This window comes from Dermacentor silvarum, chromosome 2 (genome assembly GCF_013339745.2).
Source record: "Dermacentor silvarum isolate Dsil-2018 chromosome 2, BIME_Dsil_1.4, whole genome shotgun sequence".
Lineage (NCBI taxonomy): Eukaryota > Metazoa > Arthropoda > Arachnida > Ixodida > Ixodidae > Dermacentor > Dermacentor silvarum.
Genome location: NC_051155.1, coordinates 1983606 through 2055489, shown reverse-complemented (window position 1 = coordinate 2055489; position 71884 = coordinate 1983606). Strand labels below are relative to the sequence as shown.

At 52.5% G+C, this 71884-nt stretch overlaps 1 protein-coding gene across 1 annotated transcript; it reads left to right on the top strand.

Moving 5' to 3' along the window:
- The first annotated feature begins 12910 nt into the window (after positions 1 to 12910).
- On the top strand, positions 12911 to 62816 carry LOC125943695 (uncharacterized). The gene is made up of 4 exons (XM_049663160.1): positions 12911 to 13505; positions 13659 to 14021; positions 57929 to 61124; positions 61181 to 62816. Exons 1-4 carry the CDS (start codon positions 12911 to 12913, stop codon positions 62814 to 62816), a joined length of 5790 nt encoding a protein of 1929 aa, XP_049519117.1.
- The last annotated feature ends 9068 nt before the right edge of the window (positions 62817 to 71884 follow it).

The following is a 71884-nucleotide window of genomic DNA, read 5'->3' as shown; positions in this document are numbered from 1 at the left end:
GTCCCGTTTCGCCTCGTTTCCGTCCGAGACTTCTCGTGAAAGCGCACGCTCCGTTCTCCGTTGCAGTTGCTTTGTTGTTTCGGCGTTTCACTGGGAGTCGCTCAAGCTCAGAGAGGTCAGATATGGATGACGTATACATTATAATTATAATTATACATGATAATTTTAGCGTGTTCTTTGCTTGTGCGACCATTGCGCGACGCCGACGTGCCAAAAAGCGGACAGCGGTATGGGAAGGCTTAACGAAAACAGCCTCATTGACTGGACATGGCCTCTTAGATTTTACGGCGTGCGCGTCACTGTTCGATCTCAGAGCCCATGCATTATGATTCTTTGCATGCGCGACAGGTAGCGCCACAACTGCGCGGCTCTGACGAGTGAAGCCGACGGGAGCGGACGTGTCGAGTTGAGGTGCCGTTTCAGCGCATCAGGAGCAGCGTGCCAAAGAGATAAGTTTTCTTATTTTATATTTCCTCTTTGTTTTTTAGGAAGGTTAGCCTATCCATGCAATCTTTGTAAATTATTTTCATGCTTTTGCACTTTCTTGGTCTTCTCGCTTAGGTAAAAGTAGCTAATTTTTTTGTCACATCTAGGCCTTGTTAGTACGAGATGATGGTTGGCACTAGGGGAAACCCACGCGTTCGTTGTTCTGAGTGCGAGTGTTCTTACGCGTTGGAGGAAACGCGGTTTAAGTCTGCACGCGAAGCGAACGGTGCAGATTTTATCTGTAGGATGTGTGTGCTTGGGTCGCGGCTAGACCGTCTAGAGCAGGAGAAAGATAAGCTAGCTCAGCGGGTTGGAAAGCTAGAAAAGGAACTTAAAAGCGAGCAGAAGAAGAGGAAGGAGGTAGAAGAAAAGCTAGTTAACGTAAAGATGCAGCTGAGGACCACCATTCAGCAAAGCAATGGTGAACCCATCGAGGCGAGCACCGTGAATGAAGCTGGCTCCGATGCGATTGCAGAGACAGCCGAACCCGCCACGCCGGGAGGCAGTGGCGGTACCGTCAGTGATGGTCACGAGGGGGATACCACTGACCCGGCCGCGGAAGAGAACAAAGCCTAGGGCAAGGATAAGACAGGACGGGAGGGCATTCTGACCTCGGGGGCAGCTTTCGGCGGTGAGGGGGAAGAAAAGCGTCGAATAGTCTTTGTTGGAGATTCCAACATGCGTAAAGTAGAACCGGCGATAACAGAGAGGGTTGGGGCAGGTGAACGAGTCCAGGTTAGCGCGCTTCCGGGAAAACCGATTAGAGAGGTGATAGCGAAGGCCAAGGAACACATGTGGTGATGATGATGATGATGATTTATTGGCATCCCCTTTGAAACGGGGCGGCGACAAATAGTCACCTAGCCTGCTTGATTTAATCAGGTATACTATACATGTTCTTTATCTAGCATTTTTGTATACTTCTCATTTTTATTTTTATTTTTCAAAAATTTACCTTGTGCCGCTGCCTATGAATTTAAGAGATCAGGTCGCATCTATCTTTTCCCTGCTTTTTTTCCACCAGTACACCAATCGTCTCTTGCTGATCTCTACGGCTGATCTGTTTATGTTTCCTTCCACTTTGAAACCAAGCGCTTCTGGGAGTTGCACGTTACCTACGGTTCTCGCTGGGTGGATCCCGTCGCATTCCATCAGGATGTGCTGAGTGGTTCCTGGATCTTTACTGCAGCATGCACATGTCTAATCTAGTTCCGAATATTTGTTCCGATATGTTTTCGTCCTTAGGCAACCGGCTCGAGCCTCAAATAGCAAGGCACTGCCCTTTGTGTTATCGTACAGATTTTCCCTTCTAATTTCTTTCTTCTCATTCTTGTAAATCTCCGTTGTCCTTTTTGTTTCCATTCTTTTCATCCAATTCACGGTCTCTATTTCTCTCACTTTCTTTCTGATGACTCCTGGTTGTCTATTTGCAGTTTCGATTATCCTGTACTTGGTTGCCAACTTCCTTGACCTCTTCCTCCATTCTGTGTCTACGCTTTTCATGTAGAGATACTTGTGCACTTTAGCCGCCCATTTATTTTCATCCATGTTCCTGAGCCTTTCTTCAAAACTAATTTTTCTCTGTGCTTCTCTGACTTCAAAGAGGCCCAACCCATGTCACCCTGCACTGCCTCATTTGTGGATTTACCGTGGGCTCCCAAAGCCAACCGTCCTACTGATCTTTGGTTAACTTCCAAACCCGCCAATATATCCGATTTTAAGCATATAATGGCATTTGCGAATGTTAGCGCTGGCACCATTATTCCTTTCCAGATTCCACGCACCACTTCATACTTATTGTGGCCCCACAGTGCTCTGTGTTTCATTATTGCTGCATTCCACTTCCCCTTGATATTCAGATTATCTTGGTGGTTGTTTGAGTAATTCTTTCCTTCGTTTATGTGTACGCCGAGGTACTTATATTGCTTCACTATGGGTATTACTTGCTTTTGAATTGACACCGCGAAGTTACTCGTGTGTTCATTAAAGATCATAATTCCTGATTTCTCTGTGCTAAACTTAAGGCCTAGATTTGTCGCTGCATTCCCACAGATATTCGCAAGTATCTGTAAATATTTTTTATTGTGCGCTAGTAGCACAATGTCGTCTGCGTACATCAGTCCGGGGACCTTCTGTTGCACCATTTGTCCATTACGCATGTAGGATAAATCAAAACCTAATTCGCTGTTTTCCAGTCGTCTTTCTATACCCTTGACGTAAAGCGTGGACAACAATGGTGACAGAGCGCATCCTTGCTTCAATCCTTGGTGTATTCCCACCATTTCATTTCCTTTTCTACCTTCCCATACCACTTGTACGTGGTTGTCTCTTATATCTCCCTCAGCAGCTCCACGAAATCGTCATATATGCCTTCGTATTGAAGAATATCCCACAACAATTCCCTGTCTACGTTGTCATAAGCTCCTTTAATATCTAGAAATGCTATCCATAAAGGTCTTTTCTGAGCTACTGAAATCTCTATGCACTGAGTTAGTACAAACATATTGTCTTCTAAGCGTCTGCCTGGCCTGAACCCATTCTGTAGTTCACCCAATACATTGTTTTTCACCACCCACTTTGACAGTTCTAATTTTATGGCTTGCATTGCCATTCTGTATTCTAATTCTTTGTTCTAATCACTTTCTCTATGGCATTAGTCAGCAGTGCCTTGCTTTTTTGGACCGAGGTTTTTGATTAGCTGTATTGGGATTTCATCGGGTCCTGCTGCCGTGTTGTTAGGGACATTTTCTGCTGCCTTTTTCCAATAAAAGCTTTCTATGCTAAATTTTGATCTCTCTAGCCTCTCTGCTGTTGCTGGATCTGTTGTCTGAACTGCGCTTTTTGTCGTGCCGAAGTTATCCCTAATAACGTCTGTGATGTACCGCATCGCATCATCTCCTTCGTAGATGCTACCGTCTTCATCCCTTATAGCCGTTTGCGAGTTTTTAGTTGGAGCTCCGAGTGCTCTTATATGGTTCCAGAATCTTTTTGGAGCGATTTTGTCTCTTTTGTGAATGTTATGCACCCAACGTTCACTTGCGCATTTAATTTTCTATTGCACGAGCTCACTCGCAACCCTTTTCTTTTCTTGGTATGTGTTCCATCTAAGGAGCACCTCTTCTTCTTGTAATCCCAACTTTTTGGCTTTTCGATGAGCCCTAGATGCCTCTTTACGCTCTTCTATAGCTTGTTTTAGTTCCTTGTTCCACCACTTACGTGGTTTCCTCTTGCCAATCCAACAATTGTTTTGCCGTGTCCGCCTTAGTTCATGCTGCATAACGTCCACCAGTGCCTTATATTCCCAGACTGCTGTAGGAAAATCCTCAATTTTCTTCTCTATGTGGTTTGCGATCTCTGTTATTTGCTCTTCATTCATTTTTAAAAATTCTGAGGCTATTGGTTCATGTTCTGCGCTAGTATCTCGCCAAAAATTTAATGCTAAACGTCTATGATCGCTTCCCAGGCTATTTTTTTCCATTTTCGTCTATTATCATTTGGTCTAGTTGTTCGTAGACCATTTCTGACACTAAGGCGTAGTCGATACATGACTGCCTGTTTCCGCATTGCCGCATTACCTGTCCATGTCACTTATTCTCCCTGTTAACTACTATAAGGTTCTGTTCATCACACAGATCCAGCACTAGAGAGCCGTTGTAATCAGTATATCCGTCTAAATCGTCCAAGTGTGCGTTCATATGTCCCACTAATATCACCTGGCCCGATTTACTGAACTCATAAATATCGCTTCTAATCCAATCAACCAATTCCTTATGTTTTTCTCTGCTTCACTACCTGTCCAAAGGTAAGCTACTCCCAGCCATGTCTTTTTACCTTGCCATGTGCCACTAATCCATAAATGCTCTTTACATGTCTCGTTTACCCTTTGCCACTTCAGACCTCGCCTAATTAGTACGCCTACGCCTCCGCCTTTCATTGACCCGGTCATTCTGTTGCACCCTTCCCATACAAAATTGTCAATAACAGGCGGCTGCTCCAAATCTCTTAGATGCGTTTCGGTCAAGGCGTACACGCTAATCGCTTCATCATTCATCATCATCATTCATCATCATTGGGACACAATGGAGGAGAGACACCTAGTGGTGATAATGGGTGGTGTGATTGACGTACTGCACGAACGAGGAGCAGGGATCACAAAGCAAATAGTCAAAGGGGTCACCGACCTGCAGAATGTTTCAAAGGAAGTGCAAATCGCTGTGTGCACGGTGCCAGAGGTTGAAAGGCAGGGCCATGAAATTGAAAGGGCAATTCTTGCAGTAAACAGGGAAATTTGGACTCTAGCTAAAGCAATGAATTTTACGGTCATTGACATCAACCGAGAAGTGCATCGAGCAGGCCGCGAAGGCGCTTTTGTGCGTGACGAGATACATTGGGCGCGTATAGACGCGGATATATATATATATATATATATATATATATATTGTCACCTGTAGTAGTGGGCATAGGGCAAGCGCAGAGGCGCAAGAAGAAAGAAGTGCGCGTGCTAACCGCCCCGCTCGATAGCTGCCTCTCGCTGCCGTTTTCGCCAGAGCCCCAGCCGCTCCCAATAAACGTCGTCAGCCCCTTTTGAAGACCCGTGGCAAAGTGGTGGAGGTGCTGGGTATTTATCACTCATGCCACAGACTCCTCCTGGGAGCAGAAGCACCAGCCCTTTGTTAGTCCATACTCCCGTCCATTGGACCAGCCGCAGGATCCGGGGACTGCCCCCTGAAGACACCCTAGTGCTTCAGACTACCTCAACCGGTATGGAACGTGCAATGACGAACCGGTATACACTTCAGAACCCGCTGGCGCCGAAGTCGTTCCATGGCGACATCTTCGAAGACGTCGAAGACTGGATGACCGACTTCGAGCGCGTCGCCGAATACAACGAATGGGACGACGCGACTAAACGTAGGAATGTCTACTTTTGCCTCGAGGACGGCGCGCGTACATGGCTTCAAAACCGTGAGGAGCAACTGACGTGGTGGCGCGAGTTCCGCCGTCATCTACTGGACACTTACGCCAGTCCTGATCGCCGCGAACGAGCCGAAGGAGCAATTCAGGTCCGCGTCCAGCTTCCCAACGAAAGCGTTACCGCGTTCGTTGAAGATATGACGCGCCTCTTCAGACGAGCAGACCCTGGAATGACCGAGGACAAGAAGTTGCGTCACCTGATGCGAGGGGTGAAGGAGCAGCTCTTCGCTGGTCTGGGGCGCAATCCTCCGCAGACTGTCGCCGAATTTCTATCCGAGGCGGTCAGTATGGAGAAGACGCTTCAGCAGCGCTCTAACTTTTACGAGCGGCAAGTGAACGCGACTACGGACATGTCCACGGCCATCGGAAGCCACAATGACAACCTTCGAGACCTCATCCGCACCGTTGTGCGCGAAGAGATACTGAAGGTTTACGGCACCCCACAAGCCACGGTGAGCTCCATTGCGAGTGTAATAAGAGATGAAGTGCACCAAGCGCTCCGGTCCACCGTTCCTTTTTCTAACACCGCGCCTGCACCTTCTGTACACCACCGTGCGACCTACGCAGAAGTCTTGCGACAGCCTGCTTCGTCCCCGCCGCTGTTTGTTCAAGCCGCTCATCCGGTTGCACTCCCACCAGCCCAACCGGTGCCATACATCGAGGAACGACGCACGCCTCCACCGTTTCCCCATGCCGCTTCTCCGGTTGTGCTTCCGCAAGAGCGACCAGTGCATTACGCTGGTGATCGACGCATGCCCCCTCGGAAGTCAGAGGTTTGGCGCACTCCGGATCGCCGTCCTCTGTGTTTCCACTGTGGTGAGGCAGATCATTTGTACCGCCAGTGCCCATACCGACGCCTCGGGTTGCGGGGCTTTTCTGCCTATTCGCCGCCACCCCGACTGGGCCAACGACCTCGGGACATTGAGGATTATCTGGCTCAGCAACGCATGCCACCGCCTACCGGGTGGCAGTCACGCTCGCCGTCGCCAAGGCGATTTTCACCATCGCCCCAGCGGTATTCGAGCGGACGGTCGCCAAGTCCCCGCCGGGAAAACTAACTACAGCGACCTTTGGGGGCGAGGCCGCTGGCAGTCGACGCGCTGAAGACCTCCGATCGACGCGAGTAAACAAGGGTACCGGTACCCCATCAACTGAACGGAATGACCGGCTTTCGCTCGACATACCGGTGGTGATCGACGGTTACGCGGTTAGCGCTTTAGTGGACACCGGAGCGGACTATTCTATATTAAGCGGGAAGATGGCGACGTTTCTGAAGAAAGTAATTACACCTTGGCATGGCTCGCAGATTCGTACGGCTGGCGGTCACGTCGTTACTCCACTGGGAACCTGCACGACAAGAGTTCGGATTCGAGGATCGACATTCGTGGCGAGTTGCCTTGTCCTACGCGAATGCTCCCGCGACGTCATTCTCGGAGTTGACTTCCTGCAGGAATACGGCGCTGTTATTGACTTACGGGGCGGTGTAGTCACCTTCTCAGCCGACCAAGCAATCGACGCAAACGACGACAATCGACGTGATGACGCGCTACGTGTTTCCGCCGAAAGTGTTAGGCTTCCTCCACGAGCCGGTGTTCTAGTCGAAGTGATGTGCGGTGGAATGCGCGAAGGTGGAGTGGTCGCAGAAAGTAACTTAGCGCATCTACTGACACAAGGTGTTTGTGCGGCCAGGAGTGTGCTACAGCTTCGTGATGGCCGATCTAAGTTGCTAGTCACCAACTTTAGTAATGAGCATCGACACCTCTTCCGCGGTACTTCGATAGCGTTTGCCGAAGAAGTGGAACACGTAGCTGAATGTTTTGCCCCTGAACCAGTGAGGCTGGCTGACAAGTCACTGGGCACCGTCGACATTAATCCCGAGTTATCTAACGACAAACAGGCAGCACTGCACGAGCTCTTGCTTGAATTCAGGGCATGCTTCGCAAGCTCGTCTAAGGTACGCCAGACTTCGGTTACAAGGCACCGGATCATCACATGCGACGACGCACGCCCGATCCACCAGCAGCCTTACCGCGTGTCGGCAAAGGAACGCGCGGCGATTCGTACGCAAGTACAAGAGATGCTTGAAGATGGCGTGATCGAACCTTCCAACAGCTCATGGTCGTCTCCGGTCGTTCTTGTCAAAAAGAAAGATGGAACGCTACGCTTTTGCGTCGACTACCGGAAGCTCAACAACGTAACTAAAAAGGACGTGTACCCACTGCCACGTATCGACGACTCGTTAGATAGACTGCGGCGTGCCCAGTACTTTTCGTCACTCGATTTGAAAAGTGGATACTGGCAGATCGAGGTAGATGAACGAGACCGCGAGAAAACTGCCTTTGTGACTCCCGACGGCCTTTACGAATTTCGAGTGCTCCCTTTCGGTTTGTGTTCAGCCCCAGCAACTTTCCAGCGCATGATGGATACTGTCCTCGCTGGATTGAAGTGGCAGACTTGCCTTGTGTATCTTGACGACGTAGTTGTCTTTTCTGAAACATTTGAGCAACATCTTCATCGCCTGCGGCATGTGCTAGAAGCGCTCCGATCGGCTGACCTCACGCTTAAACCAGAGAAGTGCCACTTCGGTTATGAAGAGCTCAAGTTTCTCGGACACGTCGTCAGCGCCAAAGGAGTTCGACCCGATCCCGACAAGCTTGCCGCTGTAGCAGCTTTTCCTCTTCCTGCCGACAAGAAGGCCGTCCGACGCTTCCTGGGCTTGTGCGCGTATTATCGCCGCTTCATCGACAACTTCTCGAAGATTGCGGAACCCCTGACTCGCCTTACCAGGGATGACACGCCATTTGCCTGGACGAATGAGCAACAAGCGGCCTTCGCTGAACTACGCCAACGCATGCAGTCAGCACCCGTCCTGGCACATTTCGACGAAGAGGCTGACACCGAGGTGCATACTGATGCCAGCAACATCGGCCTTGGCGCAGTACTCGTCCAACGTCAAGACGGCATTGAACGAGTAATAGCCTATGCTAGCCGCTCGCTGTCCCGTGCCGAGGCGAACTACACTACTACAGAAAAAGAGTGTCTCGCGGTCGTCTGGGCGATCACGAAGTTTCGCCCTTATCTCTACGGCCGTCCCTTCAAAGTGGTGACAGACCACCATGCTCTATGTTGGTTGGCGAACATACGCGATCCTTCAGAACGGCTGGCACGGTGGAGCTTGCGGCTACAGGAGTTCGACGTCACCATAGTTTATAAGTCTGGCCGCAAGCACGAAGACGCCGACACGTTGTCGCGTGCTCCCGCCGAATCTTTCAGTCGACAGTCAGAGGACGACGACGGCTTCCTGGGCGCCCTTACTACGTCGGACTTGGTCAAATCGCAGCGTGACGACGCTGAAATTCGACCTCTCATCGACCACTTAGAGGGCCGTGATACAACCATACCACGCCATCTACGTCGCGTCTTGACGTCCTTCTGTCTACGAGACAATGTGCTGTACAAGAAGAACGCCCGCCCGAATGATCGAGCCTACCTCCTAGTAGTTCCCAAAGACTTGCGGGACGATATTCTTTTCGCTTGCCACGACGAGCCTACATCTGGCCACCTCGGCTCCTCACGAACGCTTGCTAGAGTGCGCGAGATGTATTACTGGCCCGGACTTTCAGCAAGCGTCAAGCAGTATGTGAAAGGCTGCCGTGAATGTCAGCGACGAAAGTCACCACCCCTGAAGCCCGCCGGGTTATTGCAACCCATTGAACCACCTCATAAGCCATTCGACCAAGTCGGCTTGGACATTCTTGGGCCTTTTCCTCTGTCAACCGACGGCAACAAGTGGGTGATTGTCGCCACTGACTATTTAACCCGCTATGCCGAGACAGAGGCGCTCCCACGAGCCACGGCTTCTGAGGTAGCGCAGTTCTTCATGTGTCACATTGTATTGCGCCATGGTGCCCCAGCCACTGTTATCACAGATAGAGGAACGGCGTTCACGGCACAGCTCACGGACGAAATTTTTCAACTAAGCAACACCAGGCATCGAAAGACGACCGCTTACCATCCGCAGTCCAACGGCCTTACGGAGCGATTAAACAAGACCATCACAGACATGATCTCTATGTACATCGACGTCCAGCACAAAACATGGGATCGTATCCTGCCTTATGTGACCTTCGCGTATAATACCGCCGTACAAGAAACAACGCGCTTCACACCATTTCGCCTTGTCTACGGCCGCGAAGTACAGACGATGCTGGACGCTATGCTTCCGTGCCACGACGCCGAGAACCTAACTACTGACGCCGAAGAATTTGCTCAGCGCGCTGAGGAGGCTCGCCAGCTCGCGCGGCTGCACATCGGTGAGCAGCAACACGCAGATGCACGGCGCTATAACATCCGTCACCGGCAAGTGCGCTACAGTCCCGGCGACCAAGTGTTGGTGTGGACCCCTGTTCGCCGCCATGGCCTTTGTGAAAAGTTGCTCAGCCGGTATTTTGGCCCGTACAAAGTGCTGCGCCGCATTAGTGACGTGAACTATGAAGTCGTTCCTGACAGTGCGGCGCAAACACGGCGCCGACAACCACCTAGTTCTGACGGAGTTCACGTCGTACGCATGAAGCCTTACGTTGCGCGTTAGTGATTTTTACGCACCCATTTGCACCTAATGCACTTACCTCTTCGTTTCTAGAGAGGTAGAGAATTGTTTCTAGCTACGCTGCTGTAGCTCTCGCTGTGTTCTGTGCGCGAGCATCTTCATTGAGCGTGTGTTGTTTTTTTTGTTGTTGTTTTTTTTCCTTTCCCACACCACTTCTTGAGCATCGAGCCGATGCTCTTTCCGAGGAAGGGGGGAAATGTCACCTGTAGTAGTGGGCATAGGGCAAGCGCAGAGGCGCAAGAAGAAAGAAGTGCGCGTGCTAACCGCCCCGCTCGATAGCTGCCTCTCGCTGCCGTTTTCGCCAGAGTCCCAGCCGCTCCCAATAAACGTCGTCAGCCCCTTTTGAAGACCCGTGGCAATATATATATTGTGGCGTATACACGCGGATACATTGGGCGCGGATACATAGGGCGCGTATAGACGTTTTCACGAGGGCGATCCCGACGGTCTGGCGTGGAGAGTGTGTCAGTGTTGCCTGTTTGGTCTGGACTGTGAGCTTGCCTTGCGCTTGCATTGCGGAGTGGTAGCTTTCCTTCGATGTTTCCGTTTATTTTTGTCACGAATGACTTACGCTCGTAAATAATGGCATATACACTCATCAAAAGGCTACAGGCTAGCACTGTGCAGTTTATGGGTGCACAAACAACCAGCGGAAAATAACGATTTTGGGGACTAAGTGTGTCCACAACACAGCACTCCGCAAGACCACTGCCGCGATGTGGTATGTTCACGCTTCGCCGGTTTCCTGCATCACCTGAGGACTTGGCATTTCAGTCTAATGTGAACCAATGCACACATCAGTAAAATAACGCATATTGGTAAACTCTTTTCGGCACATTTCCCAACAGGTTGCGATAATTGTCAGCTCTTCGATGCAATATTTTCTCGTATGTAGTGGCAGAGGCTACATTTGTTATTCTTGAAACACGACTTCATTCCAGTGCCTAGTAGGGGTCACACGGCGCACGTTTGATCGTGATCGAGCCCTATATGGGTCGAATTCCTTGGTCGCGATTGGCTTCTTTGCTCAATCTGCGGAAGGGAGCCATGCAATCACGGTCGAACATTCCGATTCAGATCGGTCTCGATCGCTATCGAAAGTGTTTGTGTGACACCGGTATACGACAAATTGGAGCACTCTGCGAGAGAACTAGTCGGTAAATACACTTCGCAACAATCTGGAAAAATCGTGTCCTATGGAAGATGTATGCAGACCCTGTGTCCACCAAAACATTGTCTCTGCGGTCACACGCACCCTACGCGGCCCTGCCCATAAAGGTAATTAACTTCAACAGTGTGGTGCTGCATCGAGATCACCCATCTTTGAGCGTCGTCTATGTGCTTGGGCAGCAAGAGATTGCAAAAACTAACGTGTCAACCTCATCAGCGTGGCCTAGCTCCAGTGCTAGAGTTCGGGAACCGTAATGCGCTAACTGTGCGTGGCGTAGAAACGCGCTAAATGAGCCCGCTCAAGTAAGAGCGTAAAAAAACGGTATTCGCATGGGTACGCGGACAATACCATCATGCTTGCAAGAATAACAGTAACGAACAAAATAAATTCGCACAGTCGATCAAGTGAAATACTTACGTGAGTGCAGAGACCGCTTCGCTGACCACAAAGCGTTTTTCACTCATGGTCAGTAGTGGTTTACAGTCATATGCATATGTATTTATTCGGCAATTGTTAAGACTCGACATTACTTTATTAGGAACATAGCACAGTGAGACGGTGTAAGTGAAACAAGAGAAAGAGCAGAGATGGCCCTAACGCTGCAATATTATTGGCTTATTTCGCTTCAGAGATAGCGCACACGAACAATTCTTGCCGTACGCGATATCTTCAATACAAACTTCGCGCACAATCTACGTTAAGGTTCACCGTGAGCGAAGCTTGTTCCAAATTCAGACATTCGAAAGAAAAGCCATTCCAGGTAAACAAACGTAAAAAATAGGTAAACAAATATATCTTTATAACAAGTCCTGTTATAATCCCTATTGGGATTGACAGTATGTATAAATAAATAAATAAATACTAAAAACAAAAATCTAGCACCTGGGCTGTATCAGTCGCGCTGGCATCTGTGATCACTGCCGCGCGTCGTTTCGCTGCAGGTACCGCGCTGCTCGATCTCCATGCTTTATGCTTTGACATTTGGTTATAAGCGCCCTGCACCGCACCAGATCCAATAAATTTTGCATGATTGAGCTGTTCAGATGCGTCGGAAGCGTATGGAGTAACCACCGCATATCTACCAACCACTGGCACGCGTCGTCGGGCCGCCGGCGCCTGGTTCTATAAGCATTGCCCGACAGCTACGTACGCGCCTGCTTTCGCTAAATGAGGCAACCCTCAATCGCGAAACGCAATGGTGATCAGATTCAATCGACGATACGGTCACATGTGCCCAGCAATAACAATGAAATATACCGCTGATTAGCACGCCAGGTCTCGACGAAGCAGACGCGGCTGCCGCCGCTACCGACGAAGAAACACCACATCCACTGGCTGGGCTTGCTGTTGCCATGGCAAACTACACTGAGCGCTCACGCGAGCACGTGAAACATGTAACAAGTCAAGCGGCACAAGTCAAGCGAAGCGGAAGAAAACAATCGAAATAATGCGCGGCGAAGATCACACAACCGAAGTGCGGCCGGCCTGCACTCGCAAGGCGCACAGTCCAAAATGGCGGCGACACTAGACGTCGCTTGTGTTGGCCAATGGCGCTGCTCAAACGTCGGTTTCTGAAAAGGTCTATAAAGGGAATTTTTCTTCTGCGTGACAGCAAGCGCTTGCGTGGCTCAGTGATTCCGCGTTCAACTTTTGGGAAGGACGGACGTGTGATGGCTCGCTCCGTGCGAGGTTCTTCGGCGGCCGCTGCTGGCCGCGGTGACAGGTTTTATTCTGCACCCTCGGATTACAGGATTTTGCTCCTGACATTGCCTTCGGGAGAGAGCATGCAGCAGTGTGTGTTTTTGCACGGTGACCTGGCAAAAAGACCATATCGTCTGGAAGATTTTCGAGAGCTACTGGAAGAAGCGGGCATCATCAAGAACATCACGGGTATAGGAGCCTTCCAGATGAACCACATCTGGCTGGTCAAGCTGCACAGAAAGGCTGACAAGGATGCTCTGGGGAAAACGGGTGGACTTCAGGTCAAAGGCGGCTTATGCGCTGTCATTGACCACATCCAGCAAGACGTCACCGTGAAAGTCCACTGGGTCGACTTTGCTGTCCAAAACGAGAGCTTTCGGCAAGTGTTGAGCAACTTTGGTGACGTCCTTGAGATTTCTAACGACAACTGGTCCGTCGCTGGCTTTGAACATGAGACGTCCACGACGAGGGTGGTGCGAATGAGACTTAAGGAAGGTGTTGTACTTGACGACCTGCCGCACCTTTTCAAGTTTGGAAGTTGCAGCGTCCTTCTTGTGGCCCCGGGTCGGTCACCGCTTTGTTTGAGATGCCGCAGGCAAGGACACATACGACGGGACTGCCAGACGCCACGCTTTGGAGTGTGTCGGGTGTTTGGACATGAAAGCCAAGATTGTGCAAGAAGTTACGGTAGAGTAACTCAAACGATTATCCCAACAGACGACGTACAAGAGAACATAATGGACGCGGAGGAAGCTGAAAAGTCTGCCCCCAACAGCAACATCAAGGAACACGTAGGCGAGGTCCAGGATACGGACGCCAAGATAGCTGGAGGGACAATGCCTGACAGCCAGGACTTGACGAAGGCAACTGAAGAGCGTGCGGAAACAGTCTGCACGCAGGAGGCACCGCTCTTAAGTCAAGCAAGTGAAGAGGAAGACCTGAGCGATTGTACCGAGACCACTACCGAAGAAGAGAAAGCAGACGCTACGGGGGCGACCGCGGCGCGCGGGAAGCGTCTCAGAACGGGCATTCCGAAGTTGACGGAGGAGAGGACCGAACGCAAGGTTAAACGCCTGGAGCGTCAGTGGCAACGGGAGTTCGCCCTGACTGTCGAAGAGAGAGGTTGTGTTGCGTCTCGCTCCGACGACCTCGCCTCGCCAGTCGCGCCTAGCTCTTCTCCCGTGCGGTCGTGCCTGCACTTCGCCCCGGCGTGTGCTGCACGAGCCGCGTGGCTCACCATCGTCGGCGACGTCACCTGCAGCCGCGCACGATTTGCGCGTCCCAACGCGCAACCTCGTGTGTTCCCTGCGGGATTGCATCGTGCGACGAGTGGATTTGCTTCAGTGTTGTGCTCCGCGAGTGGCGTGCCCAACCCGACATCTGTGCCGCGTCCCCGGCTGTGCCGCCTCGTGCGCGCATCGCGTGGTCGGTGCTGTGCGCGCGACGTGCGTGTAGTGTGTTTGCCCCCTGTGCCGCGCGGTTCGCGTGTTGACTGCAGAGCCGAGCGGCATGGAGGGCTTCCGCAGGCCAGGAGAGCGCCCGCCGCGCGCGGGCCATCGTCGAAGTGCGAGCACGTCTCTCGCGACCCTTGTGCCCGTGACGCTACAAGCGCTACAAGCGTCGCGTGAGCGAGGCGAACTAGAGGTGCGCGCCGCCGAGATCGTGGACGCGTGGATAAAGAAACAGGCCACCACCACCCAAGCAGCTGCCGCCGCGGCCGCCGTCACCGAGACACACGTGGCGCCGGCGGCGCCTTCCCCCCAGGCGATCCTTCTCCCCGCGGAGCAAGTCGCCGCCATTGCAGACTTGGCCAGCGCCGCCCCGCTGCCCCCTTCGGACGACGAGGAGGCCATGGACTCCTCCTCCTCGCGCAAACGCACGCGCGAAGCAGAGAGCGAGGAGGAGGAGCAAACCGGTCGCCGCAAGCTGCCGCCGCCGACCGCCCCACCTTGCCCGGAGAGCAGGGACGACGGCGACGCCATCTCCCGGCGCCCGGGGGACTCAGCCGCCTCCTCGTCACCGCCCGCGGCAAGAGATGGCGCCCCCGCCGATCCGCCGCCTGCGCCGGCTCTCCTGCTCCCCTCGAGCATCAGCGCCGCCCCTCGGACGCCCGGCGAGTCGTCCGCTGCCTCCTTCGCGCTCTCCCCGAGGGAGGGCGCGGGCATCAACACGGTAGCTCCTCCGGCTGCCGGCGAGGCTGGCGCGAGCCCTGCTGCGTCGTCTGCTACGGCGGACGCTCGTGACGCGCCCGAGTCTGTGCCGTTGGGGCTCGCGCACGATCCCCGAACAGACACAGCCCCAGCCGGTCCGACGCAGCACGGCCTCGCCCACCCAGCGGCGAGGTTCCTAAAGGATCCCCCCCACCCCACTCTACCGAGGCAGGAGGGGAAAAACAAGAAGAAGAAGCAGAAGAAGGCGGGGAAAAGCTCTGCACCCAAACAGGCTTCCCCCCCTGCTGCCCCTCCGGCCCCGAGGCCCACTCTGGCAGGCTCCGGCACACCCACAGCCAAGGCTGCTGCACAGGAGGCCTCATCCACCCATGCACCACCAGCTGAGGGCTTCCAGCTGGTGCTGTCCAAGGCCGATCGCCGCCGCGCAAGGGCACCAGTGAGTGCTGCCATCCCGGTGGACCCCGCCGTCATTGGCACGGCCCTCTTCCGCCCATCTGTGGTGGGTGGCACCTTCAGAGGAGCACCACGCCTCTCTCTTGCGGCGGTGCTCTCAGCGCGGCCAGGTGTTGCCGCTGTGAGAGTCAATCACAGGCGCAACATCGTGGCCGTCGACGCCACCACCCAGAGGTGCTTGGAGGAGCTGCTGGCCACCACGGAGCTCCGGGGAATACCGGTGACTGCCCGGCAGCCTGCCGAGCGAGGCAGGAGCACTGGTTTTGTCCACGGCGCCGACGGCATCCCCGCAGACGCGGACCTGCTGGGGGCCATTGAGTCGGGAGTCCCAGTGCTGGCTGCTACCAGGGAGGCCGATACCATCACCATCCGGTTCGCGGGGCCGGTCCCCCCTGAGCATGTGAGAATCTACAAGCTCCGGTTCAGGGTGCGGCCGTCCAGACCGCGTCCACTGCAGTGCCAGCAGTGTGGCCGCTTTGGGCACGTGGCTGCCTCCTGCGACTCGCCATCCAGCTGCCGTCATTGTGGGAGGTCTCACGAGCAGGGTGACAGCTGCCCCAACGCGGCCCACTGCCGCAACTGCGGTGGCCACCACCCCGCAAATACTCCTGCCTGCCCCAGGTGGCAAGAGGAACGCAGGGTGGCCACCATCTTGGCAACTGCCCCTGCTCCCCTCTCCCGCCGGGCAGTCCGCGCTGGTGTCCGGGAGGAGAACCTGCAGGCCAAGGCCACCTCAACGCCTGTGCAGGGCCTGTCTTATGCACAGGCACTGGCCGGCCTCCCACAGGCGCCCCAGCAGAAGGCAGCCACCCCCCCCCCCCGGACGGCCCCCCACACCGGCCCCACGGAAGCAGCGACGCCAGCCGCCTGCCACCCCTGGGAGCGAGCCCACCACAGCCCCAGCATCACTGGCAATGCCTGGCCCGGACCCTCGGGACCAGATCATTGCCAGCCTGCAGCTCGCCCTGAAGGCCATCGGGGAGATGCTGCCTGCCGAGAGCCCCCTCCGAGCCATCTGCCTGCAGGCAGTGGCAGTCCCGACCACAGTCAACCAGCATGGCTGATCCCTCACCAGCCACAGCTGGGAAATGCCGTCGCCGCCCGAGTGTTCTCCAATGGAACACCAACTCACTGCGGCGGCGGCATGCAGAGCTGTGCGCGCACCTCCTGCGGTGTGATTTCGACGTCCTCGCACTGCAGGAGGTGTACACTGTGGCAGAGGACCTGCGGCTGCCGGGATACACGGGCTACTCTGGCGCCACCACCTGCTCGACGCAGAGCTGCACGGACGCTCCCTGCCTGGAGTGTGCCCACAAGAAGGGGAAGCCGAGGACTGCCATCTACGTCCGCAGCAGCCTGGCCCACTCGGTGACCCCAGTCTCGGACGTCGTAGGCGGCGCCATGGAGTGCTGTGCTGTCACGGTACGCCTTGACAGACAGGACACGACCGTGGCGAGCGTCTACGTTCGTCCTGGACAACAGTGGGACCCCTCCAGCCTGGTGCGGCTTGCAGCACGCCTCGGCGGACATGCAGTCCTGTGCGGTGACTTCAACGCCCACCACACCGACTGGGGCAGCCGCAGGTGCACCCGCCGAGGCAGGGACCTCTGCGACGCCATCAGCCGAGCAGGCCTGGTGGTACTCAACAAAGGAGGACCCACGTACGTCCGCCGTGGGGTGAGCACAGCCATCGACCTCTCCCTTACCACCGAGCAGCGCTCCTATGACTGGGCTACAACTCCCGACACTTGGGGATCTGATCACTTCCCCATCTTGATCACCCCCGGGTGTGGGAGAAGGCCGAGGTCACGAACATACCACGTCACAGACTGGTCCCTGTTCAGGAAGCGCTGCAGTGAGTTGGAAGATGGCTGTGACCTCCTGAGTGCCATCATGGAGTGCGCCCAGGCAGCCACAGTCCAGTGCTCTGCTCTGCCCGATACTCCTGCCCCGGATCTGCTCCTGCTCAACCTCCGTGCGTCCAGGCGACGCGTGGAGCGCCGAGCAATCCGGACGGGCAATGCAGAACACTGGACCGAATACAGGAGAGCGGATGCCCGCTGCAGACGACAGGCCAGGCGCAGAAGGAGCCAGAGCTGGGGGAGCCTCTGCGCCACCATCGAGAACCGCTCCAGGGGCCCCCTGGCCTGGCGCCTCCTAAAGTCCCTGACCGGCAGGAAAGTCAACCGCCACCCCGTCCTCGCGGTGGCTATCTCGCTGGGCATCAGCGAGGCGGCCCTGGCGGAGTTGCTAGCGGACCACTTCGCCCCCCCGGCTGCCCTCGCTGCGGCCATCCTGCCGGTCGGACTTCCCCCTGCCAACCCGCCTACCTGCCTGCTGGAGCTGCATCCGGAGTGGGCGACCAGCCAGATCGCGGCCATCTGCCAGGACCCACTGACTCTCCACGAGCTGCAGACGGCCCTGAGGAGGGGCAAGCGTCGCAGTGCACCGGGAGCAGACGGAGTGACACTCCAGATGCTCCGCAACCTGGCCACCAGTGAACAACGACGCCTGCTCGACTGCTACAACAACATCTGGTGGTCAGGACAGGTGCCGGAGGCCTGGCGCACAGCCATCGTGGCCCCCATTCTGAAGAGCAATAAGCCGGCTAACGAGCTGTCCTCATACCGACCGGTCTCTCTCACCTCCGCTGCCTGCAAGGTGATGGAGGCCATTGCTCTGGCACGGCTCGAATGGGTGGCCCGCGCCTGCGGGTTCCTCGCGGACCAGCAGACAGGCTTCCGGCGCCGAAGGTGCACTGCGGACTCCATCGCAGACGTCGTCTCCACCTTGGAGGACGCCAGGGCCAGCGGAGACCTCGCCATGCTCCTCCTCATCGACGTCAAGGGGGCGTTCGATGGCCTCCCACATGCGGTCGTCCAGCAGGCTCTGGACCTCCTGGGCATTGACGGCAACCTGCGGCGGTTCCTGTCATCGTTCCTGAACGACCGCACCCTCAGGGTCCGCGTGGGCCATGCAAGGAGCACTCCCCGTCCGGTCGCAGCAGGCGTACCACAAGGGTCAGTGGTGAGCCCGTTTCTCTTCAACCTCGCCCTGGCCCGGTTGCCTGCTGCACTGCCGACCGACCCTCACTACAAGGTGGAGTGCTCCATCTACGCGGATGACATCGCCCTGTGGGTGCGGGGACCGCCGCAGTCAAGCCGCCACGTGTGCCTGGCCCTCCAGAGAGCCCTGGACACCACGGACGCCTACCTGGGAAGCATCGGACTCTCGGTTTCGACGGGGAAGACGGTGGCCCTCCTCGTCCACCCGAGAGCAACGGCACGGCGCTCAGCTCCCCGGCTGCAGCTGGAAGGCGTGCGCATCCCATGGAGTACGACTGTGTCGTACCTTGGGCTGCGCATCGACCACCGGCTAACCTGGCGACCGGCAGTCGGGGCCATGCAGACACAGACCATCAGAGTCCGCAAGGCCGTGTCGCAGCTCCTTGCTCATGGAGAGGGCTGCTCGGTGAAGTGGGCCCTGCGGCTCTACGAGGCGGCGGCCACATCACGCCTGCGGTACGCCCTCCCGCTGGTGGCGCTGCCGCCACGCCGCCTCGAAAAGTTGGAGCTGCAGCACCGGGCGGCCATCCGACTCTGCCTGGGCGTCCCCCGGAGCTCCCAGATTGCCGCTACCCTTGTGGAGGCTGGAGCATGGCCCCTGTCGCTCCTCTTCCTGCAGCAGGGGCTGAGGCACGTCGACCGCCTCCACCATGCTCCTGATGGCAGAGGCCTGCTGCGTCGCCTCCAGTCCCGGCCTTCCTCAAGGATGGGTCAGCTGTGCCGCCTCTACGAGGAGGTGGTTGGCAACCCACCGCCGAATGCGGTACAGCTGCCCCCACCGCAGAGGCCTCCTGTCCCCATCGCCACGGAGCTGCCCGGGATTTCGAAGAGGCGCTCGCCCGCTTGCGCCCTGCAGCAGACGGCCGCCTGCCTCCTGGACGAGACCCTCGGAGACCACCTCCTGGTGTACGTCGACGGTTCGGTGGTACCGGACACCGGCTCTGCCACGGCGGCCTGCACGGCACCAGCCCTGCAGAAGAGCAGGCAGTGTCGACTGCCCAGACACGCCAGCTCGACTGCAGCGGAGGTGGCAGGCCTCCACCTGGCCGTCGACCTACTCTCCGAGGAGCTTCCTGGGGTACCAGCGGCCATCCTCTGCGACTCCAAGGCAGCCCTCCTCGGCCTGCAGAGGCCAGAAAGCGCCAGCCTTGGAGTCGCACTGCTGTCTACCCGGCTGACAGCGCTGCAGGACGCAGGCCACCTGGTGTCCCTGCACTGGATCCCCGCCCACGTAGGGATCCCGGGCAACGAGGCAGCCGACACCCGGGCGAAGGACGCCCACCACACCACTGTGCCCCTCAGTCGGGCCGTGACGGAGGGCGACTTCACTGGGCTGAGGCTGCGGCGACACCTGGCGACCCACCACCCAGACAAACGGGTGGCACTGGGATGCCCCCCACGACCACTCCCCCAGCGAGGCCTGGCTCGCAGGGAGACCTCGCTCCTTCTCCGGCTCCGCATCGGCTGCAGCTGGACGGCAGCACGCAGCTACCGACTGGGACGAGCGACGTCCCCGGCCTGCAGCTCCTGCGGGGAGCCGGAGACGATCGAACATCTCCTGCTGGCCTGCCCGGCGTACCTCCAGCAGCGGGGCCCACTCCTGCAGGAGTTTCGCCGCCTGGGCCTCCCCTCTGGCAAGGAGGAAGATCTCCTCTTCCCCGGCCGACACCACCTTTCTGCACTTCGAGGCGTCGTGGAGTTCCTTGACTCGTCAGGGCTCTCCTCACGCCTCTAAGGACATTTCTACAAGCGGGAAGGCCTCACGGCCTCCCACCCCACCCCGGGCCTGACCGGCCTGGCACAACACCCCTGCAGACTCTGCGGCACACCAAGGCCTTCCATCTCGGCCTGATACGTGCCGCCTATGCCTGCCGGTTTTGCTTCGCCCAGCCATGGCGACTCCACTCTATCCCTTCTTTCGCTCCCACTTACCCCTCCCCGTTGGCGCTGAGCCGTGCTCCCTCAAGGGCTGCAGAAGATAGCGCCAACCTTTCCCTTTCCCTCAAGAACCACTTATCATCATATCAGTGGCAACGCGTTGCTGGCGCCAAGGGTAAAAAAAAGTTGTCGCAGTTTCACCTGAAAGGCGAAGCATCAATTGCGACAGCAAATTTGAAGACAGCTATACGGAGTAATGATAGCAGCTTTATCAGCTGTATAAACTTGGACATGCAGCAGCACCGGCAACACGCAGAACTGTTGTCGACGCCGTCGGCGTTTTGCCCGCGTTCACTCAAAATGCGTGCGGCGTTGGTGACTGTTGCCGGAGCCTCTGATATAAATAAGCACTTGGTGCCGCAGCTAAACGTCGCCTCCCTTCCCTCCCCCCCCTCCCCGACGGCCTGTCGCGCGTCGGAAGAAGGCACGTTTGCTCTACATTCAGAGGAGGAAAGAGACGCCTACTTCTGCAGCCCTTAATGGAGCACAGCGCAGAACGCGCGTTTGTTCTCCGCCGTGCGTTCACTCCCCATGAAAGCGCGCGTCCCTCGCTCCCTTTCACTCGCACATACAGCGTTTGGCGCGCGGCGACGATTTCATTTCCATTGACGTCATACGGAACCTCACGGCGACGGCGACGGCGACGCCGACGGCAGAAATCTGCTTTTGAGTGTCCATATAATTGCTATCGCAATAAAAATATGCCCCCGAAGTCCGGTCGCCGGTGCGGGGTCAGAGACGAGACAAGTAAATCCCCGGTATTCCCACTGCAGGGTAGAGCCACGGTAAGCGTTGTACTGTTGGTTCGCGCTTACAATCAGTAGGATTAGTGTACCTGCACCATTACGCGTCGGTACGCTCAATGTACAGGGTCTGGGGTCTAGTCGCAATCAATATCAGGTCAAACGCATGATGCAAGAGAGAGACCTAGACCTGCTTGCGGTCCAGGAGACTAAGGTTAGCAGAGAGGCGGCGACCGACAGATTGGTAGCACAATCTTTTTTACGTTTACGTTTACGTTTTTACGTTTTTATGTATGCGTGAGCCATGCGGTGGGAACATCAGCTGGATGTATCTTGTTTGTTAAACATTCTATTGGCATTGTTGTGGAAACGGTTACAAGCTGCTTGCAAGGACGTTTTGTTTTATTGCGATAGCAATTATATGGACACTCAAAAGCAGATTTCTGCCGTCACCGTCGCCGTGAGGTTCCGTATGACGTCAATGGAGATTAAATCGTCGCCGATGATGATGATAAGTGGTTCTTGAGGGAAAGGGAAAGGTTGGCGCTATCTTCTGCAGCCCTTGAGGGAGCACGGCTCAGCGCCAATACGCCGAACGCTGTATGTGCGAGTGAAAGGGCGCGAGGGGCGCGCGCTTTCACAGGGAGTGAACGCACGGCGGAGAACAAACGCGCTTTCTGCGCCGTGCTCCCTTAAGGGCTGCAGAAGTAGGCGTCTCTTTCCTCCTTTACAATCACCATATATGTAGAGCAAACGCGCCTTCTTCCGATGCGCAAGAGGCCGTGGGGGAGGGGGGGGGGGGGGAGGGAAGGGAGGCGACGTTTAGCTGCGGCACCAAGTGCTTATTTATATCAGAGGCTCCGGCAACACTCACCAACGCCGCACGCATTTTGAGCGAACGCGGGCAAAACGCCGACGGCGTCGACAACAGTTCTGCGTGTTGCCGATGCTGCTGCATGTCAAAGTTTATACAGCTGATAAAGCTAATATCATTACTCCGTATAGCTCTCTACCAATTTGCTATCGCAATTGATGCCTCGCCTTTCAGGTGAAACTGCGACAACTTTTATTGCGATAGCAATTATATGGACACTTCAACCGGATTTCTGCCGTCGTCGTCGCCGTCGTCGTCGCCGTGAGGTTCCCTATAGATAAAATCTTCGCCGCGTGCCGTATGCTCGAGCGGAAGCGTGCGGGGACGCGCGCTATCACGGAGAGCGAACGCACTCAATCTCCCACGCGCAAGCAAGGAAGCGGGAAGCCAGCGCCGGAGGGAGCGGGGGGGGGGGCGCACTTCTACTCTGCCAAGAACCGCGCTCGTCGCGCGCTCGCACCGTCTCTTATCTCCACACGGCTCTGACCTTTATGCGCCGTGCATTCGCCGCTCAGTTTCCGTTGAAGCGATAGACCGCACGTACCTTCGCCGCTGTGGCGTATCCGCTTGCTGCCAGAGTTTTGTCGGTCGTTGTCTGCAGTCAATCAGTGTGATCTATTCATGTTTGTTTGTGCGCGCTGACACCACGCTTATTCATTCAGTTAGTAATAGTCGGGCCACATTTTCCAACGCACGCTACACATGCAATGCTGCCCGGATCGGCAGTGCAGCGCTACAGGTGTGTCCCTTCGCACGCGCTGCCCACGGGAAGCGCTTCTCATCAACACCACCGTTTCACACGCGCCTTCTCGTGGTCATCGAGTCTCTCTTCATGTCGGTCTACTTACGCCGCAGCACACCTGCTTACTTAATCAGCTCATGTGTACTACAATTCATATTGCTACCAAAGCCGCTCACCTTACTTCGTATGACATTGCTGTGTTGCTATCGCATTCATTGCTTCGCCCTTAGGGCGAAACTGTGACATTTTTTTATGTGACCTTACTTACTGGGAGGCAAAATTTATATTTATTTGTGTCTACGCACCTACAAAGCCGCATGAAAGATGTTTGTTCTTTCGCGAACTGAGTACGTATTTTGATTGTGAATGGTGTGTGATTGTGTTGGGTGACTTTAACTGTGTCCTTGATGAAGAAGACCGTTCAACCACTGCTAGTACAAATGATGAAAGTGCTGCTTTTCTTAAAGAATGCGTGAGCAAATTTTCTTTAAGTGATGTGGCACAGTTCGCAAGGGGTGGAAGTCGCCAAAACTTCACACACTTTCAAGGCACCAGTCATGCACGACTAGATCGTGCGTACGTGTGTTCAGAGATTGCGCGTCTGTGTCAGAATACGATGTTGATGCTGTCTTTTTTAGTGATCATTGTATAGTGAGGTTTGAGATAGGCCGAAAGCAAAAAAGAAAACTTGAATAGGAAAGGTGGAAATTGAACACTAAGCTAATCAGCGATGAAGTGTTCTTAGATAAAACAAATAAATCGAGCAGTTTTTTAGTGACACACTACGCAGTGCCGCAGAAAAATGGGAGTTGTTTAAACAAAGGGTAAAATTGAACGCAATAGAAAGAGGTGGACACATGAAGTATCAAGTTCAAAAACACGAGGAATAAGGATTATAAACAGGGATAAGGTGCCTCAGAAAGGCTGGCCAACGTTTCGATAGGAGGACCTATCTTTGTCAAAGGCGGCCTCGTCATCCTCGGCGGGTTAGCTTTAAAGGGTTAGTGGAGTGACGTCATGTCGATGTCGGCTGTGGCTGGCTGTAAAGGGAGAGACTGAAAAGAAAATGAGCGCTGGCGCTTGACTGGCTAGGCGCGGTTTCTAAAGGCCCAACCACAGGCACGCTTCACCACGCGCCGGCACGCGCAAATGCGTCAAATGCGTCAAAATCGTCAGTCGCGAACGGGGTGGCGCGTGCCGGCGCGCGGAGATTTTGCCAGCTGCCGATGCTAGAAAACCAGCGGCGCGAGCCGACGCGACGCCGGCGTCCACCAATCAGAGCCTGCAAACCGTCGCCGGCGTCCACCAATCAGAGTCCGCGAAGCCTCTGGCTGCTACGCCTGATGATGGCCGCCGATGCGAAGGCGCCAGCCTGCAGCTCGCCCTGAAGGCCATCGGGGAGATGCTGCCTGCCGAGAGCCCCCTCCGAGCCATCTGCCTGCAGGCAGTGGCAGTCCCGACCACAGTCAACCAGCATGGCTGATCCCTCACCAGCCACAGCTGGGAAATGCCGTCGCCGCCCGAGTGTTCTCCAATGGAACACCAACTCACTGCGGCGGCGGCATGCAGAGCTGTGCGCGCACCTCCTGCGGTGTGATTTCGACGTCCTCGCACTGCAGGAGGTGTACACTGTGGCCGAGGACCTGCGGCTGCCGGGATACACGGGCTACTCTGGCGCCACCACCTGCTCGACGCAGAGCTGCACGGACGCTCCCTGCCTGGAGGGTGCCCACAAGAAGGGGAAGCCGAGGACTGCCATCTACGTCCGCAGCAGCCTGGCCCACTCGGTGACCCCAGTCTCGGACGTCGTAGGCGGCGCCATGGAGTGCTGTGCTGTCACGGTACGCCTTGACAGACAGGACACGACCGTGGCGAGCGTCTACGTTCGTCCTGGACAACAGTGGGACCCCTCCAGCCTGGTGCGGCTTGCAGCACGCCTCGGCGGACATGCAGTCCTGTGCGGTGACTTCAACGCCCACCACACCGACTGGGGCAGCCGCAGGTGCACCCGCCGAGGCAGGGACCTCTGCGACGCCATCAGCCGAGCAGGCCTGGTGGTACTCAACAAAGGAGGACCCACGTACGTCCGCCGTGGGGTGAGCACAGCCATCGACCTCTCCCTTACCACCGAGCAGCGCTCCTATGACTGGGCTACAACTCCCGACACTTGGGGATCTGATCACTTCCCCATCTTGATCACCCCCGGGTGTGGGAGAAGGCCGAGGTCACGAACATACCACGTCACAGACTGGTCCCTGTTCAGGAAGCGCTGCAGTGAGTTGGAAGATGGCTGTGACCTCCTGAGTGCCATCATGGAGTGCGCCCAGGCAGCCACAGTCCAGTGCTCTGCTCTGCCCGATACTCCTGCCCCGGATCTGCTCCTGCTCAACCTCCGTGCGTCCAGGCGACGCGTGGAGCGCCGAGCAATCCGGACGGGCAATGCAGAACACTGGACCGAATACAGGAGAGCGGATGCCCGCTGCAGACGACAGGCCAGGCGCAGAAGGAGCCAGAGCTGGGGGAGCCTCTGCGCCACCATCGAGAACCGCTCCAGGGGCCCCCTGGCCTGGCGCCTCCTAAAGTCCCTGACCGGCAGGAAAGTCAACCGCCACCCCGTCCTCGCGGTGGCTATCTCGCTGGGCATCAGCGAGGCGGCCCTGGCGGAGTTGCTAGCGGACCACTTCGCCCCCCCGGCTGCCCTCGCTGCGGCCATCCTGCCGGTCGGACTTCCCCCTGCCAACCCGCCTACCTGCCTGCTGGAGCTGCATCCGGAGTGGGCGACCAGCCAGATCGCGGCCATCTGCCAGGACCCACTGACTCTCCACGAGCTGCAGACGGCCCTGAGGAGGGGCAAGCGTCGCAGTGCACCGGGAGCAGACGGAGTGACACTCCAGATGCTCCGCAACCTGGCCACCAGTGAACAACGACGCCTGCTCGACTGCTACAACAACATCTGGTGGTCAGGACAGGTGCCGGAGGCCTGGCGCACAGCCATCGTGGCCCCCATTCTGAAGAGCAATAAGCCGGCTAACGAGCTGTCCTCATACCGACCGGTCTCTCTCACCTCCGCTGCCTGCAAGGTGATGGAGGCCATTGCTCTGGCACGGCTCGAATGGGTGGCCCGCGCCTGCGGGTTCCTCGCGGACCAGCAGACAGGCTTCCGGCGCCGAAGGTGCACTGCGGACTCCATCGCAGACGTCGTCTCCACCTTGGAGGACGCCAGGGCCAGCGGAGACCTCGCCATGCTCCTCCTCATCGACGTCAAGGGGGCGTTCGATGGCCTCCCACATGCGGTCGTCCAGCAGGCTCTGGACCTCCTGGGCATTGACGGCAACCTGCGGCGGTTCCTGTCATCGTTCCTGAACGACCGCACCCTCAGGGTCCGCGTGGGCCATGCAAGGAGCACTCCCCGTCCGGTCGCAGCAGGCGTACCACAAGGGTCAGTGGTGAGCCCGTTTCTCTTCAACCTCGCCCTGGCCCGGTTGCCTGCTGCACTGCCGACCGACCCTCACTACAAGGTGGAGTGCTCCATCTACGCGGATGACATCGCCCTGTGGGTGCGGGGACCGCCGCAGTCAAGCCGCCACGTGTGCCTGGCCCTCCAGAGAGCCCTGGACACCACGGCCGCCTACCTGGGAAGCATCGGACTCTCGGTTTCGACGGGGAAGACGGTGGCCCTCCTCGTCCACCCGAGAGCAACGGCACGGCGCTCAGCTCCCCGGCTGCAGCTGGAAGGCGTGCGCATCCCATGGAGTACGACTGTGTCGTACCTTGGGCTGCGCATCGACCACCGGCTAACCTGGCGACCGGCAGTCGGGGCCATGCAGACACAGACCATCAGAGTCCGCAAGGCCGTGTCGCAGCTCCTTGCTCATGGAGAGGGCTGCTCGGTGAAGTGGGCCCTGCGGCTCTACGAGGCGGCGGCCACATCACGCCTGCGGTACGCCCTCCCGCTGGTGGCGCTGCCGCCACGCCGCCTCGAAAAGTTGGAGCTGCAGCACCGGGCGGCCATCCGACTCTGCCTGGGCGTCCCCCGGAGCTCCCAGATTGCCGCTACCCTTGTGGAGGCTGGAGCATGGCCCCTGTCGCTCCTCTTCCTGCAGCAGGTGCTGAGGCACGTCGACCGCCTCCACCATGCTCCTGATGGCAGAGGCCTGCTGCGTCGCCTCCAGTCCCGGCCTTCCTCAAGGATGGGTCAGCTGTGCCGCCTCTACGAGGAGGTGGTTGGCAACCCACCGCCGAATGCGGTACAGCTGCCCCCACCGCAGAGGCCTCCTGTCCCCATCGCCACGGAGCTGCCCGGGATTTCGAAGAGGCGCTCGCCCGCTTGCGCCCTGCAGCAGACGGCCGCCTGCCTCCTGGACGAGACCCTCGGAGACCACCTCCTGGTGTACGTCGACGGTTCGGTGGTACCGGACACCGGCTCTGCCACGGCGGCCTGCACGGCACCAGCCCTGCAGAAGAGCAGGCAGTGTCGACTGCCCAGACACGCCAGCTCGACTGCAGCGGAGGTGGCAGGCCTCCACCTGGCCGTCGACCTACTCTCCGAGGAGCTTCCTGGGGTACCAGCGGCCATCCTCTGCGACTCCAAGGCAGCCCTCCTCGGCCTGCAGAGGCCAGAAAGCGCCAGCCTTGGAGTCGCACTGCTGTCTACCCGGCTGACAGCGCTGCAGGACGCAGGCCACCCGGTGTCCCTGCACTGGATCCCCGCCCACGTAGGGATCCCGGGCAACGAGGCAGCCGACACCCTGGCGAAGGACGCCCACCACACCACTGTGCCCCTCAGTCGGGCCGTGACGGAGGGCGACTTCACTGGACTGAGGCTGCGGCGACACCTGGCGACCCACCACCCAGACAAACGGGTGGCACTGGGATGCCCCCCACGACCACTCCCCCAGCGAGGCCTGGCTCGCAGGGAGACCTCGCTCCTTCTCCGGCTCCGCATCGGCTGCAGCTGGACGGCAGCACGCAGCTACCGACTGGGACGAGCGACGTCCCCGGCCTGCAGCTCCTGCGGGGAGCCGGAGACGATCGAACATCTCCTGCTGGCCTGCCCGGCGTACCTCCAGCAGCGGGGCCCACTCCTGCAGGAGTTTCGCCGCCTGGGCCTCCCCTCTGGCAAGGAGGAAGATCTCCTCTTCCCCGGCCGACACCACCTTTCTGCACTTCGAGGCGTCGTGGAGTTCCTTGACTCGTCAGGGCTCTCCTCACGCCTCTAAGGACATTTCTACAAGCGGGAAGGCCTCACGGCCTCCCACCCCACCCCGGGCCTGACCGGCCTGGCACAACACCCCTGCAGACTCTGCGGCACACCAAGGCCTTCCATCTCGGCCTGATACGTGCCGCCTATGCCTGCCGGTTTTGCTTCGCCCAGCCATGGCGACTCCACTCTATCCCTTCTTTCGCTCCCACTTACCCCTCCCCGTTGGCGCTGAGCCGTGCTCCCTCAAGGGCTGCAGAAGATAGCGCCAACCTTTCCCTTTCCCTCAAGAACCACTTATCATCATATCAGTGGCAACGCGTTGCTGGCGCCAAGGTTAAAAAAAAGTTGTCGCAGTTTCACCTGAAAGGCGAAGCATCAATTGCGACAGCAAATTTGAAGACAGCTATACGGAGTAATGATAGCAGCTTTATCAGCTGTATAAACTTGGACATGCAGCAGCACCGGCAACACGCAGAACTGTTGTCGACGCCGTCGGCGTTTTGCCCGCGTTCACTCAAAATGCGTGCGGCGTTGGTGACTGTTGCCGGAGCCTCTGATATAAATAAGCACTTGGTGCCGCAGCTAAACGTCGCCTCCCTTCCCTCCCCCCCCTCCCCGACGGCCTGTCGCGCGTCGGAAGAAGGCACGTTTGCTCTACATTCAGAGGAGGAAAGAGACGCCTACTTCTGCAGCCCTTAATGGAGCACAGCGCAGAACGCGCGTTTGTTCTCCGCCGTGCGTTCACTCCCCATGAAAGCGCGCGTCCCTCGCTCCCTTTCACTCGCACATACAGCGTTTGGCGCGCGGCGACGATTTCATTTCCATTGACGTCATACGGAACCTCACGGCGACGGCGACGGCGACGCCGACGGCAGAAATCTGCTTTTGAGTGTCCATATAATTGCTATCGCAATAAAAATATGCCCCCGAAGTCCGGTCGCCGGTGCGGGGTCAGAGACGAGACAAGTAAATCCCCGGTATTCCCACTGCAGGGTAGAGCCACGGTAAGCGTTGTACTGTTGGTTCGCGCTTACAATCAGTAGGATTAGTGTACCTGCACCATTACGCGTCGGTACGCTCAATGTACAGGGTCTGGGGTCTAGTCGCAATCAATATCAGGTCAAACGCATGATGCAAGAGAGAGACCTAGACCTGCTTGCGGTCCAGGAGACTAAGGTTAGCAGAGAGGCGGCGACCGACAGATTGGTAGCACAATCTTTTTTACGTTTACGTTTACGTTTTTACGTTTTTATGTATGCGTGAGCCATGCGGTGGGAACATCAGCTGGATGTATCTTGTTTGTTAAACATTCTATTGGCATTGTTGTGGAAACGGTTACAAGCTGCTTGCAAGGACGTTTTGTTTTATTGCGATAGCAATTATATGGACTCTCAAAAGCAGATTTCTGCCGTCACCGTCGCCGTGAGGTTCCGTATGACGTCAATGGAGATTAAATCGTCGCCGATGATGATGATAAGTGGTTCTTGAGGGAAAGGGAAAGGTTGGCGCTATCTTCTGCAGCCCTTGAGGGAGCACGACTCAGCGCCAATACGCCGAACGCTGTATGTGCGAGTGAAAGGGCGCGAGGGGCGCGCGCTTTCACAGGGAGTGAACGCACGGCGAACAAACGCGCTTTCTGCGCCGTGCTCCCTTAAGGGCTGCAGAAGTAGGCATCTCTTTCCTCCTTTACAATCACCATATATGTAGAGCAAACGCGCCTTCTTCCGATGCGCAAGAGGCCGTGGGGGAGGGGGGGAGGGGGAGGGAAGGGAGGCGACGTTTAGCTGCGGCACCAAGTGCTTATTTATATCAGAGGCTCCGGCAACACTCACCAACGCCGCACGCATTTTGAGCGAACGCGGGCAAAACGCCGACGGCGTCGACAACAGTTCTGCGTGTTGCCGATGCTGCTGCATGTCAAAGTTTATACAGCTGATAAAGCTAATATCATTACTCCGTATAGCTCTCTACCAATTTGCTATCGCAATTGATGCCTCGCCTTTCAGGTGAAACTGCGACAACTTTTATTGCGATAGCAATTATATGGACACTTCAACCGGATTTCTGCCGTCGTCGTCGCCGTCGTCGTCGCCGTGAGGTTCCCTATAGATAAAATCTTCGCCGCGTGCCGTATGCTCGAGCGGAAGCGTGCGGGGACGCGCGCTATCACGGAGAGCGAACGCACTCAATCTCCCACGCGCAAGCAAGGAAGCGGGAAGCCAGCGCCGGAGGGAGCGGGGGGGGGGGCGCACTTCTACTCTGCCAAGAACCGCGCTCGTCGCTCGCTCGCACCGTCTCTTATCTCCACACGGCTCTGACCTTTATGCGCCGTGCATTCGCCGCTCAGTTTCCGTTGAAGCGATAGACCGCACGTACCTTCGCCGCTGTGGCGTATCCGCTTGCTGCCAGAGTTTTGTCGGTCGTTGTCTGCAGTCAATCAGTGTGATCTATTCATGTTTGTTTGTGCGCGCTGACACCACGCTTGTTCATTCAGTTAGTAATAGTCGGGCCACATTTTCCAACGCACGCTACACATGCAATGCTGCCCGGATCGGCAGTGCAGCGCTACAGGTGTGTCCCTTCGCACGCGCTGCCCACGGGAAGCGCTTCTCATCAACACCACCGTTTCACACGCGCCTTCTCGTGGTCATCGAGTCTCTCTTCATGTCGGTCTACTTACGCCGCAGCACACCTGCTTACTTAATCAGCTCAGGTTTACTACAATTCATATTGCTACCAAAGGCGCTCACCTTACTTCGTATGACATTGCTGTGTTGCTATCGCATTCATTGCTTCGCCCTTAGGGCGAAACTGTGACATTTTTTTATGTGACCTTACTTACTGGGAGGCAAAATTTATATTTATTTGTGTCTACGCACCTACAAAGCCGCATGAAAGATGTTTGTTCTTTCGCGAACTGAGTACGTATTTTGATTGTGAATGGTGTGTGATTGTGTTGGGTGACTTTAACTGTGTCCTTGATGAAGAAGACCGTTCAACCACTGCTAGTACAAATGATGAAAGTGCTGCTTTTCTTAAAGAATGCGTGAGCAAATTTTCTTTAAGTGATGTGGCACAGTTCGCAAGGGGTGGAAGTCGCCAACACTTCACACACTTTCAAGGCACCAGTCATGCACGACTAGATCGTGCGTACGTGTGTTCAGAGATTGCGCGTCTGTGTCAGAATACGATGTTGATGCTGTCTCTTTTAGTGATCATTGTATAGTGAGGTTTGAGATAGGCCGAAAGCAAAAAAGAAAACTTGAATAGGAAAGGTGGAAATTGAACACTAAGCTAATCAGCGATGAAGTGTTCTTAGATAAAACAAATAAATCGAGCAGTTTTTTAGTGACACACTACGCAGTGCCGCAGAAAAATGGGAGTTGTTTAAACAAAGGGTAAAATTGAACGCAATAGAAAGAGGTGGACACATGAAGTATCAAGTTCAAAAACACGAGGAATAAGGATTATAAACAGGGATAAGGTGCCTCAGAAAGGCTGGCCAACGTTTCGATAGGAGGACCTATCTTTGTCAAAGGCGGCCTCGTCATCCTCGGCGGGTTAGCTTTAAAGGGTTAGTGGAGTGACGTCATGTCGATGTCGGCTGTGGCTGGCTGTAAAGGGAGAGACTGAAAAGAAAATGAGCGCTGGCGCTTGACTGGCTAGGCGCGGTTTCTAAAGGCCCAACCACAGGCACGCTTCACCACGCGCCGGCACGCGCAAATGCGTCAAATGCGTCAAAAGCGTCAGTCGCGAACGGGGTGGCGCGTGCCGGCGCGCGGAGATTTTGCCAGCTGCCGATGCTAGAAAACCAGCGGCGCGAGCCGACGCGACGCCGGCGTCCACCAATCAGAGCCTGCAAACCGTCGCCGGCGTCCACCAATCAGAGTCCGCGAAGCCTCTGGCTGCTACGCCTGATGATGGCCGCCGATGCGAAGGCGCCGACGCTACTGTACCGACGCCAACGATCGTCCGAGTGCTTCGGACGCACGACGCGCGCGACAGTGTTTCTGAAAGACAGTGTTGTGATACTAGGCCGACACGACCCACGACCAGTGGGTGGTGGAAGTGCGACGAGAATTCGTGCCGCGTTCGAACGACGCCGCCGAACCCAACCTGCCGGCCCGCTGGATTCCGCCGATCTCAGTGCGATCGTCTGCTAAAACATCCAACCTAATCACGATTGCAGACGATTGCGGCAACGCCTGTGCTTGTTGTATGTATATTTTCTTGTGCTCGAAACGAATGGAAACTTGCTTTCGAAGTGCGAAGTCTGGATAATCAACACTCGTCTACCGCCGATGTTGTTTACATTACGCGTAGGCCTAGCGCGTCCGTCGAGTTCGACCGGCGGTGAACGAGCCCAGCTGAGAAACTTTGCCAAAGGAAATGAAATTTCAGTTACGTTTTGCGCTGCTGTGATTTGAAATATGGCTCTCCTGACTTCCTGCTGTGCGTGGTGTGGTGTAAATGAACCGTGTGGAACTTCAGGTGGTGAACCGCGGCGTGTTTCGTGTGTGAATTATGTGGTCTGGGGACTCGGGTTTAACGGGCGAGCTCTGCGCTGTTTCCAGCGGCAAAGATAACTTGCGAAAGCGAAAGACACTAGTAGCCGAACAATGGAAATACGCGTACATCTTCAGCCATGCCATCCGTTTAGTTGAAAGTGCACTCTTCGATTCGGCGTGTGAAATCTAGTTCAGTACAAGTTCACAGTACTCCTTCACTCACTTCTTTCAAGTGCAGGTGTCGTATGGGCTAGTTGGCGATAAATCGCTCGGGCAGCGCTCAAGAACGCTGACACACTGAACGAAACGTGATACAACACTGTCATGTGTTCTTGTAGTTGAGCACTTGGAAAAAAAAATCTGTTTGCACTATGTGCACCGTAGTGCAATGCATAGGAGGACCCTTATGCATGCTACTGCGTATACCAGGATTGCTTCGATGCCTGCTTGACAAGCAGCACGTACTGAGTCAGTGAAACTGCAATTGGCTTTTGATATATTTTTTGTTTTGTTTATGGAAAGAGCAGGTGGTGTGAGTGCATGCATTGCAGGGAAGGGGTAAAGGTGTCATCAGTGCATTTCAGCAGTCTGTATGCTTAAGCTGCCCAAATCTCTTCAGCTTGCACTAAAATGCATCTCGCTGTGATACTATAAACTGTAGTCGGGAAAAAGATTAACTCAAAACCAAGTTCCTAATGCATCTTCGCAGAATGTGTTTAATTCACTAGTTAACACTTGCACTGCAACATTATGCCAATACGCAGTGCAGCATATGCGCTTCAAATAAATACATTTTGTAAAGGTGGACGACTGGGCCTACAATAACAAACTTTGTGTTAGCACTGAAATAAGTGCTGCCATGCATATCAGCCACACCACAACCTCTGTGCACCCAACCTACTTCCTCAGGTGGCACCCCCATGAAGACCGTTCGGACCCTTCCCACCCTGGGTGTAATATTCAGCCCTTCTCTCGACTTTTCCACACAAGTCACTAGGCTCGTCGCATTCTGGGATTTGTGACCTGTCTCTCCCTTCCCTGGGGACCTGAGGTTTTCAGAGCACTCTACACTTCTCTCGTACCACCACAGCTTGAGTACTGCTCATCATTTTAAATTTTTCATCAGTTTAGTCCCCTTACCAAACTCATCTCACTGACAAACTTGAGCTTGTTCAGCGCCGGGCAATGCACACCCTCTACTCCCATCTTTTCGATCGTCGCAAGCTCATGCCAGCCTACAAGGATCACCTCAAAGCCCTTAAGTGGCGCACCCTGCAATACCAGCGCAAAATTGCACTTGTCCGTCTATTCTGCAGGACGCTGTGTGGCTCTCTGGAAACACTTATATTTCTTGTTCTGTCCGTCTGAGGACAAGCCTATCAGGACAGCCTGAGCCCCATCACACCTGTACAGTCCAACGCCGCAACTCCATTCTTATACAGAGCTTTCTCTCCATTAGGACTCCCATTCCTCGTGATCGTAGTGAACCGGCACTCCTGTGCATTGTGCACCGTCTACTACCCAGTTATTGGCTTGTATGTGCGTGTGATGTGTTCTGCAAGTGAGCAAGCGTGTTTGTGTGTGTGTGTGTGTGTGAGCGAGCGAGCGCGTCATCTAGAGCAAATTCCTGCTCTAGATGGCTGACTATCAGACGCTCTAGCGTGCAGGCATGAGCCTTACTTTTTTAAAAAAGCCTTGCGAGCTGTCTAGAGTGCCATGGTACTGCTAAGGGTATTATTATTATTATTATTGTTGTTGTTGTTGTTGTTGTTATTATTATAGTTATAATGATCCCTACAACCACATTGATGGTGTTGAAGCATGACACATAATTCAAAATATTTTTGGAGCTTCGTGCGCTGTCATTCTTCCAAAGAGAGCACCAAAGAGGTGTCTTCTTGATGAAAATGGTGATGATGTCTTGAACACTGGTGATGCCTTTGCAGAACATTTCTGTTGTGTCTATTGTGTAAAGGATGCTTCAAGTAACCTTCCTTCTCAGCCTGGCACAGTGTTTATGCTATCAGTCAATGAAGACCTTGTTTTCAAGTGTATGAAGTGCCTCAAACCTTCCCTTTCTTGTGGTGTTGATGGTATTCCTCCCACATTGCTTAAGACGTATAGAAGCGTCCCTGTTGTCCCAAGCATCTTCCATAGTTCCCTAAAGTCTAGCATATTTTTTAGCACTTGGGTAGGTAGCATGGATATTGCCCGTGCACAAATCGGGTGCTGCGAGGGCAGTTACTAACTACCAGCCTATATCTATCTGCTGCATTGAGTCAAAAGTGTTTGAATCAGTATTGCATTCCCTGCTTTCTGTTAGTGCTAAGAACATTTTAATAGATGGACAGCATGGCTTTGTATGCAGACGACTTAAGGATATTTAAGACTGTCAACAGTGTTCACGACTGCATTGACCTCCAAAAAGACATTTTCTCACTCTCAAGCTGGTGCAGAAACAATAATGGTATGTACGCTTAAATGCTTCCAAAACTATGGCATTAAGTTACACGCGCAAAGCATACCATGTACAATTTTCATACGCCCTTCGGGATGCTCCACTGTCCAGTGTCGATGAAATCAAAGATCTTGGTGTGTACTTCGACAAAACACTAAGCTTCTGTTCACACATTAAATATGCACAAAGTGCCCTTCACGCTCTTGGAATTGTATGTCGTATATTGCATGATGACCACTCACCTGTTCTGTTTCTGAAATCGTATGCTGCTGTGTGCCTTCCACTACTAGAGTATGTCTCTGTAGATTGAGGTACAACATGCAAATCTAATTCTGACATCACTGCATGCATCCAGAATAAATTGATATCTGTCTTCCAACACCACTTTTGCCATTCTGGCGACCATAGTCCAGCACTCTCAAATGTACCTCAACTCACACCTCTAGACTCCCTTACACCTTACCCCTTCGATTAATGAAGTTGTTAGTCACTCATCCAAGACTTATTAAATCAGACCTTTTCGTTCCTGTATAAGGTGGTCCGTGGCATTATACTTCCCAAAGCTGCGCAATTTTTCGTGCTGCAACAGTATACCAGGTAACATTCCGCATTCTCTGCCTGGCCTTGTTCCAATAAAGACTGTCCTATATATGGCTCGACTCCAAAAAACATAATAAGAATTGTGCCTGCATTGACATATTTCAGAGTTCATTTTCTATGTATTGTATATATGTAGATAATCATGTTGTATGATTAACTGGAGTTTACGCTTCCTTGTTTTCTTTTCCCTTATATGTTTCTCTATCTCGCATTGTTTTGTCTTCCACATTTGTGTTCTCTGTACATTTTGTCTCGCATATTGCTTTTTAAGTGCACCAGTCCCTCTAGCTGTTTCAGGGCCCTATAATAAAAATTTGATTGATTGGTTATTGTTACTGTAATATGAAATTGATCTTTAAATATGTACTAGTATATTAGTTTAGTTCAGTAGCTTTTGTGCAATATTATTATAGTGTGACAGTTTTTAAAGCATTCATTAAGTGTAATAAAACGCTGTTTGCTTGATCATATGCATTGTGCCATTAATTTCTTCTGGGGTTTAATAATGGTTGGCTGCCATGTCCAGTGTTGTGCAATATATGGCACAGCAATTGTTATTACATGCCTCACATAACAAATTGAATGTCTTTCTCATTCGAAACATCATTGTAGGCTGAAAACAATAAACAAAGTGATATTTCTTTCCGTTTTTTTTTGTGGGGACTTGAAGTGTATAAATTTTAAAAATAACCTGTTTACATATATTTTTTTCATATTATGCAAATGAGCTGCCCATACATTTGAATAAGTGCTTCAAGGCCTCCCGATGCGGTGTTGATGCTTCAAAACAACGTTGATGCTTCAAAACAACCCAGAAAAATTAAAGGTTCCATGGGAAAGATTAGACAAACAAGAATCGGGAGACAAGCTACGAAACTGGTAAATTTTTGGCTGTTCAAAATGTCTCTTTGTGAGCGCCACAAGTGTTTAAATTATTTTTTTTTTGCTGATTTTCTCAGAACCCACTTACGTGTTTCATTCATGCACCAACAAGCATAATTATATTTATAATACAGATTGTTCACTGATACTTTGCGTAGTTCCTACGTAGTTCTTAGGTAATTCTTGCACAGTTGGCTGTGCAACGAACTACAAAGAGAGAGAGAGAGAGATCGTACGAGAGCTATTGATGTGACATGCCATGCTCGTGCAGGTGTTTGCAAAGTGATCTTGCAGACGACAACGCGAACGCAATCGCTGATGTCGATAGCTTGTGCAGTTATGTTACTTCAAGGAAACCGTTGCGGCAGGCGTACATTCATTAATCAAACGTGTTTTTTTATATCTTAAATAGCATACAGATCACTGACTTATTGTTTCAAGCTCAGTTTACAGAAGGCTTTTTATGCCGCACTTGGACGGTTGAAGACAAAATGGTCAAGCAACAGTGCACCGCAGCCGAGGAGCGAGCGCCGGCACGCGTCAGAGCTAGTATCCTGTGGTTGCGCGCCCTTTTCCTCCAGCCGACGCGAAGCGGCGCGTTCGCTTGTCGGCGCGCGCGGAAGCGTGCCGACGCATGCCTGTGGTTGGGGCTTTACGCGTTTGTGCTAACGTCCCCTTAAGCTGGAGATGGTGCAATTATAATGAAGGGCGCTGTTATAAAATAGGAATGACGTCACATATGGCGCGTGTCATTGGTGAAAGTCAATCGTTCGATTTAGTGCGGCGAGACTGGGCGAATTACACGGAAGATTCACCGTTTACCGATGACTCCCTCCGGAGCTTCGCCCACTCATCATCATTCACCCCGTGGATATGCGGTGTTTTTTTTTTTTATTCAGAGTCGGCGTCCATGTTGTGGTTCAGCGGCTTTCAAAATCGCGTTATTGTAAAACAGGACCTTGAATATTGCATTCTCGCTCTTTAAATAGTAGCATTGCTCATATTGAGCTTAAAGGGTTTAGTTGCCGGGGAAGCAATTCACGAAAGTTGTTTCGCTGTTCGCTTTATTGAGGCGGTGCAAAAAATATTTGTCAAAAACTCATTACAATCGCCAGAACGACTTGGGTGGTTATGTGCAATAACATGTAGCGTTATGCGCGAACATTTCGGCTCCAATTGCAGTAGGTGATCGGCACTCCTAATCCGCGCATTCGCGCATTGCATTCGCCGCAAGCGTTTCCCGTTGAAGGGCCCCTAAACCACCCAGAGGTCGAAGTTTAGTCGTGATGTTGGAGTTGTGTACTACTACTACAGCGAACACGTAGCCGCGAGAATGTTTCGAAAAGGTGCCGTAATAGCGGAGTTACATGCGTTTTATGATCGAAACGCGGCCCTCACTCGTTTTGCTCTTTCCTTTGCTACTCTCCGTTCGTCGGCTGGTGTCTCCTTCTCGCCGAGTGCTCTTCCAAATGTCACGTGACATACGTCACATTCGTCATCGCCAACGCGATTCTCAACATACTGTCCACTTCCGGTTAAGGCACGTTCACGCTAGCGGCAAACATACCGACGGCGAACCTGCCGCCACTGCCGTAGAGCGTCTGCCGCGCGAGAGGTGTCCAAAGTAGACGTCAGTTCGGCCGGCGCACTGTCAGCCGGACGATCGACGGGCCAGTCGACGACCGTGAAGCTGCGCGTCTCCGCCACTGGCGATGGAAACATCGGCTGCAGCTTCTGTTCCAAACAAAATAATTTCCGCTAGATAAAGTAATGCATAAATTGTACAATTTATGAAAAACAATATCCACTGTAAAACGTTAAACATGAACGAGAGCTCCGATACTTGTCAAGCTCATCTGTATGTGCACGGCTACCGACGGCTGACGAGCGGCTCGGCTGTGCTCACATCGCAGCCGACGGCGCCGCTAATATCAGCGTGTTTTCTTCGTTTTGCGCAATTATTGCGAAGAGCGACAACAACGGTAAGAAAATATTGCGGCTTGTGAGCGTCGGTGATTCAATCTGAAGTGCCGTCCGCTTTAGGTTTGAAGTGAACCGGAGAAGGCCTAGCGACGATATATCGGCGACGTCGAGCGATCAGCGGCGGTGAGGCTGCCGCACAAATGGGTCCCGGTCTCATCCTCTCTACGGCAGGGAAATCTCGCCGTTCGCAAGCAAAACCGCCGTCGGACGGCGGCCCGCGAATGGCAAACGGCGTGCGGCCAGTTACCGTGTCGGTAACGTGGACGGGTCTTAGCCTCGACTTGGCGCTTCTCGGCTACCCGCTGTTGCTACCGTGCCGGCCTGTGCTCGATCATGCGAAGCATGCCGCTGTGGACCCTGTGTTGCGCGCACGCCTAGGAAGGCCAACAATGTCGCACTCTGTTCGCGCAGCTAATCATACCGCTAAGCACGACTGTGTTGGTACGACACCGATTTGGCATTTGCGCTGCGGGCTAGAATTACCGATTCGCAACTGCGCGCAAGCGAGCAACACGACGAGGAAGAGCAGGGAGCGCGCGTACCCACTAGCAGACTAACTGGAAGTCGTAGGTTCTTGCTCGACCAATCGATATCATCACCCCCGTTGACATCACCAGATGCACCCTGGTGACGTCACAACGACCGCTGGGCATACCAGATAGGCCTGGAGAGGCGCATGGCGTTGTTTTTACAGCGAAAGCTGTATATCGCAAGGCGAAACGAAAAACCGTTTGTCCCATGTTTCTCTAAACGTCTCCATTGGCTGCGCCGTCAGTTATGTCGTTCTCTACGTCGCACCCAAGCGCGCGCGCCATTGGCAGCTCCGTTAGTGACGTCGTTCTCTGCGTCGTACCTGCTCTGCCCGCAACGCCGGCTCCTCGGCTCACCGTTGTCGCATGCGTTCGATATCGCGAGTTACCTCGGCGTCGTGGTTAGCAGCGTCCGCCCGCCATTGGCGCTTGCGTTCTACTAGAAACATAAACGTGTAACCAATAACTGAGAAACGCTTCAATACAGCGTCGGGATTAACCCACTGCTAAACACCAGGGCCACACGTTTCAGTTTCGCTGGTTAACTATCTGTACGGAGTGATTGGGTGGTGTTTTTTTTTTTTAATTTTTTTGTAGCGCGCCCGCGGCGCGTAGCGCTGCAGCGTTTGGTATCGTTGATGGTGACAGGATTCTGAACTCGATGCACGTGTCACGGCCGCTGGATACAAGAAAGGTCACATTTTTTTTATCCAGCGGCCGTGCACGTGTTTACTTGAAATATTTGAAAAAAATTGGAGGACGCTTAAGCTCCTCCTTTAAGAGTGGACTGCGATAGCGTTATCGGGCTTCGTTCGCATCGCATTTTTCTTTACGAGTAGGCTTCACTGCAACAAAAAACGTGGGGAAGCCAGCTTACAAAAACCAAGCTTACACAGATCCACCTAAAGTCGGCTTCACTTTTAAGCACAAGTGCATTGCTGGAAAGAAATTTTTACACGAGCAATTTAAGCCGTCTTATATCAAAATGTGAAGGCTCTAGGACCTTTTTTATTATTTTATTAATTTTTTCTGTAGCCCCGAGGCGCGCGCATGTCCAAAATTTAGAAAGGCTCGGTTTCCAACATTCCCCTCAATGTTGCCTAGAACCAAATTACAGCGAAACACCACCAGAATTCGAGCACGCTTAAGCTTCGCCTTGAAGAGTAGAACGTGATTCAAAGATCCCTGGCTGCTTATCAGGCTTTTTTCTCGTATATTCAAATTACAATCCGACGCTATCACGCCTGTAGGTTGTGGATAAGTCGTACTTCACGATTTTTCTGACGGATTTTACTTTGAGAAATTCAATTTTTGTTCCCTAACGCTTTGCGCCGCGTGGTGGGCCTATGTGGTCGGGATGGTTCGGGATTTTGTGATTCGGCACGATTATTTCCGATAGACGCCGATGCTTAACGTCGACGCCGAAAGCTGACGCCGGATTTCCTGCGACACGGGGCCCTTAACGCTGTCGCGTTAAAAAATTCGGCAGAGACACTGACACTTAAGAATTCTTACGCGTGGTAATGCGAAAGCATTGTACCGTTTGTAGATCTCGGAACGTCGTGAATGCGCTAATTTTATACGCTCATGACGTGGTGCCGCCTACTCCGCGTTGTCTGCACCGTCACGTGCCTTATTACGCACGCACTAGGCACACCTTTAGTAAACAAGAACCGTGCAGCCGCCGTGTTGTCGAGAAAGCGTCCCCGCCTCGCACCCCGGAAGCCCGGGCTCGATTCCCACCTAGACCGAAATGTACCAAATTTTCTTTGCAAAGCCATTAATATACAATATTTGTAGGAACCTTCCCGAGAAATGAGACGTAAATCCGAGCATTTTTGACGTGTTTTTACGCGTTGCGACGTCGGCCATTTTTGGTACCATCTTTCGGTCACGCCGACGGAGTTTCACATAATGGGGCATATAATGCTTTCGAATTATATTTTCGCATTAGATATTTCGCATTTGCGAAAGCCTACTCATTCCTTATGGCATGCCCGACATACCAATCTGTGACTCGTGCAACTGTGATGATACGATCGAGCACGTGTTGTGTTTTTCTAATCCTTATGACATCGAAAGCGACGTTCTTCGGAGTGTGTTAAACCGTTTAGACGGCAGGCCGTTTTCAGAGACCAAGATTCTTGGGCCGTGGCCCCACGTGTCGCATGCTTACAGAGCGACGCGGGCATTGCTACAGTTCATGAAGTCGACTGGCCTCAGTGACCGATTTAGAATTGTTGGACAACCGCACGTGTTCATACTGAGCTTACTCGCTTCCCTCTCTGTCCTTTCTTTCGTTTCATCCCTTTAAACCCCTTTCCCCGTGTAGGGTCGCAAACCGGACGTGCGTCTGGTTGACCTCCCTGCCATTCCTTTCTTCTTTTTCCTCCTCCCCCTCCGCATTAGTATTTCTTCTGTGGTCCAGCAGGCACTACACGCTGCAGTGCGCATAAGACCACCAATGAGCTGCATGAAGCGACGCCATATATACTGATTCTGTCTTCCGCGATGTGTGTTTAAATTATTCCTGCCGAAATTCATAACGCCGTGGTGTCGCTCACTCCACTTATCCCAACGTACTTTTTAGGCTTCTCAATTGTGAAGCCGGCGCCTACTTTCCATGCACTTTCCGAAGTTCCAGAACGGCTTACAGAGACACACTTATTCGAGTTTACCGATAACGGTTGACATCAACCGGTGCTCCCGTAGCGGAGATACGAGATGGCTGCGGAAGCATTTTGCGGAGTTTTTCAGATGTCATAGAAGAGAGTGGGAGAGAATTCGAAAGGAGTGGTGGGGGGGGGGGGGGGGGTTGGCAGAGCGAGAGAGGAAACGGTAGGGATCGATACAAACCTACAGCGGCACGGTACAGAGTTGTAGGGCTGTTAGGAGACGGGGTTAAATCGGCGTCCCGTCGGCAACGCACGCGCTCGCGTCATTTGCACAGGCCCATGCACGAAAGCGGCCCGGGGAGTGCATGCTTTCGAAAACTTCCTCCGAACTGCCTGCTAGAGCGAAATAATGAAAGTAAATATAAATCGAGCGCAGCAAAGGTGGAGAGAGTACCTCATTTTCCGCGGAATCGTAAAGCACCCCGAGTTTGGGGACATGGTCGTTGTGGCTTTTATACGTACACAGCTCACCAAATAGGCGCAGTGCAGCCAAGGCCACGTGGAGCTCGAAGTCAGCCAATCAGCGTCGAGAGAGGTGGCTGCTCGTTCCCAGAGAACGCAGCACGATGGGCTCGCTCATTTTTCCCTACAAATTAAAACAGTGCACACAAATAAGAGTGAGAGAGAGGAGCGCACACGATAATACAACAAGCAAGGATGTTAAGAAAGAAATACTGATATATTTCGGCAAGAAGTAAGAAAATGGTTCATTGTTTTAACATGGACAGAAAAAAAAACAGAAAGAAAAACTCCAGTATTGGATAAAACGCTCGGCGGGCTATTTGTCAGAGATAAAGAAATTGTCCCAATCCCTTCCGAGCAATCTATTCTCGAACTTTCTCAACTTAACCGACGTGTCAATAACGCAAACGAAATGTAACAGTTGTTACTTGGATGCTGGTGCTGTTCTCTATTTTGTTCTTATCAATGTATATTGTTTTGCGGTTCCTTAATTTAAATATTATAATGAACTAAAGCGCCCAGCAAGATATCTTGTTGAACTGTTCTTTCCGTAATGAAGCTATTCATTCTAATGGTGTTGCGGGGAAGGTAATCAGTGGGGGCAATGATTGGCTGACGTGGCTCGTACCATCCGCGGCACTGCACGTATTAGGTGACATGGAGCCTGTAGCTTCCCTTCTTTCGTGATATGACTTGAGCGTGCGTAGTTCGTTCGGGCCGTGGCAGGTGCTCCGATGGCAGGAACGGGTCTGCGTTTTTAAGGGGCGCCGAGCATGCGAACTGAAAGCGACCCAGACCAAACGCTGCTCGCGAAGTTTGCGCATGTCACAGAAGTCGAACGAGAAAAAGAAGGAAGCTCTATTCCGCATACTATGCGTTTCGTTCACGCTATGCTTATAGTTGGAAGCTTGCGAGTGTTGAGTCGCAGGATTGTTTTTGGTTTGATCTTTGTTAGTTCTTTTCTTAATTATAGATTAGTTATGTAGTGTTGTACTAGTAATTATAGAAATACCGCAACTTTTGTTAGGTTGTGCGCCACGAGCTATAATTTGGGAAGTGGAAGCCTTAAGATTAGAAAGACAGCTAGTCGCATTGATGAAAGGGTACAACGGGGTTAGCTCGTATTCTTTAGGCGGTTACAATTTGAGAAGGCTGAGGCAGAGACAGCGCTGTCCGATTCGTAGATAGTTTGTACACATGCACCAGGCAATTACATTCGCTCATGGTATAGGATGAGCATGGGATGGTAACAGGGCAGGGGTAACGGGATATCGATGGAAGAAGTATCATTCAGGTAGTGAACCTAAATAGGCTTATGAGATGTATGACACATGTTAAGTTAAATTGCTGCTACCTAGTGTAACATGGTATTTGTCTTCGAAAATCTCGCATGGGATATATCTTGCTCGCTTGTGTGCCCCTACACAAGGCGCAGGACGTGAGAACGGTAACATTTACCGTAATAAATAAGTTACAGAAACGATGACACGTCGTAGGAGAGGCAAGAATAAATAAACAGATACGACGACGGAAGGACCCACAAATGAGTAGTACAGAAATGCCCCGCAAAAGGCTCCCTGGTGGAACTGCCTGCCTTTCCTGGTCTTTGGCTAAACTTCCAACGAGGCCATCTAGCGTAGTTTGACGGCGCTATCGCGTGGGCCCTGACGTCAACCGACGCCGCAACACAATGGCTCATCCGCCTCGGCGGGCGGCTTTCCCCGCCAGCCGATGCGTTTTGCGGGGGAGAGAGATTTACAGGCGACGGCCGAGAAACGCAACTCCCAGACACGCACACCACCACCCCACACCGCATTGTGGGTCCCAGCCACCCCGCTAGATGTGGCGGAAGGCAGTTCGGCCCTCTTTTTCCCTTCTTTGCAACTTGCTAGCGTGATTTAGTGCACTTTCAGCTGAACTATCGCTTCCTTTTACTTTTTTGCTCGTTTCTACAATTCAACTCTCTCCCGAGCTACCATCTCTTTCCAACCTCTCTCCCTCACCCATAAGCCACCAGCATGATAGGCTTCGAGTCTGTCTACAATCTCGCCACCAGCAGCGGAGTGGCGGTGTTGTGGGGTAGGAAATGCGATCATATATGACGATGATTCCAGTTTTCTCGGAAACTGCATCGCGGCGGCTCGTCCTGGAAATGCGTCCCCGTCAGTTTATAGCCGTAGCCGGGGTCCGCTGTATAACCGGCTGCCGCCCATGGGCTCTGCGCTGCGTCTTGTCTCCAATATGCGCCAGTCGCATTGGGGTGTATACTGACAGCACCCGCTTCGGCGCTGTAAGGAACTCCGGCTTTCAAAATCGTTCCCCGGGGGCATGGCATCGATACGGAGTGTAAAAAAAAAAAATACGTCACCCGTTCCCTCGAAGTGAAATATGGGCGACGATACTCAGCCCCGACTCTGCTGTCTTCATGGTACGGGGGGATGCAAATTTCGCTACCGGATTATGGCCGGTTCAAATGGGCGTTCGGGTTCACCACATCGTTCGACACGCTCGGTATTTCAATGATCACTTTCTCTTGCTTGGCGTTGCCTGTTTCTTTTTCCATTACATTTATTTTGCTAGAAGACTTCCCAGCATCTGAGATACGCCAGAGTTGGCTTCAGTGCAAGAAAGAGAGAGAGAGAGAAAAAAAAAAACACGACCACCCCACATCAATCTGGCAGCAAGCTTTCACATAGATAGCACTAACTTTAATGGTCCTACCATTTGTCTACTCGCTTTGATTAAATCGCACTTTCTTGCTTCTTCTGCGACGACAGTTATTTATGGTTCGATGATCACAAGACTGCAGTGATAACGGTGGCAAAACCATGGAAAGGTGATTGGATGACGACTTCAGGGAGGGAAAGGGGTGGGGTCCATTGGAGGCTTTCGACGTTTATTTATATGCCAGACGACACGACAAAAGTATCGGTTAACTTCAAGTTCGCACGCCACTTTGAGCCAGAGACGAATGCGTAATATGTGTTGACGTAAGAACGATAAGGGTTCACGCTTTATTTCACTGCGGCGTGAATTCGGGGGTGTTTACGTTCTAAAACGGTGATGTGATAATGAGGAATGGCACAGTGGCGAAATCCGGGATTTCTTTTTCTTTTTTTTTTTTTTTTGCGTGCACTAAGTACTCGAGCGCTTTATTTCTTTTTTTTGTTAGGGAAACAGGGAACGTTCGGGAAACAGGGAGTCTCACCGCTTAGCCTCACTCGCGTAATGTCGAAGAAAAGGAATACGCATGCGAACGAGGTCGTTCATTATATGCTTTAAAAGGAACCACTAAAGCATTAAACTAAATATCATTACACTCATAAATTGTTATGTCACATGCATACTTTCGTTAATTTTAATGTAATGCCTTGGTTACTACAAAATGAAATTAAAGCTATAATTGTTATTTTTTTTTCATTTGCACCGAAACCGCAGCGTGGGTACATCACACTGAGGAAACTGATTTTGTAACTTTTTTCTTAGTTTATTCGGCCGTTGTGGTGCAATTAAAGTACATGAAACTTGCTAAATTCGGTTACTTGTCTGTTTTAGCATACAATGCCATCAATATTTACCAATCAAGTATAACTAGTCCCTAACAGACGCCGACAAAATCTGTGACGTCACGTTGCGCTGTTGCGTGCACCTAAAGGCAGCATCGCCAGTGGTACTTCGTTACGGCGCACTTTCTGGCTTGCCAATCCTCTTACGAAGAGAGTGGGCCTTTCTTTTTTTCGTATTGTAGAATGGTGACGTACTGATAGGGCTAAAGTTGCTCTTCTCTGACACCTGATTCCGACATGCAGAATATCACCGGCTCTATATTTTTAATAAAGTTAATTTCATATCATCATCATCATCATCATCATCATTACCATCCCTCCTGCGCCTTTAATAACGACGGAAGAAAGAATTATTCCTGTCAAAGCCGCACAATAATTGCTTGGCGGACTGATGCTTACTCAATACACAGCGTACCTCCTCCCTTACACTGCCGAACACGTATCAGAGACGCGTACTTGCATACTGAAGTTGTGTCTCGGGTTCATTTTGTATGTTTTTTTCATTGTCATATATCGCACTGCACCTTGCAGACAGCTGTAAGAAGCCTAATAAGCAAGGATCGCGGCTGAGGATTAGGTGGTTGTGTTCTGGAGGTGAAGCTCTTCGGCGAGCACTGTACCATCTCGCTTCTTCGCCCTTGATCATGGCCAGCGATTAACTGAGCCACGGGTGCCACGGTAACGCAATCAATTAGCCGCATCCCTAGTCACCGTTAATTTGGCCAAATGCGACAGCCGCGTGGTCCCGCGTTTCACGAAATGCGAGACTGATCGCACAAGGATGATTGCATGATTGCACTAACGAAACGCGTGCAGAAAAACATCGATCTATCTGTCTGTCTGTCTGTCTGTCTGTCTGTCTGTCTGTCTGTCTGTCTGTCTGTCTGTCTGTCTGTCTGTCTGTCTGTCTGTCTGTCTGTCTGTCTGTCTGTCTGTCTGTCTGTCTGTCTGTCTGTCTGTCTGTCTGTCTGTCTGTCTGTCTGTCTGTCTGTCTGTCTGTCTGTCTGTCTGTCTGTCTGTCTGTCTGTCTGTCTGTCTGTCTGTCTGTCTGTCTGTCTGTCTGTCTGTCTGTCTGTCTGTCTGTCTGTCTGTCTGTCTGTCTGTCTGTCTGTCTGTCTGTCTGTCTGTCTGTCTGTCTGTCTGTCTGTCTGTCTGTCTGTCTGTCTGTCTGTCTGTCTGTCTGTCTGTCTGTCTGTCTGTCTGTCTGTCTGTCTGTCTGTCTGTCTGTCTGTCTGTCTGTCTGTCTGTCTCTGTCTGTCTGGTCTGTCTGTCTGTCTGTCTGTCTGTCTGTCTGTCTGTCTGTCTGTCTGTCTGTCTGTCTGTCTGTCTGTCTGTCTGTCTGTCTGTCTGTCTGTCTGTCTGTCTGTCTGTCTGTCTGTCTGTCTGTCTGTCTGTCTGTCTGTCTGTCTGTCTGTCTGTCTGTCTGTCTGTCTGTCTGTCTGTCTGTCTGTCTGTCTGTCTGTCTGTCTGTCTGTCTGTCTGTCTGTCTGTCTGTCTGTCTGTCTGTCTGTCTGTCTGTCTGTCTGTCTGTCTGTCTGTCTGTCTGTCTGTCTGTCTGTCTGTCCGTCCGTCCGTCTGTCTGTCTATCGTCCGTCTCGTCTATCTATCTATCTATCCGTCTGTCTGTCTGTCTGTCTGTCTGTCTGTCTGTCTGTCTGTCTGTCTGTCGTCTGTCTGTCTGTCTGTCTGTCTGTCTGTCTGTCTGTCTGTCCGTCTGTCTGTCTGTCCGTCCGTCCGTCCGTCCGTCCGTCGTAACCAAACAGTCGGACACACGGAAGCAAACGCACTTACGCACGCACGCTTGCACATGATCTCGAGCGAAAGCAAGACACGGGATACGATGGCAGGTCGGCAAATTCGCGACAGCCATAGGGCAATGAGGGATCGCGCAGGAATACTTCCCGGAGAAGTCAGGAGCAGCGAGTACCAATTTGATGCTCGGTCGATCGCGTAACGACCACGACGACGACTTATTCAGGACCGACGTCGTCTTCTCCGCAGGAGACAGGGAAGAAGGAGCTTTTCTGTTCGCTGATCGCGTCGCATTAATGCAGCGAACAGAGGTCCGCGACGAGCCTGCGCCGTGTCTCACTGCATAACAAATAAAAAAAAAACAGGACGAATGCCGGAAGCACTTCTTTTTTCGAAACAGAGGCAGGAGAGAAGTGACGTGGGCTGAAGGAGGAGGGTCAACGTTGGAAGAGGAAGCATTGTAGAAAGAAGGAGCCCTTTCTCTCCTATTTAGGGTAGGGACGTGGGAAACGGCACATCGAAAGTAAAATTGGGGCTTGAAGGGATTGCCCCTTCATATGCAGCGGCATGGGAGGAAGAAAAATAAAAAAATAAATCTTTTATCCTTTGGAAATCGTTTGCGGGGAGAAAGGAGTAATAGGGATAACAAGCTGGCATGCGCGTAGCAGGAAATGTGTATGTTTTGACTGCTGTCTTTGTAGAATGGACGAAGGGGAAGAAAGAAGTGTTCAAAACAAAAAGGAAGCTCTTGGAAACTGAAAGAAGACGCAGAGCCAGCATAGGCCCAGCCTGCTTCAGGCACCGCATCGGTAAAGGATTACCTGTTAAAGTGTGTAAAGCGTCCAACACTTCCGTTATCGTATGTTTTAGAGTTATCATTCATCAAAATTCTTCATTCATATTGATAATTTTCTCATGAGCGAAATTATATAATTGTCTCAGTTGCTAAAATACTCAAAGTAATAATTTAAGGAATATGTTACTCATTAAAAGCAGTAAATGTTGAAGCTACATGCGTCCCGGACGATTCACCTCGGTCGGTAAACGTCATTGCTAGAGAAGAAGAACGAGGGTATCAATTTAAGATAATTCACTTTTATTGCAATAGCAATTATATGGACACTCCAAGCGGATTTATTCCGTCGGCGTCGCCGTCGTCGTCACCGTCGCCGTGAGGTTCCGCATAGAGTCCAAGGGCGATAACATCGTCACCGCGGGCTGTATGCTGTATGTACGAGTGAAAGCGCGCGAGGGACGTGCGCTTTCACGCAGAACGAACGCACGGCGGAGAGCAAACGCGATGTCTTCCGTTGCGCGAAAGGCCATGGGGGATGGGAAGGGGAAGGGGGCGACGTTGTGCTGGGGCACCAAATACGTATCTTGCGACCGGGCGCAAGGGGAACTCGCGACTCAATCACCCACGCGAAAGGAGGAAAGCGGGAAGGCAGCGCGGAAGGGACGGGGTGCGGCTTCTGCTCTGTGAGCCACTGTGTACTTGTACTTTGAGCTGCTGCGTGTGGTCGCGCACCGTATCTTGAAAGCGACCTGCAACACGGCTCCTACCGTTGTATGCGCTGTGCTTTCACCGCTCAGTTTCCATTGAAGCGATGGACCGCACGAACTTTTGCTCGCTGTTGCTGGCGCGCTTGCTCACGCCAGCGTTTTGACAGCGGTTGTGTGCGGTCATCGAGTGTGATCTATTCATCTCTGCTTGTGCGCGCTGTCACCACGCTTATTAATTCAGTTAGTAAGCGCATGTGTCCAAGTTTGTACAGCCGATAAAACTACTATCCTTACTGCGTATAGCTCTCTACTAATTTGCTATCGCAAGTGATGCTTCGCCTTTCGAGTGAACCTGCGACTTTTTTTTTTTTTAAACCAAATGGCTTTCTTTGGCTTTTTCTGCCGTTTTTGTGTTTGATCGGAGGTCAGTGGTTGGTTGGTGGATAGATGGTCGGTGGTTGAGATTGGCAAGGAAAATATTCGTTTGCTCACTCTCTCTCTTTCGTTTGCTCGTTCTGGCTGTTTCCTTACATTGAGAATCATCATCGATGGTTTCCGCATGACTTTCTTGAAGTCCTTCACACCACTAATAAATCAAGCGTAGGCTATACTCATTGCAATGCAGGAAATGGGTGATAACGATGATGATGATTATGATTATGATGATGATGTCATCAGAGACTATCACGGTGCCAACGTTTTTGTGCGTAGCTCCAAAACTATCGCCTATGACTTTGGCACTAAATCGTTGTCGTTTTCGAAATCCACCGAGCTTTGTTATGAATCGTTGCTGTTCCAATGATCGATACTTTGTCATTATGACGCTATTGCCAAAGTTCGAGCATCTATGTCGCGCTTTTTCGATACGATAGCTAAATTTAATGGCGCAACAGTGCTTGGTCCATGATTCCGCGAGGTTTTTTGTCCGTTGACATTTTCTGTGCAATTTTGTATACGAGTAGTGGGTTATTGAATATTTGACCGTTTATGCCACTTTGCGAACGCATTGCTACTGCTGTACATTTTCTTGGCATGCGAGGAAAACGTTGAAAGAAAAAGACACCATCAAAAAATTAACCCCGATGACAGGACGCTCAGAATAGGTTGATGCGCCGAAAATGTCGAAACGCCGATGTGTCGCAAGTGTAACGTATACGTAATGACCATCGAACGCCAGGACGCATTTCAGGGTTGGAAGGGCCTTGCTCTTAGAATAATTACCCTGCCGTAGGGAGTTATTACTGCGCGTTTTCTCCTAGAGGAACGCCATTGTTTTTCATCCCATTAGCTAATGGGCATGAACCGGTTTCTCACACCAGTATTTGCTTTATTTTCTTTACTCGCGGAAGCGTGATGCCACCATCGCCCTCATCCGTTTTGCAATAACGACGATGAAATCGACAAATGCATTTGCGCGTAGCGCATGCGTTCCCTTCATCGAGGACAGAAAGTGGCCGTCTCACCTAAGCAACCCCACCTAACCTAACCCAACTACTAACTGTCACAAGGTACCAACAAAAATCTTTCCTCAGGGAGCTGAATGTCAACGGCAAACCGCGGTGTCAATAGGCAACGTTTGGCTCAAAGTGGTCGTATTACTGCATCCAATATATATGAAACCAAGCTCAAAGCACACGCGTCCAGTATAGCAAACAAACTTGGACCCTCTCTTGCCAATATTACTTTACTGATCCGGAATTCTTTCTGTAGGCGCCTTGGTTCCATACTTGACGATGTTTGACCAACTTGCGAAGCAACACGTTCTTCTCAATCACATCTCCTCCCGATGCTCTATCGTGCCACAAATGGTGGTCATAAAGGACCTCAGATGGGTCCCTACTGCAACTTCTCGTTTTCCCCCGCCTTCCTCTAACGACGGTTCCGTCAATAGATGTGTCCACACACACGCCCAGTCACCGTTGCATCTGGTGGCATTTGTCGCGGCGTTGGACTGCCGACACACCGGACGCTGTTGTGCCATTCTCGTCCATCGCCTGGCCAAAAAAGGACGCAAAGAAATTGGAACTGCTGCGGGACATCTGTCGACAGCGCGCTTCCCGAGCCAGGCCATACGGGGGATGGGGGGGGGGGGGGAGGATGGTTACACGCCGGACAAAAAAGGGAGGCGGGGGGGGGGGGGAGAAGACTGCCGTTAAAGCGCATGTCCAACCGCCGGGCCTCTTCTATCTTGCTCTTCCTCACGGACGGGTCCACCGAAGTGCCGCGACATTACCAATATATCGTTACAACCACTTACGCGGCCCCAAGTCTCTACCCTTTATACTATATATACGCGCGGACAACGACACCAGGCGCGGAAAACCTTCACTGCTCTCTCGCGGGGCGTTACTGGCCTTATCGGCAAAAGCGCGCGTAGCAGGAAGGAACAAAGAAGAACCCCGACAGCATCGATTTTGAATCAGCTCGGCCTTTCGCCAGCACGTTCTTCACGACACCCTCTTCTTCCTTCTCCACCCACCCAGCCCTCCTGTCGCAAACAACGTCAATCCGCACTCTCCACGCTTCGCTGCAATAGATTACCACATGCCTTTTTCTTTCAGCGTAGTGTGCACCCTTGTCCGCGGCGAGTCTGTGCTGTAAAGCGAAAGCGTAGGACACTCAGTCCGCCGTGGCTATAGCTGAACACGTGGACCTTCTGCCAGCGATGGCCCTGGGCCAAGACGCAACAGAGACAACATACGAAATGGCGCGACGGCGGGTGCTGTTAAAGGGTCTTCGCCAGTTTCCAGTTTCTAGCTGTCTCGTCTCTTATCTCGCGTTCCTCCTCTTTTATGACTGCTTTTTCGGGATGCTATGGAGTGGAATTCCCATCACTGCCCTTTGGGGCTCGCGGTACCTATTATTCTTGGCAGAAAACTTGCTCTTTCTTCACTTAGAAGTAGGTGCTTTTGATGCGCAAGCGAAATTGATAACCCTTTTCTGCTAGGTCATTGGCAAGGCATGTGGTTCTTAAGCTCACGGCTTCGGAGTTCGAGCCTCCCACGTTAGGCGGCAGTGTGACAGACGTGCGTTGCAGGGCTCAGCCGTGGCCGTCAAGGATATTCAGAAACACCGAGATTTACTACATCTTTCGCCGAGACGGGTGTTGCTGTGTGCGCTCAGCACTTCTGGGCGCAAGCTTCTCGGCTGGCTCGGACCACGGATCATCCGACGAGGGAGGTTTTGGTTACTCCAGCAGCCACCAACCAGCGACCCTCACTGTATATAGGAATTCTCGTCATTGGACACCCAGTGGCGTCGCTTGTTCCGCACAAAGACAAATCGAAGGGAGGGCCTTCTTAAGGGTTGCGTAACACTTTGGAGTCGTAAGTCGAATCGGAAGAGCCCTACTATTTTTGTCTTGCCTTACGTAATTTTACTGAGGGATGCGCTTTCTCGCTCTTCACTTAGACGGTCTTTGCGGGGCACACTCTCACACTTGCCCCTTGTGTTTATGTTCGCTGCCTTACCTTGATTTTCCAGGGTTTTCTTTCGCTCCCCATATCGACCTCGATATCCTCTCGACGCAATCACTACATTACAGAACCATGAATCCAGACCATTTAACTCAGCCAGTTTACCACCTTGTTGCAAACAATCACTGCCTGCCTAGCTTCGACCGCAAGTTCTGAGTGTATGTACAGTTTCGTTGAAAACAAACATATAAAATGATGAAAAGGATGGCATCCCAGAAGCAAACGGGATCACCAACGCAGTGTACAAAACAGTGCGCGACGTGAACCAGTGCTCCTCACTGCAGACTTTTTTTTTTCTTTTTTTCATTCCACGGACCACGCCCAATAAACCTCCTTTCAAATGGTCGAGCTTCTGGGGTCTCAACAATGCCTGCACCCTGGAACTCCGATCCCGCACGGTACAGTCGGCCATGCCACCCGATGCGGCATATTTAACTTTATTTGACTTTCATTTCATCTGACGACCTTTCATTAGACTACAAACGTGAGTAGTGTAGCCCCATATCATCACGAGACAATGGTCTTGGTACGGGTTACGACGTATCGTAGTACAAGGAACCGACACGCAGTAAACGAAGTTCAGCCAATGTCATGTTTCAACGACGGTCATAGCACACACGCATCGGTTCCTGGGCCCAATTGCTGACATGCTTCCTCCGTAATCCGAGACTGTGTTACTAAAATCAGTTCATTACTATGCTATATATTTTGTTTTCTTGCGATTGTGGCGTCCTTACGACTGCAGCGTCCTTATGGTAAATAAGGACGCTGCAGGCGCATTTGCTCCGTTGACACTCTTGCTGCCGTTGTCATCATGGCAGAGATTGATACGACCGGATCTATTACAGGCATAGGCAGCGGTACAAGGTAAATGAAGAAGTTTAAAGCCATGTATACACGAATGCTAGAAGGAAAAGCATTGATAGCATACCTGAGCAACTCAAGAGGCTAGGTGACTATTTGTCCTCGCCCCGTTTTAAAAGGAAAGCCAATAAATCATCATCGTCACCATGCTGTGCCGCTGAAGGTGTATACGTGGCTTCCTCGCAGAGCATTAGAGTATTTATACATAGACACGAAGTGTGTGTTCGGCTGCAAAAACGGCGAAGTGGCCGCACTGTCAACGCAACGCTCAATCGCCTCGGTGGCGGCGCCAAGGCGGCATTCTGCGCGTTGTGCGGAACCATGTTGAGAGCGTGCACACTTGTATGCCTGCTGAGCTACTGTGTGTATGCTCAGGTCTGAGCAGTAAGCGGCATGTCAACGTTATCTAATATTTCACTGGGCGCTGGCTAACGCCGTCGGTTTCCCGTCGGTCTTATCTAGTGCGTCATCGAGGTGCGACGCCTGCAATGTCATTGGTGGCGCTCCCCACGCCAGCATTATGAGACGCCTGGTAGCTGGCAGGGCGCTGTTCCTTCTGCACACCGGGAGTTCCCTTGCCTTCGGCGTCTCACCTGCATGTGGTACCCGCGTTTAATGAGCACGCCGTTTGAGGAGTTCAAGAGCAGCGTATGTGCTACAGTCGTCAATGCTTCGCCCTTCGGGCGAAACTGGCAATTTTTCTTAATTTCCATTTTTCCCACAATCTGTAATTTTTATGGATACCTGACGGCATCCTGTGATAAACTCAATTCGTTTCCGCGCCCTTTTGGCAAACACCCGATTCTTGACCAGACATCCCACTGTGGGTGTATGTGCAATGAATGTTCAGGTCAACGACGACAACCACGACGACAACCACGACGACATGGTCTCGACAAATAGCTTTTGTGGTAGGGCATTTTACGCACATGTAGGTGTTACTGTGTGTGTGCGGGCTTTCTTTTTGTTGAACGCTTGCTTCCTTTTTTTTTTCATCCCACGCCTGTTGATGGCTTAACCTCACCAAAGATGCCAATAAATTTCTCCTTTCCTTCTCCACTCTTTCCTTCCTTCCTAGTATTACAACAACTAACCTCTACTTCTACTACAATGATTACTACAACTAACGACTACTACTACTACTACTACTACTACTATACTACCACATCCACCACCACCACTACTACTACTACTACTACTACTACTACTACTACTACTACTACTACTACTACGACGACGACGACGACGACGACGACAACACCAGAGCGCAGCAAATGCTTTGCTGTCTCTGATACTTCACGAAACAGCGCGACTCACACTACCCCTAATAGAGTGCTAGCTATCGCAACTACTTCGCACCCGTTGTATAAAGGAATACTTCAACTGTATTCTCTTGCCTCCCATTGTAGCCGCCATCCCAAACGGCGGCGACGTCTCTATGCTTTGCCGTCACACTGTTTGCAGCCCGCTCGCGTGTAGCTCCCATCCCGTCGACAACTATCAGAAACTCCTGGCGCCTCTCTTCTCGTGCGGTCATCATTTCGATCGTCGTTCCCTCGTCTTTGCCTCTGCGAGACGCAGCAGGGACAGACCGCGGTGCTGTTGTTTTATTGGTGGCAGCAGTTTTTGAGAATTGCTTCGGCTCCCGCGAACGAGATTATAATGGTGATGACGGCGGCCATTTCTCGTCCCGCTCTTTTTTTCTCTCTCTCTCTCTTTTAGATTACGGCAGAAGTTGTACCCTCCCCCCCTGGTGTACAGTTATCAGCACTTTCGCGATGACTGCCCGTCTTTTTACGTCGCACGTTTTCTTCTTGACTTTGGAGTCGCTTCCGGTCCCTGAATTAATGTACGCGTGTCAGCGAAGCGGGCTTTCACCACACGCTGCTTCCCGCCTTGCGGCGTTGCGAGCTCCAAAGCGGAAATCTCGGCTTGAGCGACGTCCGTTCCTGATCTGCATCACTCCGTTCATCACATTCCCGTTCTTTTGTGTTTTGCCTTCTAATTTTGGAGATAACAGTTTTTTTTGTTTGTTTGTTTCTGCCGAGGCTTTCATTCGAATAACGTCACTCGGAGGAAGCGGAGGAAGGAAGAAAATCAGCCGCTTAGATTCGGATGCCTGAGTGCAAGCGTCGCTTACTTACGCTCGTTTAACTTTCAACGTGGAGCGTGTACGGCTTTGTGGTTCATTAGTGATGCCGTAAACGATGCGATGGCGTCCTGATGCACGGCGTATGATTTCTTTTCGCGTGGTGCCTCGGATTGCTGCCTCTTCTTTGTTTTTCGCATTGTTTGTATCTTCGTGAGTTTTGGAAGCTGCGTAAGAAATGCAGGTGTGTTCAGATTACGAGCATGGTCGTCACCTTCTGCTTGCAGGGAGTTTGAGTGCTTTACGTAAAATTTATTTTATTGCGATAGCAATTATATGGACACTCCAAAGCAGATTTCTGCCGTCGCCGTCGCCGTCGCCGTCGCCGTGAGGTTCCGTATGACGTCAACGACGATGAAATCGTCGCCGCGCTCCGGACGCTGTATATGCGCGTGAAAGGGCGCGAGGGACGCGCGATTTCACAGGGAGCGAACGCACGTCGAAGAGCAAACGTGCGTTCTGCGCCGTGCTCCCTGAAAGGTAGGTAAGGTAAGTGGTTCTTGAGGGAAAGGGAAAGGTTGGCGCTATCTTCTGCAGCCCTTGAGGGAGCACGGCTCAGCGCCAACGGGGAGGGGTAAGTGGGAGCGAAAGAAGGGATAGAGTGGAGACGCCATGGCTGGGCGAAGCAAAACCGGCAGGCATAGGCGGCACGTATCAGGCCGAGATGGAAGGCCTTGGTGTGCTGCAGAGTCTGCAGGGGTGTTGTGCCAGGCCGGTCAGGCCCGGACCCTGAAAGGCTGCAGAATTAAGCGTCTCTTTCCTCCTTTCCATATATAGAGAGCAAACGCGACTTTTTCCGTCGTGCAAAAGGCTGTGGGGGGACGGGAGGGAGAGAGAGAGAGGGGAGGCGACGTTTAGCTGCCGCACTAAATGCGTATTTATATAAAAACGCCGCGCGCGTTCAGTGCGAACGCGGGCAAAATGCCGACGGCGTCGACAACAGTTCTGTGCGTTGCTGGTGCTGCTGCATTTCGTTGCAGCGCCACCGCATGCTCGTCACCGGCGCGGAGTGAAGGTCCTCTATGCAGACCCTGCCCGCCTGCGCCAGCGTTTCTCCACTCGTACTAGCCCCATCGCTAGCTGCCGGGTGGCCGGTGTTTCTGCAGCGTAGCAGCGCGTCCTTCACGTGCTGCTTCGCACTATCATGCCTCCGCGTATCGTCAGAACAGCGGCCGAACAGCTCCAACGGAACTCTTCTCGCGCTGAAGCAAGGCGGGCTCGCGTACGTGCCCAGACGCAGGAACAACGTGCTGCTGCGCGTGCGGCGCACGCTGCAGCTCAGCGCCGGAGGCGCCAAGACGCGACCCTGCGGGAACATGAGGCCGAGGCGAGGCGACAACGTCGGCAGGACCATGCAGTTCGGGAGCACGAAGCGGACGCGCATCGTGCCCGCCGTGAGGATGCCGCAGTGCGGGAACGTGAAGCCGACGCGAGGCGGCAACGCCGACAAGACCGAGCAGTTCTGGAACACGAAGCGGATGCGCATCGTGCTCGCCGTGAGGATGCCGCAGTGCGGGAACGTGAGGCCGACGCGAGGCGGCAACGCCGACAAGACCCTGCAGTTCTGGAACACGAAGCGGATGCGCATCGTGCCCGCCGTGAGGATGCCGCAGTGAGGGAACGTGAGGCCGACGCGAGGCGGCAACGCCGACAAGACCCTGCAGTTCTGGAACACGAAGCGGACGCGCATCGTGCCCGCCGTGAGGATGCCGCAGTGAGGGAACGTGAGGCCGACGCGAGGCGGCAACGCCGACAAGACCCTGCAGTTCTGGAACACGAAGCGGATGCGCATCGAGCCCGCCGTGAGGATGCCGCAGTGAGGGAACGTGAGGCCGACGCGAGACGGCAACGCCGACAAGACCCTGCAGTTCTGGAACACGAAGCGGATGCGCATCGTGCCCGCCGTGAGGATGTCGCAGTGCGGGAACGTGAAGCCGACGCGAAGCGGCAACGCCGACAAGACCCTGCAGTTCTGGAACACGAAGCGGACGCGCATCGTGCCCGCCGTGAGGATGCCGCAGTGAGGGAACGTGAGGCCGACGCGAGGCGGCAATACCGACAAGACCCTGCAGTTCTGGAACACGAAGCGGATGCGCATTGTGCCCGCCGTGAGGATGCCGCAGTGCGGGAACACGAAGCCGACTCGAACCGACAACGCCGGCAAGACCCTGCAGTACGGCAGCAGGAAGCGGCCTCGCATCGTGCCCGCCGTGACGATGCAGCGGTGAGAGAACACGAAGCCGACACTAGGCGACAGCGTCGCTTGCCACAAGTGACCACCTCCTGCCCACAGACACATTTGGCGGCGGCTACCGCGCATTTCGAAAGACAGTTCTTCAATAATCCATTCGGATATGCGTGTGATGTTTGCGATCGGCTTTGGTTTAAAGCTGACCTCTCGCCTGTCCGAGTTCATCACGTGCCCCTGCTCGCAGCCGAGTTTCCAGACGAAGACGTGCATTCCTTTGTGTTGTGCTCAACATGCCGCGGCGCACTGCAAAGGAGTACCATACCGGCCCTCTCTCGAAGTAACGGTTACGTTTACCCGGTCATTCCCGCTGGGCTACCTCCACTGAACTTGGTGAGTGAGCGTTTGATTGCACCCCGTCTACCATTCATGCAAATTCGTCGCCTCATGAACGGCGGAGGACAGTATGGCATTGTGGGGCCCGTCGTTAACGTACCTGTTGAAGTGGACACCATGGTTAAATCGTTGCCGCGAAACATTCACGAAGACCATGCCATCAATGTCCACATTAAACGCAGGATTCTCAACAAGACATCATACCTCTCTGGCGTGGTGAAAAAATCTCACTTGAAACCTTGGCTTGACGTCTTGTGTCGGAGTACGTTGTACAGGTACTTTGGTATTACTCTTGACGCCTCCTCTTTAGACGCTCTTCCCGACGACGACGCATTTCAACTGCTCGAAGATTCCGTCGAAACTATACCCCAGTGTCCCGACGTGCACAATCCAGTGGATGCATGCGTGGCGCTTAACGCATTCGAACAGTCCGTGGTGTGGGACGAAGAGCGCTACCTGGCCATAGCTCCTGGTGAACACAGACAACCACTGAGCATACTGTACGATGAAAGAGCAGAAGAGTTGTCCTTCCCTCAGATATACCTTGGGGAGCCCCGGCGCGTAAAGGCAGAAGCTCATCCCACGCCCTTTACATATGCCACCAGTGAGATACGTCGCAAAGACCGTCGCGGTGTTTCGCCTCACCACATCCTGTTCATGGCAATGAAAGTGCTCCGATTTAGAGTCAGTCGCGGCCTGGCCGTCACATTTCGCGTCAACGACGACACCGACAAAATTACACGCCAAATGCTTGAAGACGAACACTTCATACAGGATACCATTGACCAAGACATGGCCTTTATGAAGGGCGTTCCCAACACGGTCCACTACTGGCAGCAGCGAAAGAAAGATGTCTTCGCTATGATACGCCAGCTTGGCAAGCCGACTGCGTTCCTCACCCTGTCAGCCTCAGAGATGCATTGGCCTCGATTACTCGCTCTGCTTGAGCGGTTGCGCCAGCAAGATCCCACCTTAGAAGTGCACGTGTCGGAAATGACATCCATATACCGTGCTCAGCTCGTCAACAGTGACCCCGTGGTGTGCGCCATTTACTTTAACAAGCTCGTGAGCGTCATTCTAAATGTCCTGTGTAGCCGCACTCACTCGCCTTTCAAACCTTACCGCGTCGTGGACTACTTCAAGCGCATTGAATTCCAGCACCGAGGTAGTCCGCACGCTCACATCTTACTTTGGTTGGACAACGCACCGTGCGAAACCGTCTCCTCCGACATGCCAGAAACGATCCGCCTCGCAACGCACCTCGTGTCCCTCGATACCTCTGTGTTGCCACGCCTGCGCACTCAAGTGCACCAACACACACACACCTGCTACAAGCGCGGAAACTCTCGTTGCCGTTTTGGCGCTCCTTTCTGGCCCACTGACAACACCATGGTGCTACTTCCCTATCCGCCCACACAAGACGATGCCGAAGCCACGCGGCGCGTCGCACTCAAGGAACGCTTCTTGCAGATGCACGCCGCTCTCGAAAGCACGCACTACGACAGCATCGGCCAATTCCTCGAGCACCATGCAGTCACTACCGAGGAAGAATACGTCTCCGTGCTCCGCGCTGGCGTGACGCGCCCGACCTTGTTTATACAGCGAACAGTGCAGCAAAAGTGGATCAACGTATTCAATCCGTGGGTCGCCTCCATGCTCGACTCAAACATGGACCTTCAGATCATCCTTGACGCCTACTCGTGTGCTGCTTATGTAGTGGAATACGTAAATAAGTCCAATCGCGGGGTTTCAAACCTGCACAAAGCCGTGTCGGACATTTTGGCAGACACTCCAAACATTCCTTATGGCCAGGCTCTTCGGTTACTCGGCGTTAAGATGCTCAAGGCTGTTGAGATGAGTGCTCAGGAAGCTGCGTGGACACTCCTCCGACAGGAGATGTCCGAGTCCAGTAGACGAATCACCTACATTGCCACATGCCTACCGGAAGAGCGCACGCGCGTTCGCAAAACGCGCGCGCAGATGGAAGCAGCCGGTCTCGACGCCGCGTCAACGGATGTATGGAAATTTGGGGTGTTGCGCAGATATGAAGACCGCCCAGACAATTTGCAAGACGTGTGCTTGGCAGACTTTGTGGCGCATTACAACTTGCACACCTACCAAAAGCGCCGCGACCCAGCCGTCATTCGTTACCGCTGCTACTCCATCGACGAATCACTCAACTACATGCGGGAAGCAGTCACACTGTTCCTTCCTTTCCGCCGGGAAGTAGACATTTTGGATGGCAATGCTTTTGAGCACATGTACGCTGAGAACATGGACGCCTTGCTGCTCAAAAGATCTGAGTACGACAGTAAGTTCGACATTCACCAGCTGCGCCACATATGCCTCCAAATGTGCACCGACGACGCCCGTAGTAGCGAACTACACACTGCCACTGACCCACACCACGTTCCTTTGGTCGACCAAAACGACGACGAAGATTTGCTCGGACCACCTGATGCTAACTCCGTAGCGCCAAAAGGTCGTTGCGCCGCCGTCTGCACGCGTCAGGATGTCATGACCGGGGACGCCTACAGGGAAATGATGCGTCTCGCCAACAAGGAACAGTTAGAAGTTGTTCGCGAGGTGATCCACCGCCTAACCACACCGACTTCTGACCCACTAAGAATCTTCTTGACTGGTGTTGCCGGTTGCGGCAAGACCTTCGTTCTACGCCTAATTATGGATGCCTACAACCGCTACACTAACACCGCCTCCACTTGCACGCACAACGCGTACGTCGCGTGCGCCACAACAGGCAAGGCAGCGGTCGCCATCGGTGGGCTCACTGTACACGCCGCCTTCAAGCTCAGTATGCGTGCCGACGGGGGCTTGCGCGACGGAGACCTCAACTCCTTCCGTACAGCGTTCACAAACGTCAAGTGCGTCATTGTGGACGAATGCAGCATGATGAGCAGCGACACTCTCGCACGTGTCGACGACCGCCTGCGACAGATCACTGGCAACTACAACGACCCTTTCGGCGGTTTGGACTTCATAATGTGCGGTGACTTGCGCCAGCTGCCCCTGTACGCTCCAGCGAGGTGTACAAACGCAGCAAAACACGCAACAACATCTTCAACACCCACGTCACTTGGCATCACCTCTCCTACTTCCCGCTTGTGCAAGTCGTCCGGCAGAGCGACGCCATATTCTCCGCCGCACTCTCAAAGATCGGTGATGGTCATGCACTCGAGAAGGAAGAAATCGACATGTTTCAGGCCCGCTTCGTTTCCAAACAGGACGCAAACTCCCGCTGTCCTCACGCCGTCCGGCTATTCTACTCCAACAAGGATGCCGAGGCGTACAACACGCACGACGCCGTCCAAGACGTTCACGATATTCACGAGGCTAATGCCGACGACTCCATCATCGGCTACCGCACCGATGCTGAGTGTGAGAGCGCAAAGCGTCGGCTACACTCACTTACCACAGCTGAGGTTGGTAACCTCCCTCGAAAACTCGTGCTATGCTTAGGAAAGCCCTACATGCTTACCCTAAACATTGACGTGTCCGACGGCTTGGTTAATGGGGCGGTGGGTCACCTCAACCACGTGCAGTTCGACGAAATGGGCCACGCAAAACGTGTTTGGCTCCACTTTCACTGCCGAGCAACTGGCAACATTGCTCGCCTGAAGGCCAACCCGATTCGTCAAGTTGCTGGTTCTGTCGTACCTGTCGATTCCGTCCCGATAGAGCTGCGCACCGCCACTGTGACTTTGGACAGAAGAACGGGTGTGTCCTGTCGTCGCAAGCAGTTCCCCGTGATGCAAGCGAGCGCTGTCACGATACATAAGTCGCAGGGCGGAACGTACAGCGAGGTGGTGTACGATTACCACAAGCGCCATCCCCAGAAACTAGTTTACGTTGCGTTGAGTCGAGCCACCACTCTGCACGGACTCTACTTGACCAACGCAGAGGATGACTTCACCTTCTATCACTGCAGAGAAAACCCGGATCGGGCCTTGTCGGACGAATTTCGTCGCTTACAAAACCATAAGCTCAACACGATCGCCGCCGAGTGCTTTGCCGTCCTCCACTCACCGCATAGATTAGCGATATGCAACATCAACGTGCGCTCCTTGCCTGCACACGCCTTCGATGTGTCGCACGACCATGTCGTTCGCGAGGTACCAGTACTGTGCTTGTCGGAAACGTGGACGGACAGTGCCGTCGAATTGCCCGGTTACAAGTGCGTTACCCTCGCAAAGCGACACGAGCGCCGAGCTGCTGGAGTTGCCGTGTACGAGCACTTCGGAGGAACCACGCTTTCACCGCGAAACGTTCCCTACCAACTCAACACGCTGCCCCAGATGAGTTGTGGCGATGCGTGTGCCATTCAAACATCACAGGGCTTCATCGTCGCAGCTTGCTACCTATCACCAGGAACCTCGCGGTCCGACGTCACCGACTTCTTTCTCCGTAAATTCCGTGCGGTGTGCCTTGAGAATGCGCCGGTCATCATCACTGGAGACTTCAACGTCAATGTGCTTCGCCGTGAAAACGAGTGGCTTCTCGCGTTCCTTGATGCCGAACTTGGACTTCGCCTCTTGTCGGACGTCACACAGCCTACTACGCGCAACAACACCTGTTTAGATCTTGTGTTCGGAAAGGGCATCCCATCCCGAGTGCACTGCGTGACATTTCCGACCTACTTTAGCGATCACAAGCCGGTTCTCGTGGTCGTCGAGTGAACTGTGTGCAAACTGATATTTCATGTGTGTTTATGTCGTAAGACTATACTTCGTGCTACACGCGCCTTGTCGTGGTCATCGAGTCTCTCTTCATGTCGCTCTACCGATGCCGCAGCACACCTGCTTACTTACTAAGGTCACGTTCACTACAATTCATATTGCTACCAAAGCCGCTCACCTTACTTCGTATGACATTGCTGTGTTGCTATCGCATTCATTGCTTCGCCCTTAGGGCGAAACTGTGACATTTTTTATAGAAAAAAATATATCGAAAATGATATTTTTCCTTACATAGAAAAATTTACATAGTGTCATGGATTGTTTTCAAAGCGTGGTTTTTATGCTCTGTGGCGTAAAGGTCAGATGTGGTTACACTTGTGGTGGTTAATAGGGAGCTTTAGTATAGCGGAAAACGCTTACGTTAGCGCTAGCGCGCGACGCAACGCTAACGCAAAGAAAAGCTGCACTGTGCGGTACAAGGTAGTGTTTTAGAATAGCGGAAAGGAGCAAAACGCTAACGCAAATACACTTGGGCGCCATCTCGAGGCGGATACAGCAAACATGAGCAAACCCTCTCGTTAAGCCTATACGCCGCCGCTAATCGAGAACGTATATCGAAAACAACGCCCATTTGTCACCTGTACGCCGCTGTCGAAGCATCATCACACAAATCTAAAGCAAATACGAGCATTAGTGGGGAACGAATTAGTCGAACAGTGCAGGCCGACGACTTGATAGATCCGAAGTGGACGGCTCTCGCTTCAACAGGCGCCGCCATCTTGCCCTACGTACGGAATCCCTTGCGTGCGTTAGCGTTGAACGTTATATTCCGGAAATAGCGTACGTACATAAGAGTTCTGGCTACGTTTACGTTCTGCGCATGCGCAGTTTGCAGCACGCAACGCTAACGCTAACGCCAAATCCTTGCGTTTGATGTTTTCCGCTATACTAAAACTCCCTATTATTGCACGATGCGCGCGCAAACTCGTTAAGGAGCCGCCGTGGTCCGCTGTTTGCACTCCAGAGAAGTTTTCTTTCGAGCACAAAACAAAGAAGAAAAAAGAAAATGAAAATCTACGCGGACGTCCCACGTTCCAAACTACTGAGAATTATGTTTCCAAATGTGCTCTACAAAGTTGCAATGATCATGCGCCTTTAAAGTGATTGATTTAGACGATTGTTTACTGATCAGAAATGGTGACTCCATTATTGTGTACACATTAATAGTGGTGGCTAACAACGTCGCACTTGTTTCATTCGTGCAGGAAAAGTTGTTTTCCTTGGTAACTTGGTCCACTTCCGTTAATGCGTAATTTGGAGTCAACGTGACCTTTGATTAAACGCCTATCATGCATAATTGCCATAAATTAGTCACGGACACAGAAAAGTCATCAGTGGAATAATTACTCTTAAGGAAACAAAAATCGCGCCAAAGCACACGAAACTTTACTGAAACGAGAAATTCATTGCTACCTTGCGTTGGTGACGCTATTTGTGTGTCGTGCGACCTGCGTGCATTATAACATTTATCATCGTTTTCATCTAAATCATAAAAATTTCATCTTAAGTAACATGCTAGGTGTACCACCGATCAAACCTCGCCAGCTTTCATTTAAAGAGCATTTCCCGTGGGCTCTTAATTCTGCTTGCGAGCATTGGCTGGAAAGATGCGGAAGATTTAACCGACGTGTCATTCTCCCCATTTTCGCTACTGTCGACCCGCTATGCCGCGGCACACCGTCGCGTTTCTCTTTCCTAATCCTACGTTATTTATCTGCTCTTGTTTCACAAAGAGAAAAAAAGAGAGAACAGGGGGAAATTTGTTTCCCTACCCAGCAGTCGTCCGCTGTATTTATCTTTCAAGCGAATTTCCGAGCCCGTTTTTCAGGGACGAAAAAGAAGAAATCAGAAACAAAGAAGAGGAGAACGAAATAAGAAAAACAATACGGAAATAACCGATTACTTTTTTTTCTTCGTTCCTGTTTTGTGTTCCCATAGCAACGCGTTTAAAGTGCGCGGGCTTCAGGCAATATGGGTAGCTGGCGGCAGCACCGTTGGTTTCATTTTACGCCTTACCCAGCATAGATAAAGAGATTGAAGAAAGTCAGGGATGTTGACCAGATGCGAGTTTTCGGTTTGCTACCCTGAAACTGGGTTGGGGAAATAGGGGTTGGAAAGAGGACAGACAGAGAGAGAAACGCAGTGGCGTTAGCACGGCCTTCGGATGCAATCTTAAAACCCCGTCGATGTTGCAGAATTCCATTCTTCCGACAGAGACCGGTCGTCCAACGGGTAGAGCACGATAGAAAGTGATTCTCTCTGCACACTGCGCTGCGGGCACTGGCACAGAACGTGACAAATTGTTTCCCCGTCACCGCAGTGGTCACAGGCTTCGCTGTCGGCCATCCTTATGCGGAACGCGTAGGCATTGGTAAACGTGATGCCCAGCCATAGCCTACACAAAAGTGTCGGGTCGAAGGCTTAAGATTGGGTCCAGAGTATATAATCGGGCATGCATGAAATGCTGCTTATTCCACTCCAACGTGGCGCATTGGCGTGCAAAAGCGTCTGTCCTACGCAGCAGGACACACACACACCTACTGCCACAACAATAGTGTCGCTGATTTCAACGAACAATCTGGTACAACGACAACAACAACAACAACAACAAGAACAACAAAAAAAAGCACACGCGCCCACTAATTGTTACCGCTCTTATCTCGGGCACTAGGAGCTTTCTTTTGCGCTGTCTTCGTTTGTAACATTCCCAGAAGGACAAAAATGCCAATGCGAAGCTTTCCCTAAAACCCAAGTCGGAAAAGAGACAACTTAAAGAAATTAGCAGGGTGCGAAGTGCTGGCTGGACACGACAGAAGCACGACGCAGTTAGTGCGCACGTACACGTTCTGCGAGGATGGTTTCGCCGGTCATTTGTCGTCAGCTTGACACCCGCCAGCCCCTGTTCTACCCCCCCCCCCCCCCCCTCCCCCCTGCTGCCATTCCCTTGGCCGGAAAGCTTCCGCGGAAGTATAAGCGGCTGAAACAAATAACTGCGTTATCTCAACCTCAGAAAAAAAGAACAAAAAAAAAAGAAATCCTCTTAGTGAAAACGTGCCAACACCCCCCAGTTTCCAATCCCGCTGCTTGTTCTCTTAGCTGTCGACAAAGGCCAGTTTTATTGCTGTGTTTGTTTTTCGTTTTTTTTTTTCGCGACAGCTGGCATCGAGAATGTACCTCAGGCCGACTTCTCTGCACTCCTTATCGTTAAACTTTGCCTCTTTGAAGATAAGTATAAAAAGAGAAAGTTTATTGACAAGAAAAGACACAGAGGTTGCCCTTAGCTGCTATGCTTTGGCTACCTACTCGGCGTTAATGCTGAGAAAAGAGAGAAGTGGAAGTGAATGAAGCGAATGAGAGACGAGGAAGACAGAGAAAAAAGGCGGAGCGCGCGACGAGTGGGTCTACCTATACTCGAAGGCTGGTCTATACGTGTGGTCTTTAAAGGGACTCTAAAGCAAAACACTAAATCAGTTTAGACGGATAAAGCGTTCCTTTGAAAAACTCTGTTCTACTTAACTTCTGAATAATAGGTTGATTATTTGAAGAAAAGGTGAAGGTCAAAGTTTCAGTTTTTGAATTTCGCGCTGAATCCGCCAACGCCCGTACGCCGCTGTGACGCCACATATGTCAAGTATCCATGGAATGTAGTCGCCGTGAACTGGTTATCGACACTTCCAATTCAGCAACAGAACTTTACCAAACCACTGTAGCGTGTAACCTAAAGAGTCAAAAGTAAAACCGCTGTTGCGAATTGCGTGCGTTCAAAAGTGGAGAAGGGCTCCTGGTGGAAAAGAAAAATTAGCGAGAAAAATGGGGATTAAAGACGCAGAAACGAGAAGTAAAATCCCGCACGAGTGGCAGGGTTTAAAGACGCCGATAAATAAAACGCATGATGGCTCCCGCCGGCGCCTCAATTTCCCCGACGAGGCAATTGGAGCTCCCGAAATATTAGGGGGTACAGCGGCGTGAAACCGTCGCAACGAGCTGTTTTCACCGAGATGTTTGATGTTAGAGGCACGCTGCGTCCAAGAGACGAGGGCACTGTCTCTTTTTTTTCGTGGGGAACGCTGAAACTAGAAGGGGTGAAAAAAAAAGAAATATAGGGGTGGGGATGCCGGAGAGGGCGAACTGGGACCTCCTCTTCAGCGCGCGGTGTCCTTGTTTCTTAAGGTTTTCCCGCAGCTCGCGCAAGAATGCGGGCTTCAAATATGCGTTTTCGTCTAAGGGGCGCGTTGGAAGAAAAGATAGCATCCAAGAAAAAAAAGTGTCCCTTGTCTTCTCAACACAAGGCTTTGCGGGTCGTCTGTTCCTTACCCTACGACTTCGTCTGCTATGCAATTTGCGTGGTCTGTTCTCAAGTCGTCTGCTACCGAAGCCAACAGACGAAAAAAAAAAAGTGTAGGGGAGCAGACGGGTTCTCACTCAGTCGGGCAGAGTGGCATGTGAGCGTACCGGGTTTGAGAAAAAGGTGGAATAAGAAGGCAAAGAAGAAGTAGAATCATAAATTTAAAAAAAGGAACTACTCGCGACCAACTGAAAGTGCAAAGAGAGAGGTTGAACTAAGTGACAGGTGCCACCACTATAAATGGCCCGCCTTTGCATCTCGAAGTGCGAAACCCCAAAAAGCGTCTCGCTGACTCCCGAACCATGGCATTCGGCAGACGCCCGCTCCGCCACGCTTTTGTTTCTTTCTCTCGAGAAAACAAAAATTTAAATCTTGAGGTCGCACTGGAAATCACGAAGGCGTGAAGAGGGCGCTCTCTCCCGAAAGTAAAATAATGGGATGGCCACATAGAGAGGGAGAAAGAGAAAATCAGAAAGCAGGGAGGAACGAGAGTTTCGAAGTTGAGGAGACCCAGCGATGTGTTAGGAAAATTAGCAAAGTGAAGAATCAGAATGCCGAATGTACCGAGATGAGAAGAAGCCGAGCGGCGTGGCAGAAGCGAATGCAAACAAACGAAGCCGCGTATTGAGGCTGCAGCCGCTTTACTTCATGCTTCCGTGACGACGCGCTCTCGCTTCAGTGCATGGCCCTCTTTTGTTATACTCGCAATCAGCGTGGGAGAGGAGCCGCCCCTGCCATGAATTATGCGCATTTGATCAGCAACGGATTGCATGAGAAAAAGATGCGACTGTAAGCGAGACGACCCCGGTAGCTTCCATTTGCCCACATCTTCCCGAAAGAGGCACCGCAACCAACCCACCAATCACAGCCGTGCGTTCACAGTCATACGATTTCCCACAATGCATGGCGTATAGCGCATCTCACGAGTGGGTGCGGTGTTCTGGCTTTCTCGGGCAGATCGACCCTTCGTTAACTCCACAGCAATCTGAGGAGCGAGTCAACCTTTGGTTATTCTGAGCAGTTTAAAAACGAGCAGAGTAAATAAATGTCTGGGAAGGTGTGCGGAAAATGAACGGCAATTACACAGCCTACAAACTCCTCCCGGTATTCAAACGAACCCATATGATCAGGCGGACATTTTAGGAGAACATTTTGCCCAAGTGTCAAGCTCATCGAACTACAACGCCAATTTCTTATCTTACAAAAGCCTAACAGAAAATCCGGCAGATCCCACGCCCTGTGGGAATCGATGTTATGCGAAGCAGTGTGCGGGGAGCCTACCAAGTGAACGAAATGACCATGAGAGCATCAAGACGTAGGCAGCTGTTTCATGACAAATATGACACACATGTCATGATATTCATGTCATGACCTATCATTTATGTTCCTCATACACTCTTGCCATACTATGCCAATTTTTGTGCATAGAGAGAGAGAGAGAGAGAATAAACTTTAATCTGGACTGAGGCGACCACCCGTTCTGCAGTGGGTGGTCGCTTCAGTCCAGGAGTCCAGCGGCCTTAGCTGCCCTTCTCGCTCGGTTGACCAGGTTGAGCTGGTCCGTCGAGTCAGAGCTGGACAGCGCTGCCTCCCATTGCCGTGTGGTGGGGTTTGTTATGGGTGTGAGCTGTGGTGTGTGTGCGCAAGCCCATACCATGTGGTAAACCGTTGCACATTGATTGCAGTGTGGACATTTATACGAATACAGCGCAGGGTGTATGGCGTGGTAAAGACTCAAATGTGGATATGTGTTTGTTTGGAGTTTTCGCCATATTACGGCTGCCTCTCGCGTCAGAGCATTATGCGGTGGTGGTAGTGTTCGTGAAAGGCGATAGTGTTGTAGGATGTGCGTTTAGGTTAATGGTATGGGCTCTGGTTGGAACTGTTCGGCGCGGTCATCTCGCGGCTCCCGGTGTGCATGCGCTCGGGCGTAAGGACTCATGCGCCGGAGTTCACACGATTTGTATGTATGGTGACAGCTGGTGCGCTCCATTGAGAATGCGATGTGCCGCCCTGGAAATTTTGGCCCTGGAATAATTTCTGCATGCCGTCTGAGAGTCCGCCAGAACTATGACGCAATCCCAGTGCGGTCTCGTCTTGATGGCTAACGCTATCGCTAGTTCCTCTGCCTCCGCAGCGCTCACTCTGAAAACCGACGACGCATTTATTTCGGTCCCGTTATTGTCGACTACGCTAGTGAAGAATGCGGTGCTTCTTGCGGTGCTGGCCGCGTCTACGTACAAGACATTGGGGTGGTTTCCATACCTTCTCGCGAGCGCCTGCGCTCGGGCTTGTCTCCGTCCGATGTGGAAGTTTGGGTGCATGTTCCTGGGAGTCGGTGAGACGTTCATAGTTTCTTGTATTCGTGTTGGGATTATGGTCAGTGCGCTGGTCTGCCGTACGGAATATCCAAGACGCTCCAAGACGCAGCGTCCCGCTATTGTGCGTAGTAGTCTTTCCTTCTGGCTTACCAGGTGGGCCTCTATGATTTACCGTGCGTTGTTGTACACCCCTGTCTCCTCGAGGCGAAAAGTAGCCGTTCCGGGTGGGAGTCCGAGCGCTTGATTATACGCCTTGCGTATCAGCCGCTAGAGTACCTCCACTTCCGCGTTACTGAAATTTAAATATGGTGCCGAGTACGCAATGCGGCTCACAATCAGAGCCTACACAAGTCGGATAAGGTCCTGTTCCTGGAGTCCCCTCTTCCTGCTCGTAATTCGTTGAATCATGTGCAAGATCTGCGTGGTTGTGTGTTGTAGCTTGTGTAAGGCGTATCCTCCACCCCCGTCCTTTTGTAAGTGTAAGCCGAGGATCGGAAGTCTGTCTACCAGTTAACGAAACGACCGTGAGAGCACCAAGACGTAGGCGGCTGTTCCATGACCTTCATGACACGCATGTCATGACATTCATGTCATTACCTATCACTTATGTTCGTCATACACTCTTGTCACACTATGCCAATTTTTGTGCATACAAGTTAACGAAACGACCGTGAGAGCGCCAAGACGTAGGCGGCGGTTCCATGACCTTCATGACACGAATGTCATGACCTATCAATTATGTTCGTCATACACTCTTGTCATATTATGCCAATTTTGGTACATACAAGTTAAAGAAACGACCATGAGAGCACCAAGACGTAGGCCGCTAGATAGATAGATACTCTCCAATTGGCAAACGTTCGCCAAGAAATGCTTCGCATTTAAAAGAAAAGCTAGACAGGGCTTATTGCACACCTTGAGCCGCGTATATCGTGTATCTATCGGAAAAAAATACTGTGGTAACTTAGCCAAATTTTGATCTAATAAATTCCAAAATTATTCAGTAAAATCAACTAGGCGAAACAATACACGTGGCTTGAATGCCCTTCCACTCGACTGCCGTGGCTTCACGGGGTAATCTAGCGGTCGAGACGAGACTCATAAACATAGCAGACTGGCCTCTAAGATCTCCGGTTTGGAGCAACGTACCGCTTCGGAGGTCTTGAGGCGACCTTGAGCCTAGCCATTGTTTTTTACCATATGCTTTACGAGCTTCCGGATTAGCTTAACAGTAAAATGCTCTATAGCGTGGATCAGCGCTGGCCGTGTACACTGGTGTATTCTCGTCCGTACTTCACTGATGTGCAGTGCGTTGTACTCGAGATGGCGTTACGTTTTGTACTTGCACATATCACTGGGGGGCTCACATCACTGTCGGGCTTTATAAAATCGGGCGCTTAGAAAGTATATTCGTCAGTCTGTTTGTGATGGCCGCTTAGGGAATCTTAAGCAGCGATAGTAAAATATCATTGCCTTCTGTACAATCTGTGCTTGCCGGACCATCGCCAAAGCTATTTAAAGGGCCGTAATTGAAATGCTGGCTGTAGCGTCCCTTACCTAGGGTTCCTCGAGCGCACTTTTAAAGGAAACAGCTCTCTTTGGCTCTTTCGGCCGTTGTTGTTGTTGGTCAACAGTTGGTCACAACAAAGAATACGGTATTTAGTTAGTTAGTTAGTTAGTTAGTTAGTTAGTTAGTTAGTTCTGTTCGCTTATATCGACAATCATCGTCAATTGTTTCCGCACAATTTTTTTTTCGTTATTGATGCTCACTTACGAAATAAAATTATGGGCATCAGTAAAAGAATGATACCGGGTAGTCCATTGTAAATATTTTGCTTATGGTTTTATGTCAGAACGGAATCGTTCGCTAACACCGCACATCAGCAATGATATTTCCAGGACACGGAAAACATCTCCCCTTCAGCGCAAAAGGCACGTAATAAGGCACTGGTAAGATTTGTCGTTGCCCTGTCCAAATTATGATAGCTCTCGCCTGACGTAAATGGTGCTTATGGGGATAGGACGGCCCACTCCTGGTCCTCGGGTGCCTCGCTGAGGAGGGCGGCTTGCCATCTCTCAGCGAGGCGCCCCGCTTCAGAAGGTCCTGCTGTTAACTTCCCCCTTCCTCTTGGTCCTTCTTCTTCAGGGCGTTGACATTCCCAAAGTATATGGGCCATATCAGCCCGTTTGTGCTCGCACCACGGGCAGCCGGGCGACGGGTGCAGCGCGGGCCACAGGCGGTGCAGGTGCTTATGGGATGACGCATTATTTCGTGCTTTTTTTTTTGTGCGCGAACCAACATGCTTTGAGTCCGAAGCGTTAAAAAGCGTGCATCACAAGTG

Excerpts from the sequence above, each read along its gene's own strand:
- LOC125943695 (XM_049663160.1), top strand. The coding sequence starts at position 12,911 with ATGGCTCGCTCCGTGCGAGGTTCTTCGGCGGCCGCTGCTGGCCGCGGT. Across the intron at positions 13,506-13,658 it reads CGTCCTTCTTGTGGCCCCGG|ACGACGTACAAGAGAACATA; the intron begins GTCGGTCACCGC and ends TTATCCCAACAG. Across the intron at positions 61,125-61,180 it reads GGCGGTTTGGACTTCATAAT|CAAAACACGCAACAACATCT; the intron begins GTGCGGTGACTT and ends GTACAAACGCAG.